At 38.9% G+C, this 72089-nt stretch overlaps 1 protein-coding gene across 1 annotated transcript; it reads left to right on the top strand.

Moving 5' to 3' along the window:
• The first annotated feature begins 31135 nt into the window (after positions 1–31135).
• On the top strand, positions 31136–71236 carry hs6st1b (heparan sulfate 6-O-sulfotransferase 1b). The gene is made up of 2 exons (XM_079487611.1): positions 31136–32106; positions 69166–71236. Exons 1-2 carry the CDS (start codon positions 31586–31588, stop codon positions 69860–69862), a joined length of 1218 nt encoding a protein of 405 aa, XP_079343737.1. The 5' UTR covers positions 31136–31585; the 3' UTR covers positions 69863–71236.
• The last annotated feature ends 853 nt before the right edge of the window (positions 71237–72089 follow it).

The raw sequence follows: 72089 nt of genomic DNA, 5'->3' as shown, positions 1-72089 counted from the left end.
GACCTTTGGGAATATTTGGAAAACTGATTTTTTATTTAGTGATATAGGCTTTGGTGTGGAAAACCTCAAGGTCTCCACCAACCCACCTCTCTGATGTATTTCTCAAATGAGGATGGTTTATGCATGGCACACCTTGTAGTAATCTGTATCCCTTTTAAAAAAGAAAAGATATATATTGTTACATTATTCCATTCTATTCCATCACATTACATGACATACACAAATACAGTACAGGCACTATATGTGGAAAACGTTACAGGATCCTTGTTGGACAGTTCTCTATATTCTCTTTCTATTTCCCAGGAAAGGACATTTATCAGTGTTAATTCCCTCATCTTAATTATAAGTGAAATGAGACAAAGAAAAGGCAGCAAGCGTGAGCCGCAGTAATTAGTTGCAGTGCAATAATTGATATTGTTCTGCATTGACTGAAGTCATCCACTGATAGTCAGAGCCCCTTTCATTAGGTTATCAAAACAGCCGCAGCCAGTACATGCTCAATTATAGAAGGCTATTGGATTATTTTTATGCTAATCTCTTGCATTGAGAAAAGGTGATAAGTGAGGAAAAGGATGAAATTGACTTGAGCTATTAGTGGAACAAATTATAAAGGTGTCTGTGTTTGCAGTGAAAGCAGAGCTCCACTTAAGAGAAAGCAAACACAAATTCTGACCATGATTAGGAGAGGAAGAAGAAAGAGACTTGTTTTATGTGTTTTTTTTTAAGGAATTGTAAAAGTGTTATGATAAATCTAATATTAGTGTACTACATAGACTGTATGTGTATTAACATTGCCCACTGGACTACAACTCTGACAACATAACTTTTTATTATATTAATAATAAAATACGTTTACACGATCAAAAACAAAAAACATTTCCCATGCGTTTTTTTAAAATCTTCATTTACACGGATCCAGGAAAACAGATAAAAACGCTGTAGTATGCAGGCCAGGCCAGCGGGTTTGTTATGGAAAGAAACAGGACGTGCCTTGGCACATACACATGCACACTTATAAGCAAAAAGCGCTTTTTAGTACCGTTGGTTGACGTATTTGTGCGTTTAAAAAGTCTGACGAATGTAAATAGTTGGTGCAGAACCTTATTGGTGCAGAAAATCCACATTTTGCTGGGGAAACGTTAATACGTCAAGCAGCAAGAGCTCACTGTACGGGAAGCCGCCATATAGTTTTGGCTATAATTGCATGACTGAGCGCGTAATATCCATGCGTGTGATGTTATTGTTTTCAGAAAGTACCGTCTCGCAGTTTACATGGAAACGAAAATGGCTGGTTTTCAAAAACCTGAAAGGTTTGCGTTTTCAGTCCCCCAAAACGCAGTTTCCCTGTAAACAGGCATACATTTTTTTGCTTTTCAGTTGAAAACGGTCTATTGTTAACCGCTGAATTTCATTCATCAGAGGCATGTGCATTTTAGAGTGTAAAAACTACGCTCACTCACCAACAGCTTCAATGATGTAGTGAGTAAGAAGCCTTTCAGTAATTCTTACACTATTGCGATGCAGGTTAAAACAGGCCTTACAGGTGTTTAATAATAAAGTGATAAGGGGTAGTAGTGAGGTCTTTATTGTCGACATATGCCAAAAAATGGGCTATTTTTATTTTTATTTTAACAGTCACATAACAATCTCATATGCCCAAGCTAGATGTGTAAATATAGCAAGATGAATACTTTTGCTTTTTGTGAATAATGAAAAAATGTATTCCATGTGCCAGTGTTGCGCAGTCACAGTTCATTGCATTAAATATCGGCGCATCTTTTTTGATTAACTGTGTTTTCTTTTGGATGTCACAGATATTGCACTGCTTCAACCTCGCCGCTACTTATGCAATGAGCTGCACTGAGACAAGTTAAGACATATTTTATATTTAATCCTGTTTGCTTTTATTTTAATTGAATAGTGGCCAATATTTTAGACTCGTACCCGATTAACGTAGTCATTGGTGGTTATTATGATAACATCTGGCTGTGTCACACACAGTACAAATGGCAGATGGTCTAGTAGATATTTTGATGAAGTCGCCCATTTGCTGCAGAAATTAGAGCTTTAAAAAAAGCACATTTTAATGATATGAAGGTAGGGTTTTGTTCAGTTTCGTGGATTCTTGTACATGCTTTGTTTAGATATTAAGATTCTGTTACTTTGAAATGTCGTTGATGTATGGCCAGAGAAAAATGTCCCATACCCTGATGAAAAGCCGCCCCTTTATACGTCTTTCTATTTTCTAACCATTCCTTACACATTTTCCTAGTTGCTCTTTAGTTGTATGAGGCTTTTAGAAGTATGAAACAACAAACAGTAGGTTCAAATGAATCATGCAGACTTATGAAGATCTACCTACAAAGCTATTGTAACCTATAAAAAGACAGATCGACCCTATTGAGTTGTATAGACTACTTTGATGAGACTTTAATGATGTTCTTGCAACTAATCCCCTATTCATTGTAATAGCACAGAAAATAGTTATAGTAAAATAAAAAAATTAAAATGTCTTCTTTTTTGCTTTACACAGCAGTGGAAATCTTACCCTTATGAAACGGCGTGGTTTCGTAAATGATGACAAAATTTCATTTTTGGGTGAGGTAAACCTTTAACCTTGCTCTGCATCCTCCCACTTAGTGCTATCCAGACATCAGAGCCCGTTTCTGTATCCAGTCTTCAGTCAGAAAAGGTTTCACTTGCTTTCAAGTGCCACACACTGTGGGCCGCGTTAACTTGCTTGTGTTCTGCAAACGCTAACAATGTTTCTCCCCCGCAGTGGAGGCAGCAGGGCCGCTACTTCACTGTGGGCCAAGCTCAAACTCGCTTTATAAGTCATTGACTGCATAGAGGCTGAGGAGTCCTGGGAGGCACCTGAGGTGCTGATGGTGCACTGGGAGAGGAGCAGAGAGGGTTATGCAATGCAGTTACTGATGGAGAGTGACTAATGCACATCTGGAGAGGATCTCGGTGGCTGTGCAGGGGAACACTGCAGAACCTTTGACTAAAGAGCAGGTGTTGGGGCCATTTGAAGAAACCTCAGTGGAGATGCTGATGGAGATGTCAAGCGGTGTTAAAGTGGTCAGTGAAAATCTAGTGATCGGGTGAAATAGTTTTTCAGGGGAAATTAGTTATTACACACCTAAATAACGTTTCAAAGAAAATTAAAGATGTCATTTCGAGTCACAACAGTGTGTATTTACTTACTTGTTGTTTAAAACCTGCATGACTTTCTTTTGTGAAACAGAAAATAAGATCTATTAGAAATGTCTCAGTGGTTTCGTGTCCATAATGGAAGTCAATGGGGGTCTATGTTGTTTGGTAACAGACATTCTTCAAAATATCTTCTTTACATTTATGCATTTGGCACACAACGTACATTGCATTATCCTATACATTTGTTTCTAAGGATGTGCAATCCCCTCGGATCAAACCCCATGTTAGCACCATGCTCTACCACTGAGCTACAGAGAAGCTCTTTTGTGTTCTGCAGAAGCAAGAAAGACAAAGTCTTCAGTTTTGAAATGAAATGTGGACGAGTCAATGGTGGAAGGATTTTCTTTTTTGGGTGAATTGTCCCCATATAATTGTGTCTGGGAATCAATTTCATGACCTTTTTTATACAACTGCCATAATGTACCAGCTCAATACACAACAAGTTTATAACAATATACATGTACTAGAGTGTATAGGCCTATATCTCAGAAATAATTGACAATTGACCATTGAACTATTGAAAATGAAGACATGAAGTTGTAATGCCATTCTAGGCAGTAGTGTCCTTGGGGTATGCAGTAATCTTCAATAATTCAATGGTCGAGAGCCAGTTGTTGTTCTGCGTCTACAAGAATTGCCACACCTCAAGACATTTTTTTGTTTTCTTGCTCAAACATACAGCAGATGTTCACCATGGCCACCATCTGTATTCAGTGTGCGTAAAATGTTTTTGTAAGCATATTGTGCCTACTTGTGTCATCATTGAGGTCACAGAGCGTCCAAGCCGAGGTCGTGTCTACCTGAGAATGTCGCACAACTTTGTGAGTTTCTAGACCTCTCTTCAGACACGTTCAGATAAAGTATACATCACAAATGGATCGCTCAAGTCTGGTTGCACGATGTGAAGACACTCACGAATCCATAAAACATCTATTATAACACCAACAACATGTTAGCAGTTGCAAAAATACTTTAATATGGCATGACAGTGAATCACATCCGTTAATCCCAGAATGTAACGGGTGTCTTCACAGCTCTTTAAGCTTAGATGTTTATATTTACACATGTTGTCAGAAGTCTCATGTCTCCTGTCAAAGCCTGTCACGTACTATCACGCCTGCATTTGCTAGTTTCACATACTCTGTAGGAAATATCATCAGCTCTATATCATCTTGAAAACCTTTGGAGAAGTGATTTGAGGTACTTTTATTTATGGAAATAAACTGGTTGGAGAATCCAGTGTTAAAGGGATAGTTAAAAATCATTCGTTTATTTATCAACATGTCATTTTAAAAGCTGTATATGATATAAATAGCTCCTTATGTGGAACACACAGGAAGAGATTTTGAGAAACAAGTGGTTTTGTGTTCATACTATGGAAGTCTGGTTACCAACATTCTTCAAAATATCTTCTTTTGTGTTCTGCAGAAGAATGAAAGTCATTCAGGTGTGGAAATACATAAGGATGAGTAAATGATGAAAGAATTTTCATTTTTGGGTGAACTATCCCTTTACGTGCCTTGCTCTACTGTACAATGGCAAAAGCTTATTTCTTGTTTTATTCAGGCCCCTTCGGGTAACCAGCCCAGAGCTTTAGTCACAACACCCCTTCACTGCCACCCTGATACACTAAATACAGATGGTGACCTACACAAAGATTCATCGCCAAGTATCTTTGAGTAGGTCACCATCTGCCCTGTGTTTTTGTTTCTATGTGGTCTATCACCTGGGACTTTATTTATGTTGAGAGGCTAGAAGGTCATAAAAGGTCTCAATGCAACAATGATGAATCCAAGAGGAGACAAATGCAATCCAGATCACTGCTGGTAGATCCCTCATCATAGGAAAGTCGGGGAGAAAAATGCTCATCATCCCTCGAACATGATCTTGGGAAATTGAACATAATGTGGATGAAGGTTGACCTACTGCATCATATTCATTCGACCAACGAACGTGCACCCCAGACGTGAGAGCAGAAGCAAACCCTCAGTGTTTCTTGGCCAGTATGTAAGGAAAGGAGCCATTTTAAGAGCAAGATTTTCACAGTAAAGACTAATGGGCTCTGAAGACAAGCGCTCTACGATGTATCGGGTAGATAGTGCTCCGAGTGAGCCAGGGAACCTATAAATCTTAGGCGCCATATGCCGAGAGGAATTCCGTAATCCAGAGATTTTTGGGAGGGCGTCATTTTTCTTTTCCCTCTTCTCAGTGCATGCCGGAAAGGGAAAATTAAAAATGGATTGCAGGGTGATTTATCATCACAGGTGCACCAGAAAAACTGGCTTATTACGAAGCCTGGAACCCAAGTACGGCATTCAAACATTCTTGATCACAGTTGAGAAAATATTAAACCAATACGTCATTAACATACTGAATAGGTAATAATGTAGTAAAACAATTTAATGGAAAGTTGTAAGACACTATTTCCAAAGTGTGGGTTAAAAAAAGATGAATGTATACATTTTTTACCATATATTTTAATGAAAATCTCATGCTTAAATATTATTTCAAAATTAAAATAATAATGATTATTGAATTAATAACATTGATAAAAAATGTCATTATTAAATAATTAAAAGTGACTTGTACACTTAAGCATGTGCAGTATATCATATTGTCTTTTGTATTTATATTTTGTATTCTTTTACCCTGTAATTTCTATTATGATTTGTCCTGGCGTTGTCTTGAATGTGTGATTCTCCATCACCAAAGAAAACTCCTTGCATCAAAGGCAATAAAGTCCTTCTGATTCTTATTTTGATTCTGATGTTTGTATTTTCAGCTGTATAATTTCGACAAAATGTTTATAGCTTCATCTTTATTTACTACATTGAGAGCAACACAGAGAGCATAAAACCATTATCACTGTAATTGGTGTCATTAAACTAATACACATTTAATATTATGGAACATCTGTTCTATTCTGTAAATTGTAAGTGAAAATGAGGCTTGAGTTTGTTAATGTTCATAAAGTGTGTGCGGGCTGATGAATGCTCTCTCTCAGGGGGTAAGAGAGAGATTATATTCTGTTCATTTGAGTTTATTTAAGCCTTTTATTGCATTTGCCCGCATGTCTTTATGTCTTCAATGTTTGTGGGCCTAATGACGATGCTAATGTATTGTACATCCCTGAGGTATGAAACTGTTTTTGCATTGTTCTGTGTGATCCCTGGAATATAACAGCATGCATTTTCCATTATTAAATCATGACGTGTTGAGAACTGAATATATTTCTCTTTTTTCCACCAGTCATTGTTTTGGTAATTTGAGTTTTTATTTACCTTCCTCAGTGTTTGCAGTTTTGCTTTGTAAATGGAGCCGGAACAATGCTAAACTGCAGTGAAAGATGTGGGCTTGGATGATTTTTCTACTCGCCCCGTTTCAGCTTCTGCTGTAATTGGTTAAGAGGAGCTTATTGTTCATGTCAATGGCTTGATGCCCAGTAGTTCTCTTTTTACCGGACTCCTGCTTTATTGAGAGGATTTTTAATTTTAATTATTTAATGTACTTTAACTTTACATTTACATTTAGTCATTTAACAGACGCCTTTATCCAAAGCGACTTACAAAGAGTTCGGGGAGCAATAAGCGATATGTCATAAAAGAGCAATAGCACATTAGATGCTAATACAAAGTAACTAGTTTCAAGAAAAGCTAGACCACTACCTGTTGACAGAAGAGGGTTAGTTTATTTCTTTTCATTTTTTCTGTCAAGTATTCGCAGAAGAGGTGTGTTTTAAGTCGTTTTTTGAAGGTTGTGAGAGATGTGGTTGACCGGACCGCATTGGGAAGAATGTTCCAACAGGAAGGAGTTGTGAAGGAGAATGTGCGGGAAAGGGATTTAGTGCCCTTATGAGAAGGCATTACAAGGTGCCGCTGGTTTTCTGTACGCAGGGTTCTTGATGGGGTGTAGAAGTGAAAATGGGTGTGAAAGTATGCCTGCACAGATCCAGTGATCACTGATCATCAGTGACTTGAATCTGATCCGGGCTTCAACCGGTAGCCAGTGGAGAGAGATGAAAAGGGGTGTCACATGAGCCCTCTTGGGCTGTTGGAAGATGAGGCGTGCTGCTGGGTTTTGGACCAGCTGAAGTGGTTTGATAGCCTTTGCAGGAAGATCAGCAATGTAAATTACATTAACTGTATGCGTTTACAGTAGCAGGTGCTTTTATCCAAAGGAACATTGTGCATATTTTAGCAGTATATATATATATATATATATATATATATATGTGTGGAATCTCCACCAATTGAGTTACAGGAGGTTTTGCTATCTTTATATATTTATGATTGTGTGTTACAGTTGCCCCATTACAATTGTCCCCGTGTCCCCTACAGAGAGAACGAGAGTTTGGAATGAGTTCTGCTGAGTCTGTATGCTGTACATGACAGTCTATCAATCTGTGTATGTCATAAGCTGTTGTACACAGGACAGCCATCTGTGTGGACCGTTCTGGAGATCTGCTCGGGCACTGATGAGGTTTCACTTACATTAACACAAACACACATCCATACATTCTCAATGTTGTGTATAAAATGTGTGAAATTGTTGTTGATTTTGTTATTTCAGTTTTTAACAGCAAGAACTTCATTTGTATCTTGTTGTCCAAAAACAAAGCAGAGAACTACTAAAAAAGGCACAATGCACACAAACGTTCAATTAATCATCAATTGATAAATTACTGGCATCTCATGTACACAAGTGTCTGTTTTTACAAAATTTCTATGAATTCAAGGTTGGGGCAGGTTAGATATGTAGCAAGTGTGTGTGTGATTGTGTGCGTTCGCTGACATTAAGATGTATTTGCTTTCCATACACCTTTATGATAAAGAATTTTATCTCTCAGCAGGTATTGTGTATTGGATGTCAGTGGGTGATTTCTTATTAACACTGTGAAGATGCTTTGTAGACTACAGTAGTTATTCTAGATGTGCGGGAAAGGAGAGTTACTTTATCTTCTTGAATTAGATTCGTGCTCTTCCCTGGAGCGATGTTCCAAATGTGTTTTTCAAACCACAGCAGAGAAAACAAAGTTTTGAAAGCGCAAAAAAACTGTAAACAAGAGAAGACAGATGTGTTCTTTGGGAGGAGAGAGATGGAAGAGTGGCTTACGGTAGTGGAGGTGTGTAAGAGGCCGTCTCCTTTCAGACCTGAGAGCTGCGGTGAGGTCAGGCTGATAAGACGTCCATTCACAACATTAAATGTGCAGATTTATTTGAAACTATTTCTTTGTCGTTTTACCGGGAGACGTTGTCAAGAAAGAAAGTCACATCATAATATGGAAAAGGAGAGAAAGGATGATTGCAAAAACATAAATGAATGATTGAGAAAGCAAAAGAACAAAAGTTGGTCAAAGCAAATGAAAGTGAAAATCTGGAAGAGAAAGTGAACTAAAGAGAAAGTGAAAGCAAACGAAAGCAAAAGAAAGAGAAAGCAAATGAAAAGAAAAGTTGATGGAAAGGAGATGAATGATGAAGGGTACGTTTATGTCATTGTTTCACTAAACTGAATTTGTATTTTGATGAACCTAATTCAAATCGGCCTGCAATTTCAGTTTCAACTTTTTTTACTGAAGGACTCAGAAGTCAGAGATCTCACTGTGTTCCTCGAGGGTTACTGACGCTTGGAGTGTTTCCTGTGTGGCTATAAATAAAGCGAGAATAAACAAACCGTGTCGCGGCGTGTCAGAGCAGCGAGCTGAGACCACTGTAATGATTCAGAGGGGTCTCATGGGTCCAGCGTCCAAATGATAATTATCACCCTACTGTAATAACCTCACAATCATTTCCCTTCCAAAGATCCCTGCAGCTTCTGAAGAACTACAGAATCCAGTCAGAATTTCAACGGTTTACCAGTTTGTGCAGAGAATAAACGTAATCGAGCGTCCAAGGGATAGATAGCAGATGGAGAACTGGAGGGATGTGCCTGAACAGGATGATCCATCTGGGAAGACACAAAGGACCACAGTTGAATGCCGAAGGGTTAGTTCAGACAAACATTATGATTCTGTCAAAATTTTCTCAACCCTCAGGTTGTTGAAAATTAGAAACAAACAAGGTTGATTTCGAAAGAATATCTAAATCTCTCTTTGCTATAAACTAGACTGGGATTTTCTTCAAAAGGGCAAAAGAAGCACTGTATTTCCCTATAAAATAAAAGATCTCTGATGAAACCTCAGTAATATCGGTTTGATTTCTCATGGACATCAATGAGATGAAAAGGACAGCAAATGAAAACTTTAGCCTATAACACTCGTGTGTCTCAGATGTTTCTCCTGTGAAGAAGATCCAGAAATCTCACAAATTTGAGTTTTACATAAGTTCTCAACTATCTCTCAAACTGAGCTCAGATTTTTCAAGTCTGTAGTCAATGCAATTCAAAATGTCAATTACTTTTCCCAAATAAAGATTATTTAACTATACTATCTACATCCATTTTACTCCTCCATGCTAATGTATATATTCTAATACAGAATTATTCAGAATGATCTCAGTGATTCATAGACAAAATCTGAACCCCCATATTTATTTCACAATCTTGTGGTTTGAATAAACGGACAAGATTTACATTCTTGTAGAATAGAATTTAGGATTTCTGTTTGATTGTTGTAGGTACTTAGATCTTTCCGACCCTTTGGAAATTTTGTGAAAAATAAGGATGGCTTAAAATGTGCCAGAAGTTTAAAAAGTCTAAAGGTTGTGAGGTTTTGCTTTGGAGTTGTTAAAATACAATCGATACATATATCAGTGATGCATAATTGTCGGTTTCTGATGCCTAATTGAAAGGGTTGAATCCCGGATGAATAGTTGAACAGCAAGACTCAAGACGGATCTTTTAATATTGTTTTGCTTTCAAACAGTGTGCTCAGGTAAACAACATGGTCTCCTTCTCACTATTGTGTTTTTGTTTTGCCTTTGTCTTATGCTGTCCATCAATATCCATAACAATGAATAAATAACTGAAATGCCACTCTGCATCTCGAGCAATATCTCAGTAGGTGCTGAGGATATTGAAAGGCATTGAAAGGGCACAGGCACGATATCTCAATGACACCCAAGCACACTACCCAGGAGTTAACAATAATTTCTCAGGACACAAAGCTGTGAGAGGTGTTGACAGTGGTCCTTCTAGCTAAATCTATCTATGTCCACCTAAACATCTATTTTGGTCAAGCCAGCATTTAGGTCCTCGTCAACACAATGTCCAGATGTATATACAGATCTAACGGAGAATAAATGTTCATTGAACATTATTAATACTTAGATGATGCATCAACCAGGGAAGAGACGGAGAATGTGCCCAGCTGTTGTTTTCTTCTGTTGTGCCTGCATGAGCAGTCATGATGTAAAGGCCAGAAGGAAAACTGCTACATTACTGTTCACACATCTGGGGCGCTTAGTAGTTTCACGAGAGATGCTGCAGTTCTGATGCTATGCGGTGTAGTTAATAATGCCGGTTGAAGCCTTGTTTGATTGTTGGCATTGGTCTAAATGTTTTGGCCAGGTGCCGTGTAAACAATGCGGTTTGCATTTACACATGAAAGGTGCGAGAGACTTGTTTTGGAGAGTGTTTCGGAGGTTTTAGTAATGTCAACATATTATTGAAGCTACACATCTCTTTACTGTATTACATTTTTTATTGCAAATGCAGTCAGACCCAAAATAAATATATTTTAAAAAATCATAGTTTTCAGGAGGTCAGTATTGTGTTAGCGCGTTAGCATGCTAACTAATAACACAAGAAAATAATTGTTTAGTTATAACTCATTTAATTAAGCATGTCTTAAATAATTGCAAACAAATCGTTTTTATGAATACGTTACATGGAATTGTAAAGATTTCACAAGTATATGCCATAAAAAAGAAAACATTACAGATTTGAGATTAAATAGAGAAATTTAGGAAATTCCTCTTGAATAAAAAGACAAATGTCTCCATTAGAGCTTCAGAAGAGATCAACATGTCACAAACTGAGCTCAGAAGTCTGCAATCATGCATTGTAATATGAATTTAAACATGTCTCCAAATCCAGATCATACCCAAATAATCTATTTACAGTACACCTCCAAAAATCTTCATGTATTTTAACAATGTTTCATTTCTTTCTATCTATGTTTCTCCAAAGCCGTTTTAGGAAAGTTGACACATAAATGAAACACAACTCGGACTCTATCGAATCTTCTGGCTGAGCTATGAAAGTACAACCTCTGAGCAATGATATTTTCTTCACGCAAAACGAGTTTGTTTGGACAATGAAATCACGTTGAGGAATCTGATTCTTCTGGGACGATTGAATTCTGCTCGAGATGAAGGAAAGTGTTCCCATAAAGAAACACTACAGGCTTGTCAGGTGTTGTGGACGTTCCTTAAATCCTTCCTTAAAGTTTCAACATTGCACTTTTTATGGAGTTTCTGTTGTAAACCAGAACGTCTCTAATGGATTTCAGGATATTCACTAAGAAAATAAACTTGGTTTTACAGGACTTGATTTTATCTCTTGGGAAATGATTGGACTGTAGGTTTGCTAAAACAATGGTTAAGCAGCTGTTTGGATTGTTGTAAACATTACCCAACAGCCTCAGTGATGTAAAAGTTGTCTCGGAGGAAAAGCAAGTTAGTACATTCAAGAATTACGATGACAAACATCTTTCTCTGAAACGACAAGCCCTGATGATTCATTCATAATAAAGCCAAGAATCTACAATAGGAAAAACAAATACGTTCAATCTTCATATCATGTTGACTTTTGAATTTGTGCTCGGCAATTGAATAGGAGATTCTCTGCTGACTTATAAATGAGGAACATCGAGACATGATGATAAAACAGAAAGCAAACAAGATAATTTGAAAAAGAGAGTGAAACGTCGTTCAAATCATTTTATCTGGGTGTTGTCTGTTGTGGCAGGGTAAGAGACACTACGGACACAAGACGGCTGGTGTAAGCAATCCCGGAGGGGAATTTATTAATACAAGTACTGCAAAAGTGTCCACAACGTGCTATTCCGGGGTGTTCGTGCCGTGAAATATCCAGTCCAGTCCGTGCTCGTGCAATGGTTCTCCTCTGGGCTTCAATCGCTTGACTCTGTGGGTAAACAGACAGCATTAGTCTCTTGGCGAACGAGCCCAGAGTGGTGTGTTTGTGAGGGTTTTATGCCCGGGTTGTTTTCCAGGTGACGCTGATCCTGGATCTGTACCCTCCACCACACTCCCCCCCCAGCGTCGACCTGGTATCCAGGCATCTTCTGTGGGAGCTTCGGGGACGTAACAGGGGCGGGAGGGGAGTGTTACCTTACAGACCTGCCAAGCCGGACAACAACCGAGATAGTCCGTCCGCGTTGCCGTTCGAGGCCCCGGCCCGATGTCTCACCGTGAAGTGGAAGTCTTGGAGCGCGAGGAACCAGCGGGTCACCCGGGCGTTGGTATCTTTTGCTCGGGACATCCACTGCAAGGGAGCGTGGTCTGTGACCAGGGTGAAACTTTGGCCCAGCAGGTAGTAGCGCAGCTCCGAGACTGCCCACTTCACGGCCAGAGCCTCTTTTTCCACTGCTGCATACCTGGTCTCGGCGGGCGTCAGCTCACGGCTAATGAAGGTGACCGGGTGTTCTTCTCCTCCCTAGACCTGGGACAGGACGGTTCCCAGGCCAGAGTCAGATGCGTCCGTCTGGAGGACGAAAGGGCAGCTGAAATCCAGAGTGTACAGGACCGGCGACAACGTGATGGCTTGTTTGAGGGTCTGGAATGCCGCTTCTGCCTGGGCCGTCCAGTCCAGCGTTTCCGGTAGTCCTTTCCTTGTCAGGTCTGTCAGAGGGCTGGCTATCGAAGAGAAATGGGGGATAAAACAGCGATAGTAGCCCGCCAACCCTAGAAATGCGCGCACCTGAGTCTTGGTGGTCGGACGGGCCGCCGACCTCACAGCCTCTATCTTTTTCTCCTAGGGTTTGATGAGTCCCCTACCGATCTGGTACCCCAGTTACTTGGCTTCTGTCAGACCCAGGTGGCACTTTTTTGGGTTGGGTGTGAGTCCAGCCCGCCGTAGTTCATCGAACACCCTCCGGAGTCGATCCTGGTGTTCCTCCCAGCTCTCGGAATGTACCACCACATCATCGATATAGGCCGCTGCGTAGTTCTGGTGGGGCTGTAACATGACATGGCTGTTCTATCTCCCGGTCTGCTCGCTCTTGTCTGGCCACCAGCTGGTCAAAGCACTGCTGCTGGCGGACTGATACCTCCGTAAGTCGGCGCAGGAGTTCCTCCATTTTGGCCGCGGAGAGAGAGAGAGTGTCCGTAGTTCCTGCGATAGACGAAATACCGGTGTTAGAGGAAAAAAAAACTGTGTAATAGTCATTACGATCGCATGGAAACCCATGAGCAACTTTTCTCCCCGGCACCTTTTTTCCTCCCTCATATGTTTTATCATTATTCTTGTGAGAGCTTGAATTTATAAAAGCACAGAGAATAAAGAGCTAAATCAATTTCTATCAGGAACCGTGCGTCCTTGTTTTGTTCAGCAGCGTTATGAACTAAATTCAACCAATGAAACTGATCCATTTCACAGCGAGCAGCATTTTGGCTGTGCACTCTCAGATATGACTCACTCTTGGCAGTGGGGGTATCGAAACGGATAAAAGACAGGGTGTCTACAGCAGCTGTACAGGATTTTAGATGTGCGGCGCGCACAGAAACACACCCTCCGCGAGGCAGAAGGTCACACACGGGAGGAGGCAGAGCTGTGTGAAATGCAAACGTCGTCTCTCGGCCCTTTCTCTTCGCACAACCAATTAGCAGAAGAGAAGGGTGTGAGGACTGCTGTGTTGACAAAGTGTTCTCGTCCCCCCGCGCGGCTCCCTGCGCACCGCCGTAGAGCTTTTTCTCACATCGGTCCATGTGTTTCTCAGGCAGTGCCTCGATTCTTCGCCCGACTGCACAGACGCCCTTTATTTGTAGTGAGAGCTGCAGTTATTACAGTCAAGGTGACCCAGCGTTTGCATACACGGTCGTGTAAAAGGTACAGGAATAGACAGAGGATGCTCTTTCCAAGACACCAATACTATACACCTACTGTAGTTCTTTTGCAGATCCTCTGTTTTTGCCTTCATTGTCTCTTTCATTTTTAACCTACATGCACTTGTTAGGATGAGAAATAGATCATACAGCTTCAATTGTCTAAAAGCTTTCATCTCTGTCATTTCATTGAGCGTTTCAAATTGTGTCTTGATGTTATTTTCCCCTCTCAGTTAAATTACAGACTTTGCTTGGCCTGTAATGAAAAATAATGAGCTATTTGTTTCATTTAGGCCCATTAAACTAGACATTTTAGATTAGCTGGAATGATGTGGTCTGGTGCATAGACTTGACCAGCACAGGAAAGGTTAAGCTTATTTCTGCTCGTGTTTATTGTCTTCCTTAGATGATTCGCTTGTTGTTTTCATCAACTGGATAAAAGTATCTGCCAAATGAAAAAAAAGTAAGGTCTGCATTACAATTTAAAAGCTTGGACACACTTCAGTCCATTCACAGCATTCAAATTTGGCAAATATAAATTGTGCCAATGATTTATATTGTTTATTTTTAATGGATAGATATACAGATGAAGAAACTGCACCATAGGCAAAATAGCATACGATAATGCTTAAAGTTTGTAAAATCAATTTCAATTGTATTATAATATATTTAAAAACAGAGAATTATGTAGCCAGTTTCTGAAATTTGCATCAACCTACTGTAAAACTTTGACTTTTCAAAGTTTAAAAAAAGAAATTTGGAATATTTAATGAAAATACTTTTTTGTAGATGCCTAGTTTGGATTTATTTATTAATTTAACGATTTCTATTCATCCCCACAAATGAGTAGGTATGTTCAGACAATTTATTGACAGTGCAACGAAACAGAACATTGGAGATATAAGCGTACATGCTGTGTTGGGAACCAGCATCCAAGATACACCATGTGCTGGTGACCAGCAATCGGGGATTGTCAGTTAAGGCAGATGAATTCAGGTTTTGTTTTGATGTGAACACACACGAATTGAAAAAAGATGAAGACATCAGAAGATGTATATTTTGAGGAAGGTTTACACTGTATTTCACTGATTGAGGGACATTGTTTATAACAATCTATTTATAACAATCTATTACGATGTAAGTACAGCGGGAACAGAAGGGAACTGTACTTATATGAATTCTGTCCTTCATTTTACCCTGTAAACTTAGAGAGGCGCTCACTCTGCCAAAATGAAGACTGATTTATCTCGTGTTGTGAAACGCTGAGGTTTCTCAGAGGATACGTCAGTTCAGAAGTAAACAATCCGACGGCCGTAATGAGCATCAATTGCAGTGGGGTTTGTTCAAGGTCAGACGTTTACACAAGATATTGGTCGGGGAGCACGTTATTCTGTTCCCACCGCTTAGCGTGTAATAAATCAGCTCTCCTCCAATGCATAACCCCTGCCAGTTGGATTTATACAGAGGGTTGTTATGTAAGCGTGGAGAAGCCTAGCGAAGGTGAAAAAGTCTTCTATCCTCTATTCCACTACATGATAAATCAGATGAAAAAACTGAACGTTTGGAGTTCTAATGTGTCGGAAATGAATTTCCATAAATATGGAGATTAAGAGTTGAGAGTAAGATCACGCATCTTGTGCCCAATCTCCATTTCATCCCGGTATCCCATTTCGCCCTGTCCCGTTACCACCTGCAGCCGTTTTTTTTACAACTCTCATTTACATTTTATAACTGTTACAGAAATGACTCAATTTGTAAAGAACAATGAATCACAGATCATTACACAGGGCTTGGCTTTAAATCCCTTATTTCATCACCTGAGGCCTCCAAGGTTTTTGATAATACACAATACAGAAATAATATACAGAAACAATGTTTAAAATAACACCCAAATTAAATAGACAGGTAGAGATTATGAAAGAGGAAGGTCGATTCTATGCATTTGGGTTCGTTGGGTGTATTTAAAGTGTGTGTGCGTGTGTGTGTGTGTGTGTGTGTGCGTGCGTGCATGCATGCGTGCGTGCGTGTGTGTGAAATAAATAAATAGCACAGGATAGTGAAATGGGATCAGAGATGGTCGAACATGTTTAGGAAAATTGAAAATGTATTTGATCTGATCTTCTGGTCATTGTGGCGGCATAATCTCTTCTCAGATGATGTAATAACATCAGTGCTTTGTTATTTGATTTCATCTATTTGTTAGATGAAACCGCAGAACATACGCAAGTTTTATGCAGTTGAATCTATTTGCCAGAGCAATAGTTGTATTTTATTTGACATGTTTGGCTTCATCCATTTGTGAAGCTCTTTTCCTTTCAAATGGAATGCACTTATTTACAAACACACACAGAGAAACTCTAGCACTTTTTAGCAGACACTCATCTACAGTGTACTGGTATTCCTCTCTGATTCTTAAGGTTTCAGTTGGCCTTCTAGCCTCACTGAACATGTGATGACAATCAATAGAAGGAATCCCAGTCTGACGCTCTGCATCCTCTTCACTCTGATTATATCAGCGGTGCTCTCTCTGGAAATTATGCCATGACAGCAAGGCCTTGCTCTTGTCTTGAACTCCTCATCTTTCTGAAAATCTGTGTCCCAATTGGCCGAGAGCCCCTCTGAGTCACACCATTCTGAGGTCATATCCCTCCCGATGAATAATTTATTCTTTCTGTCTTATGGTCTGTTTCGGGGTTAGTTTCAAAGGTGATACAGCACATATCAGCACATAATCCATTTACTGTGCTGACATAGTAAACAGCAGTTGAAGACACCTAACATATAGCGGGACCAATGTGACCCTGGATCACAAAACCAGTCCTTTTCCAGAACATTTTTTGTAAAAGCCCCAAATACATTGTATGTATGTACACATTGCTGTATCCAAAAAGGAAACGTTCTCAGAACTTTGGCTAACGTTCCCTAAAATTCCTGTAGTAACACAAATAAGGCATTTGATCAAAATTATGTCATTACAAAATGTAAAAAAATGTTGTTTAATATGTTACATTTAAAAACATTCATAATAATGTTTCATAACTTAATGGGTATGTTAACAAAACGTTTTTAAAACATACTTTTGTTAGCATCTTGTTTTGTGTGTACATTTGTATGTTCTGTACATAGCAGTTAAAAACAGTTCTTTAAATTGCACTTGTTGTTTTTATTCAACATCCTGGGAGATGTGGCCGATTAAGACAAAATGATAAAATTCTGTATGGTTTACACATACACACAAGCTATTGAACCTTGATCCATATTTTCACCAATGTGTTAAACAAGGGACTGTCGTAGCGTGTACAATTGAACCTTTCCTCTTTCCTTCAAGGTCCATGCGGCTGTCCAATCACTTTCAACAGCCTTTAATTAACACGTTAAATTTTTCACACGTCAATCCTGAAGTCTTTTAAATCGCTATAATACGTCTTCTCAATGACATAACCCGCAATTTACCCTCCGACAGGACCTTGACCCCACCTTAGATTTTAACAGGCACTAATTAGAACAGCCTCCCATGTGTTCACACTCATGTAAGGAGGAATCAAGGTGTGATGAACATTGCATAGCACTTTCATCAGCCATCTCCAAAGTCGTTTTTTAATGCTCCTTATGGCATTTTCAACACTCTCTTTGGCCTTTACAAATATATGGGTGTGTTACAGCTAAAACGTGACTGTGATGCTAAAGTAAAGATGAAGAACTGTAAATGTCATGATGGGCAGAGCTGAAAAATGTGCGTGTGGAGGATGCAGCTTGTAATCTGGGGAAAAATAATATAATAATTTGATAGTCCACAATTTCACGGCAATTCGAAACTATTTTACGAGGGGGCTAAATCTTATGAATTCGTATGATCTTGTTAATATGTCTTTGTACGATTGGCTTTTGCACCATGTGACTGTTTAGGAGTGTGGTTAGGGGAGGAGGTTCAATGGCCTTTTTCTAAGGATTGAACGTTTTTCTACGATTCTCATCATATGAATTGACACGAATTAGCCATCTCGTAAAATGGTTATGAATTCCCATATGATCAGGCTGAATAGTCTGATTCCTCAAGCTGTTTTTCCAGATCATGTTTTTCTAAAATAAAAAAGCATTTTTATACAATTTTTAGAGTTTCTTTATGCTTTGTCAGACTAACAGTAGGTTTAGGGATAGTCAAGAGTAATGGACAAGGATTCAAATGTCGGCCGATGCCAATAAACAGAAATGTGCCAAAACAATAGGTTTGACTGATTTTGTCACATGTTAAAGGTCGAGTGTGTGAATTCTAGCGGCATCTAGCGGTGAGGTTGCGAATTGCAACCAATGGCTCAGTCCACCACTCACCCCTTCCTTTCGAAGCACTACGGAAGCTGACACATAACTAAGATGTTGTCACCTTTTTTCTTCTTTACTGAGGGAGATAACCTATTTACAAAATGAGCTCTGTAGAGCAGTTTGTCTGTTAAGGGCTACTGTTGAAACAACATGGCGAATTCCATGCAAGAGGGACCCACGGTATTTAGATAGAAATAGCTCAATCAAAGGTAATAAAAGCATACTTCATTTTGAAAGGTCTTTATATACCTCTGAACACATAGTTATGTACAGTTTATTATATTGCATTTCTTCAATAGACCCACCTTAATCTCACACACTCCACCTTTGAAACTTTTATCAGGTTTTTGGTTTACTTGAAGCACAGTACATTGATGGCTTTTTTTATAGAAATGTTAAAAAAGTTTATCTTCTGGCGTTAGACTGTTTCCTGGTCCTCTCTTGTTTAAGAGCCTCTATGCTCAACTACATCTGAATCATAGAGAGCAGGTATAAGAATAATTCCAAGCATTAAACTTTCTATAAAACCTGCTCTTCACAGAAAGTTGAAGTTAAATATAGGACCTCAATAACACGTATCAGTGCATTATCCCAGATTGTGTGGAAAGGTGAACACTCGTTCGTCCCGTTCAATCGTATCGCTTCAGGGCATCTCTGACTGGGCTGGGGTGTACAGTGGAACTTCAGAAGACTGAATATTTCTCTCTCCTCCCACTTGTTGACTCCTGCCCATGCATCCAGGCTGATTAATCTCCACTTCCAGTGTTCTGCGTGGAGGAGTTTAGAGGGGATATCACATGCGTTTACTTATTCTCTGCATTAGCGCAGTGGGCGTGGGTCACCTCGCTGAGGAGTCTGTAGACTCTTTATTTATCTCTCTCGCTCTTTCTCTCTCTTCTCAGCCCACGTTCTGAATCAGCTGTCAGGGCAGGTTCCTCTCTTCCAACAACTTTTGTTTCTGCTGTATATTATAAATAAACCTCAAATGCACCTCTTGATAGGACGGGAAAAGATTTGAATGTGATTTGTACAGGATTCTCTGGGAAATAAAATGTTTTTGTTGTTGTAACCTTAGACTGATTGGATTTGGTTGCTCTTGAATGGGCTCTAAGATTGGACCATTTTTCTTTCAGGCGTTTTAATTTTCTCCGGAAAGGATTCTTTGTTTGGTTTGCATTTCTTTTTTTCTTTAACATGTATATAGGAAAGAAAATTCCCAAAGGATGTCTCTTTAATAAATGTTTTTTTATAAACAGCAATGAGGTAAATTAACTGCTTAGTGTTTAAAATTCTGTCATCATTTAGTTGTTTCAAATCTGTATACATTTCTTTGTTCTGATGAACACAGAGAAAGATATTTGAAAGAATGTTTGTAACCAAATGTTCTTACGCGTACACACAGGTTTTGACACATGCGCTTTACGACATGTTGCGATATCTCTACGGGCCTACAGGGGTCAGGTTTTCTTCTACTACCTTGAATCGATGCTCCCAGGACACTGTTGCCACCTGGTGGTTACTGCTAGAAATGGAATGCGCATGCGCTACCTGTTTGTTTACGCGAGGTAACAAATGCCGGTGATGCGCGTACTAGTAAATACATAGTTTAGTGAGGACGAAATTTGCGACACGCGCACACTGTACGCGTAAAAAGAGAACTATACGTTGGGCTTTACTTACAAGCATTCTTCCAAATATTTTTCTATTTCATCAGAACAAAGACAGTTATACAGAATTTCAATACATTTTTGGGTGAACTGATACAAATCATTGTCTCCTCTTGAGTTTTATACTGTGTTCAGATTGGCCATTCACAGGTCACTAAAAATTGCTAATCATAATTCAGATTTTTCATCATCCAATTTCAAGTATTTATGTCTATAAAAGCATGCAGACAGTCTCTCTCTTCATAAATGCTGTGTTTCCCATGTTCTGTGTTTAACTATTTGCCTTTAGCAATAATTTAATGCTTCGAAAAGTTTAGAATTATTGAATTGTGAAAGTTAACATTTTGTATGGAATAACCACAATCACATTACTCATCTAGAACGCTGCTTATTTCATCATCAGAAAAACTGCATACTGCCGTTGTCGCCCTGCAGGCAAACTCCTCGTGCAGTTTTTTGACATAATCAGCACAATAAAATCTGTCTTGTTAAAGATGATGAAAGGGAGTTTTTACTGCAGCCCAAACATAGAGAACAGCAGTGAAATCTGTCATTCTAATGCAGCAAGATACCATTGGACACGCAATACCTGATCTGTACTGCAGTAATATTGCATAACAATATTACATATCTCACTATTCTCCCCCATGAAACCCAATATTCTTCATGCTCTACTCCTATGTCCTGGATGTACAGTATGTGGAATCAGGGTTTGAAATATCCAAATGTAACTTGCCCTTGGTGAGCAAATATAAATGGACCTCTAACGTTTTCAGGAATTGTAATTTAGATAAAAATGTGATTGAAATCACAGCAAGACTGATAGTCTGTCGCTGACATTAGCAAATTAAACCACGGAGATAAAAAATAGTCTAGCAGAGAATAGATCACATACTGTGCATCTTTTATCAACTTTTCCTGTTAATAATTTTATGCAAGAACTTTATGCAGCCTTTTACCCGACCTTAGAGGACGAGACGTTGTATTGCACTATACAGCCACGGAAAAAAGTTTTTTTACATTTCCAAATTTACAATTTAGAATATGTGTTTAGGTAAAATGAACAGTTTTATTTCATTCTGTGAACTACTAACAATATTTCTTCCAAATTCCAAATAAAAATAACGTTTTTCTTTGCAGAAAAAATACTGCAAAGAAAACAAGTTAATATTGACTTAAATGCGATACAACAGTAATATTTTACATGTATTTAGGAAAAGTTCTACAATTATCTTTCATTATTTCTTGATCATGTGCCTTGTCATGCTGTCAGTCTTTCACGTTGCTGTTGGAGGACTTTGTACACTGGACTGGAACTGTCACAATACATACAGACTTGCTGGACATTCTAAATAATTTTTTTACAAAACAAACTTCAGTGTACATGTAGTAATGAACACTATCTAGACATCCTGTGAATCAGAACGCACATTCTGAGAACAGATGGACTGAACTGATGAGAGCGAACTGTTCTTACCCATCAATCCTGTGAGAATGGTCTCCGAGGCCTCACATGTGGTCGGTTTCCGTCTGTCATGTTTCCAACTCATGGGTGGACTGCAGAGGGGTCCAGAAATACAGGTGTGCCCTTACAGATGTGCAGCACTGTCCTATTTGTATGCTTCTTTCCCTTTTATAGTAACACATTGTAGTTTTTCATTAATAAGATCATACGAATTCATAAGATTTAGCCCCCTCGTAAAATAGTTTCGAATTGCCGTGAAATTGTGGACTATCAAAATAATGTCGTAGAACAACTCCTAACCAGACGAATTCTACGGCCGCTGCTACCTGAGCAGCCTCATAGCGGCTACAACCACACTCTGTCTCACTAAATAAACTGTGACAGTACATACTGAACTTGAAGTACTATCGCACGTTAAAACTGCACATTTAGTGACCATACTTAAGCCATGTGACCCGTATGCTCTATGATGTATTAACAACAACCTATATGTGAGCGTTGATTAAAAACATAAAAAATAAATTTGGCCGTTGCTCAGCTCAGGGAGCATAAAAGGACGAGCGACAGGAGGGTACGACGAGAGAGGACCAGGCCTGGCCTTTATGGTGTTTTAGTGTGTTTGTATGGCCGGCAGTCGACCGTGAGGGAGCTTTCATTTTATTGTTTGTTTTTGTTATATTAAAGGTCTGTGTTACGTTCACCGGTTCCCGCCTCCTTCCTTCCGTTACTGAAACGTGTTAGACTCGCCTACTGTTTTTTTGCATACTGAGGTTTATGAAACACTATTCATGACTCATACTAATCTACGCCAAATGTACAGTATGGAAGTAGACGATTTCGGGCGCGACATGGTTTCCAAACAACGTTTCTGCTTTTGCCCGTTCCATCAGCTTAGTAAACAAATACACGTGTATTGCACTGCCCACGGGGAAGCTTATACAGCTTATACAGCAACATTATTAACAACATATGTAACAGACAATTGCACTTATACACCACATGGGGAACCCATGGGCAAAAGTTCAATAGTGTTGCTTTGAACCTTGCAGATGGCGAATATATGCGTAACGCTTGCTTAAAGCTAAGGTTTGTAATTTATGCACATTTTGGGTCACTTTATACTTTATATCTATATAACATATATTGTTACTACGTTACATTTTAGCAACTTCAAAGTATACACTCTTTGTCTAAAATGTATTCTTGCCAATTAACTCTTTTCGGTCTCCTAAATGTGCACTTTTCTTATATAGTAATCAAGAAACACTTCACTGTGGCCCTTGAATGTCACATTTAATTAACCCAACAATTATTGCATCTGGAGCTTATTAACATATCAAATGAGCAACCGCTGAGTTAAAAACGGAGCCGGGGCTTTGGTGAGGCATTGATTACCTTTTCAATGCACCGCTTGCTTTAATATGACTCATTGTGTTTAAAGCAGACTGCTCATTTTCGCCAGCGCTCATTTTGTAAAATGTAAATGTGTTTTAGCACTTTTTCTCAGTTCATTAGTTTGAGATCTGTGTCGGCTGGATAGAGATGCTTTGGCTAATGGAGGAGGAATGCCGGTTTGCAATGTTAGCGAAAATCTGAATCATTTCTTGTTTGTTTGTTGATAACACTGGGCTGATCGGCATGGAGGGATCGTTCTTGGCAGGAGACTCGTTGCAGCTCTGCGGGAGGGTTGGCGCTGTCTTTAACCTGTCATGCAAACTCTATGATCAGCTTGGTCTTTGCTGTCAGATGCCTGTCATGTAAGAGCCTGGTATATACTCAAAGACTATAGTACTGATACTGTTATTAGTCATAAAGATGGGTGGCTGTACATGTTGAGCTCTGACATTTGTGAGACAGCAGGATGCTTTAGTTATATATTTGTGTTGTGATTTTTCTTTCTTTGTAATGTTTGTAAAGAGTACAGTGTTTTAGTTTTATGCAGTTATCAATATAAGCAGTAACAATTAAATGAAACATAATTGTTTCTCTAGATTCTAATGAATTTGAGGATCCACAGTTTTGGCCAGGCACGTCTTTACTTGCTGTAACAGACGATCTAAATAGAAGCACAAGGTTGACCGGTGTTGTTCTTCAGAGCTGTTGTTTTGCACGGATGGCTTTAATCTTCATTTTACAGGCATGATAAATTCTGCACCTCAAAAACACAATGAGCACTTTGGTAGGCGAGCATATGCAGACCTGTTGTACTGAAGAGGGGTACCAGACACCAGGGTATTGTGATGAGGTCAACCAATGGACAGCCAATGGGGTGATATGCTTAACTTGATGAGATGTTGTATTCAGAATCTACTTTGTCCTTCAGACAGAGAGAGAGAGAGATGGTGAAATAATGCAGTTATTTCTGATAGAGGGCACCTTTGGAGTCCGGTAGACATTTGTGAGATCTCACATATGGAGAGGGGTTTGATTGGGTATGAGAAGAGCAGATGAGAGCCTGCACAGGTGTGGGTCTACCAATCTCACAGGCTTCAGGGGTCAGAGATGATCTACACCTGGTGAAGAGACACCCTTCACAATGTTATCGCGTCCCAAGTCCCAAGCATCGGGATGAGGCCAGAAAACAGCTCTTGTTTTTAAAAGCCTCAATTAAATATGGTCGCTCTCCTTCTGTCGAAAAACACTGTACTTTTTAAACGGATTGTTCAACCAAAAATATAATTTACAGTAAATGGGAGACGAGATCCTTCTTGTTTACTGACATTCTTCCAAATATCTTCCTTTGAGTTCAGCAGAACAAAGACATTGATAGGCTTCCTGTTTTGAACAACATGAGGGTGGCAGAATTTGTTTTTTGTTCGTTTTTGGGAACCATCCCTTTAAACGATTAAATACTGTGTTGTGAAATGTGTTTATTGCTTTTTGCCACAAAAAAATAACATCTAATACAAAAGGCAGTTGCACGCATTATGACAAAAACATTTAAATACTTCCAACAAAACAACAGAAAAGGGAAAAAATAATCATGCACATAAAAAAATAAAACACATATACAGGATAGGTCCTCGGTAATATATATATATGTATATATATATATATACATATATATATATATTTCACAAGTACTTCTCATCTGTAAGTCGCTTTGGATAAAAGCGTCTGCTAAATGACAAAATGTAAATGTAATACTTTTTATTGGTTAGATAGTTCCCAGCATAACCCTTATTTTCCAAACAGGTTGCCTAAACAATGCCCATGTCTCTCACTGGCCAAGAAACCCATGCATGATCCTTGTTGATATAAATTGTCACGTCAGACTGCTCACGCAAACCAAGCACATTTTTTTAAACTCCAGAGTGCAACATTATTTACATTTTCCAAGAAGTCAGCATCAAATGGTTTGTAGTTGTAGCTGATGGACTGTATATAATGTTTTCCATTTTAGAAATACCTTCCCAGTCATGATATGTGAAACTACGGTGATGCAAATAGCGCATAAATGACACATTTTCCTATACACTGGGAAAGGAGAAGGTTTTTAAGTATTCAAAATAATTGCTTAACCTTTAAATGAATAGGCCAATATGTCTTAGAAAGACTGTCTACAAGAGTAATAATTAAAGCACCAAAGTACTCTGCATGGTGTCCAACAAGGTTGTTGTAAGTATTTTTGCAGGCTCGGTCTCCTGTTGTGTTTGAAGAACTTTTAAAAGGAAAGATGTTATTTCATTATCTCCAAGTTGGTGTGGTTGAAGGTCATGATGGAAAGTCTGAATTTAACAACACTTTGCTTCTGCGGTGCTCTGACAAGCCACCTTGTCTTTGGGAGGCGTATGGCTTTGTCTAATCTCATTTTGCTGTGCAGCTGTCTCTGACGTCAGTTCTTTGTGCTTCAAAGGTGAACCCAGAGAAACTCAGCGACATGGAAATATGCTGGGAGTTATACTGCTGCGTAGAATTTGTGGTCTCAAGCAAATTACGAATTTTCACCCTGATACACTGGACACGGCGTCTTTAGTGCTCACAACATTTTATAGCATTTTAAAAGCTCATTTAGCAGCATCAGCAGTCGAGCATGTTGAAGCAGAGCTGACATACTTTTTCATTTGTCACATTAAATGACCAAACTAATCTCGCTGGGAAATATCGTGGAACATTTTTAACGCTACGACTGCAATGAAAGTCCACTTAAGATTCTCATTTTGTTAAAGTGCTATGCTCAGCTCTGAACTTTTAAATGTAATCTCACTTAAACAGTGTCGGTTTTGATAATGATCTTAAATTGTGATAATTTATTAAGGGTTAAATTAAGTAGTTCTGGTGCTTGTTCAGTCATTTCTGCCAGAAAAAATGTGCAGTAATGGTTTTAGTGAACAAGACAGGTTTGAGTAGGAATTAAAATAAACTGTTTACAGGGTTTAGTTGATATTTCATGTTATAATTTCTGAACGTTAAAATGTGCTTTTACATAAAAACACAAATTTTCTTCACAATATGATTTACCCTGAAAGGACTTATGTGTCTGGTTAATAAGCAGACATGCTTAACCATTGACAGACCATAAAATGAAACTCTGTTTTTGAAGATACTGATATTCACTACACTTCACTGGCTTGGCAATAGTTTCTTTTTCAGGTGTGTAATGTTGCTGGCCTTGTTTTTTAGATTAATCTATCCGGTCTATAGACTTTTCCTGAAATGAGAAACCCACGTGACTTCCTTTGCTTTGTAAAAAACAATAGGTACTTTTTAAACGAATATTCCGGCCACCATTTTTTATAACAGAATGAAAATACATGGGGACTGAGGCTGTCAAGCAACACAATTACAAAGAAAAATCTTTTTAGGTGGTGGGTGAGCCATTTCTTCAAACCTTTCTGTTACATTTGAATGCATACTTTTAAGCCATAGTGATGTTAAGACACAAAGTATCTGGTGTCTGGTATTTCAAGGTTAAAAATGATTCCAAAATTTTAATGACTAAAAAGCACTTTATTTTCTGCACATAGCCTTTTAAACAGCTGTGTGTAACCTCACTAACTGTGACAAAATGAACCAATTAAGCAACATGGTTCCAAAACTAGTGTCACATCATGTCACACTTCCAATGACATGCACAGCATCAATCAGTCAGCGGCTGCAAAATGCAGCGATACAGGATGTGTTTCCTGTTCTGTGAATTCTTTTGTGCTTTTTTATATCAATTCTGCAGCCAAAAGCAACATACAGTGAAGGCTTGCACACTCTTGTCTTTCTACATTTGGTGTAAAGTTCATTTGTGTGCAGATATGTTAAAGAAACATAGAGCACATCATGAAGATGTTCAGGTAACCCTTTCAATAAGGCACCCTTTGTTAAAGGTGATGTGTGTTTGTGTTTTGGAGGATCTATTGACAGAAATGCAATATAATAATTGTATGTTTGCAGGGGTGGATAAAGACCATAGCGTTATGTTGTTATCACCTTACTTTATCTATCTACATACACCGCAGGTCCCCTTACATCGAATTCGCCATGTTGTTTGTACAGTAGCCCTAAACGGACAAACTGCTCTACAGATCGTGTTTCGGAAACATGTCATCTCCTTCGGCAAAGATGTTAAAACGTTACGACACCGGAGTGCTGTGTCAGCCACCGTAGTGCTTCGAAAAGGAGGTGTAAGCAGTGGACTTAGCCATTGGTTGCAATTCGCAACTTCACCACTAGATGGCGGTGATAAAAATCACACACTGGACCTTTAACTACATTAGCAAACGTGAACTAACAATAAACTATATATGTCCAGTAGGGCTCATGTCCTGTAATGGCACACCGATACCAAAGACCGATTCCTTCCGCAGAGCGGAAAACACGGACGGGATCGAGCAACACGAATTTGCTATATAACACGGAATGGCACGGAATCTGGCAAATGTATTATATCCTAACAAGAAATTAGCGATGAAAAATGATGAACAACTGTTTTTTTTAATTTAATAAATCAAATTGTATTTCTACAGCACTTTTCACAGTTTTGCATTGTTGCAAAGCAGCTTACGTGTATATAGGAAGATGTCGTTTTTAATATATTGAAAATGTAGAGTACATTATTTTACAATAGTATTATTGAACTTAAGTTTTAAATTTGTACTTCATATTTTCTATTTGTTTTACTAATAAGAGCTCTGTATATACACATTTTTATGGGATGTAGAGGACAATAGCAGGCTAATATTTGTAAACTAATTGTCTATAGGATGGTAATCTGATCCACGTTCAAGGTAATTTGGTCTAAAGATGACTAAGATGAGGCCAAATAAATCAAATATAACAGCGATTAATAAATACTGTAAAAATGAATACTTCCCACTATTAGTTGATGTTAACCAATGCATTACCTTATGCTTTTGTGAACATGTTCCATATTTTGGCTAAAACGAATAAATGCTGTTGACATAGGTCATTGTAAGTCTTTATGAATCTGTGTTGATGAGTACAGTTTAATCCTTCAAAGAGAGTGTTTGTTGTGCTATCTAACACAAGTATATGCTGGTAAATGTGTCATTTGATGAGACTAATAAATATAGCAAGAGCAATTAAACATGCAAAACATGCATTCCGCATTTTTGACACTACAGACTTACTTGAAACATTTTCTCGTTTGAACTAATAAATGCAAACCATCTGTGGTATAGTGAAGCATATTGATTACAAAACTGTTCAAAAGGGACACCAGACATATGGTCCAGACAGTTCTTCCCCATTGCGGTTTGCCTGGATTTTCTACATGAGTATCTCTCAATTGGTTGGACTCTAAACTCACTGGTCAATAAAGAGAATAATTAAATGCAGTTTAACTTGGGGTTGGGTTTCAGTATGCTTGTCATTATAGGAACTTGAACCATTTTTCTGCCTCAATGGTTTTTCCCCGGAAGGCGTATAACTAAGGTTAATGCCAGGAACACTCAGACAATGTTCTAACCAACGCAAACTATACCAGTCGACAATTGCAGACCCTTCTGGTAGGCCAACATTAGCTCCTTAACTTTGCTAAAATAATTGTTTACTGGGTTGATAAAAATAAAGAATTTACATTTGGCAGACACTCATGCTCAAACTAACACTGATAAAACATTCAGCATTACGTTTTTTTTCAGTGTGTGTGTCACAAAGAATCACACCCAAAATCTTGGTTTAGCTAGTGCAATGCTGAACCAGTTGAGCCACAAGAACACAGATGGTATCAAGGTGAGGACGCTATAGCTGAAAAGTTCTCCAATAGCATTAAGAAAAAAGTTATATGAGGGAAGAAGAAAGAAATGTAATTTTCACTTTGTGGGGGGTTAGATGAGTTCAGCCCACTAGCCATCCTACGACTTCATTCGTCGATAATGGAAATCCAATTAACAGTTATTATCTGTCTGGAGATTGAAGATGAATGTAGTTTCAAAATCAATATAAGTTATTATCTGTCATGATGGAAGGCATATTCTTAAATGGTGTTATTACATTCAGTGACTGTTGGTGATAGTTCTCTATATCTCTTAAAAATGACTACGGTATAGCACCATTATATTGTCCAAATTAGTATACATTTTAATGTACTTGGTAACATTTCACATTTTCTGTTTGGCATGTTTAACGATTAAAAAATGCTGCTATGACATCTGCTTGAATTAATTTCATTTATGGGACTAATGCACTCTATCATATATAAAACATTGTCGATCGCTTTATAGAAGTGGAAAAATAGAGAGATTCCCCTAGAATCACACCATTCAAAAATAATGTAAGGTATGTTTCTAAGCCTTCTTGTCTGTCATGCCGTGGTTTAAAATGAAACAATTAAAAGCTTTTACATTGTTTGACTTGGGCTAAATTCACCAGACATTTCTTAAGCTTGGGCTTTTACAAAACCTTGCTTGGTACTTTTAGTTGTGCTGTGATCCATACAGCTTATTTGTTTTGAAAAGATAAAACTGAAAATAAATAGAACACATAGGCACGGTTTCACAGAAAATGGCTTAGCTTAAGCCAGGTAAATTTGTTTATGTATAGCTTTTAGTAAATGCTTTAGAAAAAAAACATTACTGGTGTGCATCTTGAGACAAAACAATGGCACTGACATATTTTAAGATTTTTTCAGGGCTAGTTATTTTAATTTCAGACAGCTCAAGCATTCATTTTAGTCTGGGACTAGTCTTAAAGGGATACTTCACCCAAAAATGAAAAATCTGTATAAATGTATTTGTTCTGATGAACACAGAGAAAGATATTTGGAAGAATGCTTATATTTATGTGAAATACACAACTATATACTCATGTTTATTATACATATGTTATTGAAATAATATTCAGCTATCCACATTCCCCTGCATACTTATATATAACACAGTATACTTTGGCACATCTGTACATACAATATACTGCCATTTGTCTAATATTGTCATATGTGCCTCGTCACTTTTTTAACCCATATGTGCGCTGGAAGCTTCTGTCACTAAGCCAAATGTCCAAGCACACTTTGCAATAAAGCTCTTTCTTATTCTGATTCTGAAACAGATCCTGCCCACCATTGACTCCCATAGTAAGAAAAAATACTGTATCATTTTTTTTTCTGTTGAACACAACAGAAGACATTTTGGAGAATTTAGGACAGCAAACAGTTCTGAGGCACTTTTGACTACCATTGTATTTTTTCCTACTATGGTAGTCAATGGGGGACAAAGTCTGTCTGGTTATAAGCTTTCTTCCAGATATATTTCAGAACAAATAAATGCATACAGAACTCGAAGAAAAGTAAACGATGACAGAATTTTTGGGTGAAGTATCACTTGAAGTATCACATACAAGGCGTCTGTGAAACTGGGCAAAAATGTAAGAATCCAGATAACCATTAATTGATCTGTGACATAAACAACACACCTTGAGTAATTTATCATCTAATGTATACATAAAATGCATATAATTAAATTATCTTATGCCAGGTATTCACATTTACAAAATCAATGCACAGTATGTAGGAAAATAATCAATTCATATGTCAAATCTCAAGACTTCAGACTCTTTCGATTCGCCCCCTATCGGTTCTCCGCGGAGTCGCGGTGGTCACTCTAAAATCTCATCAATTACTATCGGTTTGATCTTTTGGTTCACCCTTTAGGCTTTGTCGAAATCGATGATTGTGGACAGTAGGCATACAATAGCACCAAGTTTGAAAACATATTTTTATTCGTCCAAATCCACCGTTGTAGCCTAATACCTCTTTGTTACTTGGTCCATAAATGAAGATGTTTATTATATTAAGAGGCTAATGTTAATTTGCCCACCAAAAATCATTATTCAAATCAAGACAAGGTGTTTCATATAATTGTTGCAGTAAATTAGACTCATTGGTCTCGAGAATATCAATTATGCGCAATAAACAACGTAATGGTGCGCAAGCGAACGCGTCTCTAAATTACATTGCCGGCGTGACCTCCAAACTAAGAATTACAGCTCCGTTCCTGTACTTGTACGAGCTTGATGCGTGTTGGTGCGGGCACGAGTGAGGTAAAGTGGGTGTAGCTCTCGTCGCCGTGTTGAATAATTATTTGAGACAAGGGAGGCATTTTCTGACCAACACTGAAGACTTAGCAGCTCAAGGTTCGCGGACAGTTGAGCTGTAGAAAAGTCCCGTGAACGGATTCGATCTGGATTTTAGACAGGGTTGGACCAAGAACGCACGAGTGCAATGTTGAAACAGTGTATCCGCGTTCACAGATCTGATACAGAACATCGATACTTGTAACAATGTATGTGACGTTGAACTCTAAGTAGACCTGGAACGTGTTACAATGTATACAATCTTGAACTCTTTAAGTGGACCTAGACCTCACTACCTGCGATGATCTGTACGGGGAGAGACGAGAAAGCAACCCGTCATAGAAGCAGCAAGGACTGATGCGTTGTTGTTGTCGTCGTCTGTGAAATGATAACAAATGTACGACACGGAAAGGAACATGATTGAAAGGACCAGCAAATTTCTGTTGATCGTCGTGGGATCGGTGCTTTTCATGCTGATACTGTATCAGTACGTGGCGCCCGGGGTGATAAACTTCGGCTCCCCGCACGGATACCTTCTCGGCGAGGAAGATATGACCATTTTTCCCAGTCCGGATCCGCACTATGTGAAAAAGTACTACTTCCCTATTAGAGATCTCGAACGCAATATAGATTTCGAAATCAAAGGAGAGGACGTGATCGTGTTTCTCCACATCCAGAAGACCGGCGGGACCACCTTCGGAAGGCACCTGGTCCAAAATGTTCGCCTTGAGCTTCCGTGCGATTGTAGACCGGGGCAGAAGAAGTGTACTTGCTACCGACCGAACCGAAAGGAGACCTGGCTTTTTTCACGGTTCTCTACCGGCTGGAGTTGCGGTTTACACGCCGACTGGACCGAGCTCACCAACTGCGTGCCGGGAGTCCTCAATAAAAAAGAAAGCAAGTCGAAAAACTCGAGGTGAGGTTTTTATATTTTAACTCGGTTATCATTTCGACACATTCTGTTCGCAATGAGTTTAAATACCCCTGGAAGTTAAATGCTTGAAGGCAAATGTTTTGTTTATCGCAGCTTGTGTTTTTTAAAAAACAATTTATCTTCGTAAACTTGGGAAAGCAAACCGCTGGCATTGCGTAAACATTTTGAATTCAGTTTTTGTTCGAGGGATTAGTCTGTTTAGGGACGAGTTTAGACAGGCAGTTGTCAAAGAACAATTTGCTCCCACCTGTTTTTTAACATTATAAGTGAAGTATTTTTCGATGGAAGTTTCGGAGGATATCGTGCTGCACCGTTCATTTGTTTTAATATAACTCCTATCGCTTATGCACATGAATTAAGTTCATGTATTGAGAGAAAGATTAACATGTGGTTACTATGCTTCAATACAAGTAGGCCTACCACATTTTAACTATAGTTACTGTAGTAAAACCAGCCTTCATTTTCCTGAGGGTGTTGAGGCAGGATGGGCTTGCCCTTTTGCCCTCAAGATGTTGTCTCATACATCCACTGAAGTTCTGGTACAAAGTTATCTTTGTGACTTATTCGTAGTTTGGGGAAGATTTGTAATATTTGAATTGACAATGACTTTCCCAAGGGCACAATTATAACTGTTGAAGAATTCTTTCCAAACCGTGTTTGTGGAAGTGCTGTTGACTTTTCAGCTATTTGTTGCTATGAAATTTCACAAAGATTAGAACGTCTTCAACAAAGTTTTCTGTATCCTTTTTTTATGAATATGTGGCCTGTCGTGGTAAAGTAAAACCATGATAATTCACCCCTTTTTTGCTTTACAGTACGCGTGATCTTTTTTTTTTTATGTGAAGACATTGTGTCGGACTACTAGAAAACCAAAGCACTTTCACAGGAAAGTTCTTAAGCCGTGTAATCAGATGACAAGTAGGTTGTGTTTTAACACGCCTGTAAGAGAGCTGAAATAACATCTTTTGTTATATTTCTGTGCATATGAAAATCTAGCCCTAAATGTGGAAAGGACACAGTGACTCACGTTTCAGTGGGGCTGCTTGCGTGAAAGTGCACGTCCCACCATTTCACTTTCCCAGGTGGTTGTCGAGGGATTTTCCTATTAGGTGTTTTGTAGAATGACTAAGCATTCCAGACACTTTTAGCAAAATGACATTGAACATTTAAACCTTTAATCTTTGATGTTAAAGGGATAAATTCACACTACTGTAAAGACCTTCTCTGTGTTTGTGGAAATCACCGGATCGACCGGTATTGTGGAAGATCACAGCCATCGAGGATTGAACATTTGTTCGGCTGCAGGCTAGACTGATGAAAATGTGGAATTTTATGGATGGTTATGTCTAATCCTTGGGAGAGGGGGTTTAAAAGCCGACCCGACCAGTTTAATGGGCACCTTGCTGACTGAGTACATCACACATGAACGCGCGGGCCTAAGTGACTCGCACTACAGAGAGAGTCATCAGTTGTTACTAGCCAATCTCAATAGCCTCACACCGTCAGTCACATCTAAACTTAAACAAGCAAAGTGCACTTCACACTCCTCTGCCTTTGACTTGTTTGTGAGATATAAATGCTTTACGTACAGTAAATACATTACGTTTTTTAGCAATTTACATGGTAATCTAGATTTGTGGATGTGTAGAGGTTAGTATTTTTGGTAGAGGATGTTGCCAAGGTTATGGGTTCGTACTCAAAGAACACTTACTGGTAAAATGCATACGTTAAAGCATTGTATTTGGAGAAAATAATTTGGGGATTAAAAGTGATGTTTGGATCTATTAATATCTCGGTTCTATATTAAATAATGTTTAACTGATATAAAGAACATTTAATAGTAACTTATTCTCAGACATAGATAACTAGAAAGTGTTCATGAAAGCTTTAATGCTATTAGAATAATATAAATCTTTTGTTTCGTAGGTGATTAAAAAATATATTTATCTCAGCTGCTGGTTAACAATTGTTTGTAGTTGTACTTAAACTAGTTGTGCGTAGTTTTAATGGTGGAGGCAGAAGCTTGTTATGATTATCATAAACTCTAAAGCCTCATTATCAAGTTGTTCCTCTGGGTGGTGTTTTGACGATATAGAGAAAGAGAGAGAGAGATGCAATTTGACTCACAACCAGAAATAGAATAAGGTTAGTTAGCCCTTGAGGAAAAGCGGTAACTGCAGGTGTTTAAATGACGGGTGAAGCCGTTTTGACTCACCCCAATGTCTTTTTGACCTGGTTTCCACATGTTACTCTGGACATTTTGTATTAGTTCACCAGGACATGCACGCTAGTTAGTCAACACTTTCAAACAACTTGCAAAATACTTGCCAGCGAGTTTTTAACCAATTAACACTTATACATGTTTCAGGTTTCAAAGAATATTCAGTGTTCCGCCCTTTTCTGACCCATCACCCACACACATTTAGTTTTTACCTAAGCACACATCCATAGATGGCTTTAGGACCAATATGTCTGTAACCCCTGGCAACAGTCTGTTTACATCGTCTGCATGCTATGCGAGCTGCTTATCTTAACGATTATGCAGGCTGTTCAAAGGACACGGCACCATCCATAAACCTTTCAAGTATCAAAGGTCTATAAAAATTGGTGATCATGATGCAATAAGATTTATTCTTCTGTTTATTTCATGTGTATCATCACCACACATTTCTGCTTTGGAGATCTGGATCAGGCAGAACGGTGACATAGATTTAGACAGCTTTTGTGCTAAATATGGGCGTGAAGCTCTGTTGGGAGCAGTTCTGGAATATTATGTCAAACTATGTCCTTTTTGTGGATTGAATGGTTGTTGGAAGAGGGATGCTAAATGTGGCTGTATTCTGTCCCAAGTTGGTTTTCTGTCAGTCAAATAAAATGGCATAAACGTTCACATTAATGTTTGGAACACTTTCTCCCATCTAAATTGCTTTCAGTAACCACCGTCTAACGCGGAAGACCGAAGAAACCACTAGGATCAGAGTTTAAATATAGCTTCTCAATAGGCAAATTGTCTGTGTGATCTTGAAGAAGGTGCACGGACACGTAATAATAATGGGTTCGGATGCAGGTGGTGATTTAGTGAGCTAGAAAGACAGGACAGCAGCCTGCAACGGAACGGCCCAGCGGTAATCCACTAACTACCTGTCCGCAGAGACAAATGAGAGCTAGATTCTCTCAGACTTTCCCCCTCTCTTATTTCCTTTATTGTATTCTTGGCTGCATGTAGTCTTGTATTCATCGTCTCTCTCTATTTGCTTGTTGAGTGTGGCAGTCCAAGCAGTGCTGGTGCTGCTGGGCTGTACGGACACAACAGCTGTCATCTTCGTTCAGCGTTACTATGGTGTTTCTCTCCTTTGTAAAACTTCACACTTATAATCGCATTACTTGCTTAGTGAAATGATGCTGCCTACCGCAGTTCAGCTCTCACAAATGTAAAATTCGGTCACAATTACTTACCCTAATGTCGTTCCTATTTTTCTTTCTGTGGAACACAAAGACACAAAAAGAACTTCATGTAGTAACAGTGAATGGGGAACAGTCATGCTTTTTAAATCTAAAATTCAATTCTGTCATCATTCACTCGCCCACTTGTCATTTCAAACCTGATTGGCTTTCTTTCTTTTGCAGAACACAAGATATTTTGAAGAATGTTGGTAACGGCAGCACCCATTGTGTCCATGCAGTAGAAGTGAATGGTCATTTGCTGTCATTGTAAAGAATTAGACTTTTGCGATCAATGAAAAAAAGAAATTGGTTTTGCACAAAATGGGGGTGTGCTCAAAAAAGCAGACTAATGTGTCTGCTGTAAGGAAAACTATACAGTCTGTTATTGACAGCTGGGGTTACCTGGCATGCAAGTTTAATGCAGACGGCTGGACCCCTTAAGGCACAAATCTCCTGAAGCAGGCATGAAAGTGAATGAGCTCAGTATGAGCGCTGGTCTGTAGCGCTGGGAGACGCCAGGATGTTTGTGGCTAAATTGATTCAGACATTGTCAGGCTGTGATGGCTCACGGTTCGGTGAGAGCCACTCAGACGCACTTCGGAGGTAAATGGAGGATGCTTTCTTCAAGCCCACTATTGGTGATTTATCTTAAGGAATGCCATGCTGATGCAAAACTGATATTAGACGGACATTCAGAACCTCCATTTCTCGTTTTGAAATGTCTTTCCGGGCAGTATCAGCGTATACGTACAAAATACTACTTATCTACATGACTGTTGTGTACAAACTTAGTTGAAAGCCATAGGTGCTCCAGGGCTTGTTTGTAGCTCCGTATTAAGGTCAGTAGGTCAGGGATGCTGCTGAACCTCAGGATGATGGCGGCATCAGAGGCCACACACCGCATGACGGCAGAGCACGCAGCCACGTCCCCAAGAGCCGGGACAGCCTTAGTGTGTTAATCCAATCAGATCAGCAGGGGATTAGAGGACGTTGTCTCTAAAGACGCCCATAGAGTTACACTAATCTCTTTAGCAATGTCCGCGAGTCTCTCTCTCTCTAGTGTCATTTAGAAAGAGAATCAGTTCTAAAGTTTACTTGTGGTTATTTAAATTAAAGATGACTGAATTTTCATTTGTGAGAATACACACTCTTCATCACAACTCGTGACAAACTTGAAAGTCATCTCCTACATGTGAAACTTTTGTCCGTACCAAGCCAAGCAACGCTTACATTCCAGACTAAATCTTGTTCGGCACCAAAGTAGAAATTGATGCTTACATATGCGTTACACTTTTAATGGTAAAACGACCTGCTTGAATTCTCCCCTCGCTGCCTCAGTGATCAGATGACTGATCTTCACATCATTCGTCTGGACTCAGTGCTGTATGAAATTGAATTTAGGCAAAGCGAAGACCGCAAGATGAGGATTAAAAACAGCGGATCATTTTAGCCCACTAAAGAGAAAAATGTTCATCCCTTTGAGGAAATAAGGATTAAACACAAGGAATCGTACGCTGGGTTTGCCACACGGGAAGTGCACAGAGTTTGAGAAAGATCGAGTGTCAAAGAAAAGCTATTAGACGCATCTCTTGCCTTTATTGCTTGCCTCATCTAACATCAAGGGCAAAATGACAGTTATGTTTTCTAACCTTTTCATTTCGTTGAATCATCTTGGCATGAACTTTGATTTCCTCGGACGCCTTTGTGATGTGAAAATGGATGACATGGTTTCTCGGACGAGAATGAGATGTCCACGGTAAATGACATCTTATTTAGCAGGTCTCTGGAGCTATACTGTTACGTGCAGGAAATGGGCCGTCCGGCGGTCCTTCAACAGATTGCTGCTTTACAAGGGCAACTTACAAGGTAATGAGTGGTTAGCAGGAGACTCTCTTTAATTATGTCTTGATGGTCTCTCTCGAGTGAGTCTGATGGACAGCTAAGGGTTATTGTGTCCCTCTTTGTGTGTGTGTGTCTGGATGTTTTAAGCACCGGCCGGTTTATGTCTCACACTTTCTCTTGTATTTTTAGACCAATCCAAATCTAGAGGCCCATCTCAAGGCGCACTAATAATAGGACAGGAGCCTATTATAACGATGACATGCAATCTGTCCTGCTGGACAGCCCACCCCTTCCTCTCTCTATTCTCTCTCTCTCATTGCAGAGACTAGGCTCATGCTATCCTCATTAAAACATGGTCTTATTTAATCTTGTGAAAAACGACTGATGAAGATAAATTTGTGTGGTACGATGACCTGTGACCAAAATGGTCGCTTCCAATTGAGTTTATTATCAAACTGTCAGGCAGGTCAACATATTTGCACATGCATATTTAGTGGTGTGTGTTTTTTTTATTTGACTGCAATGAACGTCATTGGTGACATTGAAATACACCGACTGTTACCCACACTTGGGCCCACAGGGTTTCATTTCTTTTTTTAAATAACAGTTAAACCAATGATTAAACATTTTATTAAAGCATTATTTTTTGTTTTATTTATTTTCTGAATCACAAATAGACTGCACATCTGCTTTTTCAAAGAAAAAATCGTTTTAATGCCAAAAACATCATGGAAGCAGCTGATCCAGACATGATGATTTGCATCTTGGGCAACACACCGGATCCCGTTCAAAACTGGCTTGATTCAGAACTGGATAGAAAGGTGTGAAAAGGAACCGAGCGCAAAGTCTGTTCAGGGTAGTGTGGAGCTTCTGCCATTTGGAAGAGAACGGTTGCATGGAGCTGCCCAAATGGTTATTATAGGGTTTTCTTAATTTGCTCTGATTTACTGAATTCAGTCTTGATTTACTGAATTCAGTCTACATACATTCACCACCTACTGTCTTTACTGGTCAGCTTGTCAACACTCGTGCAGTAATTCCTGTCTCCCTTCGGCTTCTGTCTGGCTTTACTGTGAAACCTGAACAGGGATCCTACCATCCGCACCAGACTGATTCCTTTTGCATGGCATAAATCTTCCCGCAGCTCCGCTAATGCCTCGAGATCAGAGCTGGGAGAGAATCTTCTTCATCAGCCCAGCAGCGGGGCATCCAATCCCACGCAGCTGATTCCTTGCCGATCTGAGCTAACGGCATCTGTTATTCTAACGCGTAAGATGTTAAATAAAGAAAGGAAAGGCTGGGCTTGTGGAAACCGATCATTTGGCTTCCGTCGAAAGCGTTTGCGGATTTTATTTCTTGTGGTTGCTGAGCAGATGTCTTCATCCGGCGAGAATAGGGTTCTGTGAAATTTGGACTGGCATTCTGTTATTAGGCATCTGCATGGTGTTGCCTGATATGTCTGCGCAGCAGTTGAGGGATTTAAACGTGCTGTTTAGCTTCTTGCGCAATTGGTATACAGTGAAAATATGGGAGGAACGTCAAAGAGAGGATAGGCCATAAAGACAAACTTAAAAGAATAGTTCACCCCCCAAATTTATTTGTCTTTAAACTTGTGTGTTAAAATGGATGGATGGTGTGTGGTATGCAAGTGGCATTGTACAGGTCTCCATCTTTCTGAACTTGAGACATAACCCAAGCCGGAACGCAAGAGAGCGAAAACTATAAAACACACATCACTGGAGATATTATTACCCATTTATGGTACTATTTATACATGTGCTGGGCCTGCAGTATATCCAGGGAAAGTGAGGTCACATATGTTACGATTGCTGGAGGGTGGTTTACATTATACAGAGCATGTTTTATTAATACTATGATGGAGGTCAATAATAGGCGGCTTTTTTGTAGATTCTTGGTTTGGTGGAGGGCAGATCACCGGCTCGCCTGCAGCTACTTGGGGATGTGGGTGGCTTTGCTTTGTGTTTTCCAGGACATGAATCAGACAGGCGGTAAACAGGGTTTAGGGCGAGGATCTTTGTTGTTTTGACAGAGGTTTGTTTGGAATGAATGTATGAGGTGGGGTGAGTATGCGAGGACGGTAGGTAGTGATTAAATTGATAGGAAGAGAAACGGCGTGTGTGTGTGAGAGAGAAAGAATGGGAGAAGTGATAAATGGATAAATCCAGCCACATTGATGACAATACAGGAGATTTACAGTGACCTCCAGAACTGTCTGTGAAGAGTAATTGTGGGGAAAAGATTGATGGTCTATTGCCTCTCTTCAAAGTAGTAGGATGGAGTACAAGGATCTATCTATCTATCCATCCACCTTCCTACCCGTGTGGCTGTCTGTCCATCTGCTTTATGTTGTCATACTCTCTTTATGACTGTTTTTAAATGAACTGTCTACTAAATTGTTGATTTGACCGTATAAATCTTGTTTGTGTTGCTTATAGGAGCACTGATAATATATCTGGTATGACTCTTCTCTCTCTGTTGTGTTTTGCTGTAAAGTTTTGTTTGGTTCTTCGGTTATGAAGATGTCACTCATTGCTGAATTGGAAATGACTTAAGTATTAACTTTAAACTCTTCACCTCAAATTGGACTTGCTGTTATTGGATCCCATTATGAACCTATTTTGAAAAAAAAACAGTTCAATTGCCTTGCAACGTGAACATGATTGATATCAGTGACCTACTGGAATAAAGTCAATAATACAGGGGATGTTTTGGAGCTTTGCTTTTAATATTACATAAATCAATAATAAAGCCAGCTAGCGAGATATGACCTGAAAGGTGCGCTTGGACTGTACAAACCCTGAGTTTGAGATGATATTTTGGGTGAACTGTTCCTTTTAGGAGCATAGGAGAGCCAGTCTCCAAGTTCTTCAGGTTTGATTGTGTGTGTTTGTTAAAATTACACGGCGTGTGGACCGTTATGAGTGTGTTTGGTTTTAATATGTCTGGATCTTTATCGCCTTCGGGAGACCATGGGGAGCTTTGCTGAACTACTCTCTAAATTGACAAGAAGATTGAATTTGGAAAATGGATGATGAAAATGAAATGCTATTGCAATATTAATTTTGTGCTTTGTGCTGCTGACTGGTCACCCCCACACCCACATTTCCCTGTTCTGCTTTTCTTAAAGAGAAAGTCTCACGTATACTTGACAGCGCAGCTGTGTCAGAGCGAGACCGTTTCCACGAACTGATGCATTTCTATTGATGATCAAACTTCTATTGAAGTTGCTTCTTGGAGCAAAATGAAAAGAAATGGAAAGAACAAACGTTCCCACTACAGCAACATTAAATCAATCTAGTCGTATGTTATTAAATGTTCTCAAGTGTTACGATGTGCATGTGCAACAAGAATGAGATTGAGATTGAACGGTGAAAAGGTATTCTTGGAAGATTTTCCAGAAAATAAAGATTGACAAGTGAGTCATGCAGTAAGAGTACAGAACTAAAATGAACGTTGAAAGCACAGCTCATGGCTGGAATACACTTGCAGACTTTTTGAAAGTTTCAGATAGAAACACACTTACTGATCGAATCTGCAGACTGACAAAGACTTTCAGCAACAAGTCCAGACTAAAAATCTGGGCAAATCTGAGCAAAAGTCTTGTCTTGGAAGTGAGTAAGATTTACATTCACATATTTCTGACTTCCTATTACAGATGTTAGATTCGCAGTTTAAGCAATTGTTTAAATCTCTTTAAAGCGTGAGTTCACCCATAAATGCAAGTTTTCATCATTTACTCACTCTCTTGTCATTTCAAACCTGTATGACTTTCTTTCTTCTGCAGAACACAAAAGAAGATATTTTGAAGAATGTCGGTAACCGAATAGCACCGCCACCGATTGACTTGCATAAATCTTTTGTCCGTACAAAATAAGTGAATGGGTACCGCCATTGTTCGGCTACCAACCTTCTTCAGAAAGTCATCATATCGCTTCAGATATGATATTGTGAAAAAATCTGATGAGCAGGAGACAGCCGACAATCTCCATTTGCTGTCCGTTTTTGTCTCATGCTGTCTAGAAGCAACAATTGAGTTATTTAAAAGATCTCACTTGTAACTGTGGGTTGTTAGATTTGGCACCGAAGGAATCTTGTGAACTACGCCAGCCTGTTTGACAAGCACGATAATTGAATTGTCTAAAATGCAAATCCATCTCAACGTCTTCTGAAGTAAATGACCAGCACAAAGTAATAAAGATCCACCTTTTTGAAGCTGCAGATATGTGCAGGGAATTGTGGGTAATTGTTATTGTAAGCAGATAAATACACTCTTAACATCTGCACGCTGCATTTTGTGGTTACTCTATGGTTTGAAAGGGAAGGGAAGACTGGCATCCTGTCAATCAGTTTTGGTCTTGTTTTTGAAAGGCATCTGTATATATCTTTTTTGAGCACAGCTGGTGGGTGCATTGAAAGTTCAAAGTGAGAGACACAAATGAACGATCTTTTGCCTTCCCATTAGGGGTTTGGTTGACCAGATCTGGTTTGTTTTATTTAATGAAAAGCTTCATGCAACCCAAAGGCATATTCAAAGGGGTTGTTCACCCCAAAAGTAAAAAAATGTTTCATTATTGTTTTATGTCTTTTCATGACTGTCTTGCATCTGCAGAACACAAAGATGATATTTTGAAGAACATTGGTAACCAAACAACATCGGACCATTGTTGACTTCCATTGTATGGACACGTTTATCAATATATTTTTTTGTGTATCACAGAAGACAATTTTGAATGACATAGGGGTGAAGAAATGATGACAGATTGTTGTTTATTTTTGGGTGAACTGTCCCTTTAAATCCGAGATTTTGTTCATGTAAACCACAATATGGGTTGTGGTTAATGTTTACACAATTCAGAAGTGCTTTAGATAACACATAGTATGCTTTCCAAGTTTGGTAGTAACAGAATCAAAGTAAAGTGAAAACTGTTTTCCATTTTGCTTTCTGATTTCAATGTTTGTTGCCAGGCGACCGTCCTACTAAATGAAATAAGTCAGTCTGGGTGCTCATTGGTTGACTTTGTCTTATACAGTATGTATTGCGCTTGAGGGCAAGTTTTTCTTTGAAACGCTGTACTGATCAGACTGGTTTTTACCAGGGTATGGATGTTCAGTGGTGGTTAGATTTATTTGAAATACAAAGAATTAAGCCATCCATCACGTTTATCAACGGTGCATGTCCACACAGAACCAGCCTGGCTGTTCAGTCAATATCCCTGAGACGGAGCTTTCAAAAGTTTGTTCATTGAAAAAACTGCTGAAGAATTTTTTTTGTGAAGGATAGCGCCCACTGCTTTGTATAGGCCTTTGAAATGTGATGATGTGATTGAAAGCTAAACACGCAACCTTTCTAGAAGATCAAATGACAGCAGTTCTTCATCCCTCCAGTGTGCCATATTTTCCCTGGCTCAGCATCGATGTACAAAAAGCGCCAATTCTTCTTTAGATTTTTTTTGGAGTTTCCTCTTTAACTCCACGTTTTCTTTCATCTTTGTTTTTTCTAAGTATGTGCATGGGGTTTGAATGTGTGAGTAGGTGCCGTGCACGCTACAGACGGTTGACTTCAAAGAACCGTCAGCGTCAGGTCATATAACGCACCAGCGTCTGTGTAAATGATTAGTGGTGTATGTGATTTACAGTATGTGACCTGCTCCGCACGACACCGCAGCGTGATTTACTCTGCTTCCATTTTAACGTCACATCACTTGGTTATTTTATTTGCATCAATTACTTCCTTCTTTTACCAGTCGCCAGGGTCACGTGGAGTTTTGCAGCATACGGTGTTGAAACAGAGGGTTGATTTAAAAAAAAGTGTATTTGATGACGCAACTTCTGGAACAAATAGTGTAGATCTCTGGAGATTTAACAAATGAGCTTTTTTCAGAAGCATGTTGCAGAACTGGACTGACCTCATTTTATTGGAGGAATGTAATTATAGAGGCTCAGATTTTACGCTTAAGATTGCATTTAAAGTATTTGTACACTAGCGTGACATTTACGTTTCTATGCCTACGGAAATCGTGTCGTTTACAGTAAGCATAGTTGCAATGTTGTATTTTGGCATATTGGGTGTGTTTGGTTTATTTACATATTTGCCATGTGATTGAACCAAGGTGCAGACCTGATGTGGACAGAACTAAAAAACCTACAGAGATCTGTTTTGAATTGAATCTGGACGTGTGGCTTTACTGGAACATGTTTAGTGTGATGAACTGCCCACCTGTGGTCACTCTGCTGAGACACCTGTGTGAACCTGAGGGGACCCGATATCATACATCTTCTAAAAATGGACAGTTGGTGAGTTTGGATCTCTGAACAGGATGTTCTCTGGTCGAGTGGCCCCGTGAGCGTGAAACACAAAAGGTGATCAGTGATTTATTGTGTCAATTATCACCTTCTGTGTCCCAAGCGGCTGCGGTCCAGATGGTCTTGCTATTACGACGCGTAAATTACACTTCAAAGTGCAGCCGCTCCTGAGCTCTGAATCTGCATATTTGCCGTTTAAATGAATGACAAAAGGAAAGATATTGTGTGTTTAGTTAGGAGATTGCAAAGCTTTTTCATTGCTTTTTAGATGGAATTGGTTAGACATTTATCTGTCATTTGTGTTGGTGTGTGGAGAGCATGTGCTATGAACACGTCCAATTAAATAAACTCTTATTTTATTAGTTTACATTGTCAATATCACATTATAAATTGTTCATAACAACAATGCTAAGGATAATTTTATAGCTAGTGTTTTTTAATATTGTAAATACCAATATTTTAACATGTTCGCATTATTTAAGAGGCCAGTGCATGGACTTTAGTGGCATCTAGTGGTGAGGTTGAGAATTGCAACCAATGGCTCACTTCACCCCTCCCTTTTAAAGCACTACAGTGGCTGGCACATTACAAAGATGTCTTCACAATTTGGCTTCTTTGCCAAAGGAGATGACATGTTTACGAAATGCGCTCTGTAGAGCAGTTTGTCCGTTTAGGGCTACTGTAGAAACAACATGGCGAATTCCATGTAAGGGGACCCGTGGCATATGAAGATTGAAATGGCTCATTATAAGGTAATAAAACAATAACGCTTCATTGTGTGAAGTCTCTATACACATCTGTAGACATAGTTGTATATTACTTTGCATTCCTGTCAATAGATCCTCCAAAAAACACATTGGATCTTTAACAAAAAAGCAACTGGATTTAAAAATAAGCAATGAAACAAAAGCAATACCTTTTTTTTTCTTTTCTGCATCTCACACATACTTTACTTCACTGACACTTTTGTCTTCTCAGTTACCAAGTATACAAACTTTCAAAACTTAATTCGTGGCTAAATAGATGGTAGAGATGAAAATAATTAGAGGGACATTTGTAAAGATGTATCAATAATTTGTTCTAATAATTATTAGAATAGTTTGTGATTGTTTCTTTATTTGTTTTCATTATCATAAAATATATAAATGTCAAAAATAATAGGCCTATAGTTTTAAATATTCTAAGTTTGACTGGTGTTTTCGTCAGTACAAGTGTGTTTGTGTTTATCCTGAAGCAGGCACTTTCATCCTGTCATCATTTATTTGGGTCAGACAACCCGCAAGCTTTGATTGATGGCTTTAACTTCCTTCAGCAGGTGTAGAAGAATGAGCCAAAGCCTCGCTGCCTTCATCTCCAGTTTCATTAAACACCGAAGCTTTTAGCAGCAGCTCACGCTGAACCGAATAAAGCAGGAATCGCATTTAAGCATTTTTCAGGGAAGCCTTGGCTTTTCAAAGATTTGGGAGCTGGAAAAACAGCTCAGCTAAGATTCTTTTTAAAGGATAGGATTTACAGAGGGCAGATATTTACCCTTTTATCAGGTTTGCTTTGAGCTTCCCCCCTAAAGGGATAATTAAGAAAAATTAAGATGACCCCGTTCAACTCCATGTATGTTCACTCTTTCCTGTTGGAATAAAGCGCTTAACCCTAAGATGTCACCATTCATGCTAACAATGCTTCAGTTTCACCCAGTATCCCATACTAATGGGTAGGACATGGGTTTTAGCAGTCATGTTTTGAAATGTCAAGGGACTTGCTTCTTTTGTAACACAATTAGAATTCAATGATGGCTTAGGGATTCTCCCAATAGATAGACCCGTTTCTAAATGACATGCTGTTTTTAAATAGAATTTGATTATAGACAGGAAATCATTGGAAATCATTTAACTGCTGGGATGCCAGAAAAAAACAAAATAACCTTTACATATAAAAAATGTACATATTTTTGTAACACAAATGTAAATTTGCTGTTTGTTTCTGTAATTTGTCATTTCTTACTGCATTTTGCTACAGTGGTGTTTTTTTACTCGGAAACAAGAAGAAAAAAACTAATTGTAATTTAAGGTGGAACATGAATTAAGACAATCCAGATATTATTATTTTATTAAGCTATATAATGAAATGAATATTTCACCCAAAACGAATTTTCTCTCTTCATTTCTCTTGCATTTATATTATAATGAACACTTTAGTTATTTTCAAAAATATTAAGATAATACTATGGTTGTGTACCATAAAGATAGAAGTCTATCGCACCTGGGAAAGCATTAGGGTGAGTACATTTTCATTTACGGGTGAGGTTTTCATGAGCAGAGAACGTCAGATAATGAGAAATTGGAAATTGTTAAAGAAAATGTACTTTAAATGTTTACATAATGTGCAGTGATGATTCATTCATAATAAATCCAGGAACATTTATTAAGAAAGGTCATAGTCCATCACGTAGTCGATGTAGAAATCATAATGTGTCTTGACATGCTTTTGTCTCTCCCTTTGTTATTATAGCAGCTCTTGGGTTGCTTTGGCCTTGTCTTATTCTTGGTTTCTCTGAATGACATGCTCGCCCTAACTGTAGGATGTAATTAAGCAGGACACGATACAGTGAGCAGATGTTTGTGGTCTGTGGCGTGGGTTGGATACGAGTCTCCAGATTAACAAATCACTGTCATGGTCTATCCTTGAACATTATGATAACAGTAGCCATTAAGAGTAGACGTGGTGTTGTTTCGACACGGCAGTGGCAGGTGGCATCATGACCCAATGAGGCTCTTTTGTCCATTATTACATTATCTGACATTTTCCGACATGCGTTGTTTTAGAGCCATCTGGACCGACTCACTCTCATCTTGTGCCTCTTCTTTTTTACTTTTAAAGGTCAGAGGTCAGCTGCAATCTGAGTCTGCTTGTGAGTGATAACCAGCACCAACGTTAGGCCTATAGGTCAAAGGTCATGTGGGGTTAATCCCAGAGGGGGATAAAAGTAAAGCTCTTCTTTCATAGCGTTCCGCCCCCTGTCAGAACGATTAGATTGTTTTTCCAGAAGGACAGCAGGTCTGACTGGCCAGAGGCAAAGGATCTGGCTGGGCACTGGTGGGGTCAGGAATTGATCGAGTGGTGAAACGGTGATGTAGTGCCCAGTGTCCGATTTAAAGACCTTTGTATGACGGTTCAAACTAAAGCAGTGATTCTCAACCCGGGGTTCGGCACGAAAACAGGTCACAGGGAAAATTATCCTAAAAGCCGAAAATAAAGTGCCGTGAACCATATAATCATACGTTAGTACAACACCAAACAAGAAATTCTATGATCTTTAAGCGAAGAGAAAATGATTCCCCTATCTTTTGTTGTTTATGAAACATTTATATATTAACATAATATTCTTCCTGTTTTTGTTGCAGAGATGATATTTAAAACTTTTCAAACATTTTCAAAATGGTACAATTAAATTCATATTTTAATCATTTCAGAATATCGTTGCCTGTGCAGTTTACGTTTGACGTTTGACTTTCTCTGGACAATTTTGTTTCTGCTTCTGGTTTCCACGAGTATGCAGCGTAAAATCTACGTCCCGAAGCGAAAGCAGTTCAGAACCACTGAATTCCAAAACTGTTTAGCTACTTTGCCGCAGTTCTTCGCAGAAGCTACCACTCGCTCTTTTTTTGCGTTCTCCTTTCTGAGATTAACTTTGCCATTTAATGCCCATTAGGTAGATTGATTGTGTCCGTGTTATTGTAAATGGCAGTGTTGGGTTGGTGCCCCTTTTTATAAACTCTGTTTTTAATCTAGCAGAAAGGTTCATGCATCTGTTCATTTTTCATCCTGGCGGCTGGCGCGGATTCATCGTAGCAACATATGGTAGAATTACCCAAAAGCCGCTGGTTCGTCACCTGTTTTATAAAAAACGACACTGCTTGAGAGTGCTCGAGTGGGCATGGATGAAAAGGGTTGAAACATGGTCCTGTGAAAAACAACAGGTGCTGAGAAAGGCTTCTCTGTTTGAGGGAATGTCATCCGGTTCATGAGGAATTCTAGGTGCGTTTGTTCACGTAGCTGCTGGAGTGTGGCACAAGCAACGCCAAGATCATGTTTATTTCATTTCTGATTGCTGGAAACCCAGGGTTTATAGGTCTGTTTGTAATGTCCCTTAATTCACACATAATCTCTCATGCAATCCTGTTAGTGTAATGTTGACACTAGTAATCTGAGTTAAACACATGTAGCACAAATCTCGTATTCAAATGCACACATGGCCACCTGCTTAAATGTGATAAAAGAAAGAGACTTCATTGACCTTCATTTGTCATTGTCTGTATTAGACACATTTTTTATTAAGAATTAGTCATTTCCACACAGTCTGAGATGTTATGCATTGAAGTTTCTTTCCTTTCATCATTTACTCACCTTCATGTCATATTAAACCTGCATGACTTTCTTTATTCTGCAGAACACGAAAGACAATATTTTGAAGGACGTTGGTAACCACACAACATTGGCACCCATTGACTTCCATTATACGGAGACAAAACCACAGAGACATTTCTCAAGAGTCATACAGGTTTAAAATGATTTGAATGTAAATAAATGCTAGAATTTAATTTTGGGGTAAACTGTCCCTTCAAGTATGATGCTCGCATTATAAGTTATCAGTTTTGTACTGACATTCTTATCATGCGCACACACAACAGCGGGACACCTTCATGGCACAACTTCATAAAGTTTGAATCTTGTATTTAAACTTTCTTTGACACCGGCTTAGACACAGAGTTGATATATTTAAACACCTGTACATATAATACATACAGTACAATATACAGCGGATTAAGACAAATTTCCCCCTCATGCTGTCTCTCGGCACCTCTACTCAAGGTAAAAACATTTGTTTTTCTCAGTCGCAGTGTCTCATTTGATCTTATTAATCTGTATGAGGTATTTAAAAGGTCTCTGATCACACTGCCAATATCGGGCCCTTCTGTGACAGTGGGCCTGCCATGAGACCATCTGGGTCTTTGGTTTACTGCTCTACTCTAGTCTGCTTTGATGTGGACGACTCGCACACAGTTATGGAAGCTCTGCGTATTCATTAGATCGCTTTTCATATTTCCACATGTATTTCGTTTATGTACTTGGCAGACGTTTTCATATCCGAGAGACTTATGTAAGTGCTGCTGATATGAAACGTATATTATAAATTGACAGATGATGTATGTTTTGTATTGCACCGTGTCGTATCCTGGCACAGTGCAATATAGAAACAATTGACAAGACGTTTTGTCTATTAAATGGTTTTCGTTTCCTTGCAGCTTTGTTTTCAGTGGGCACAGAAAGGTCTCTTTTGTTTGTTGTTTGTTTGTTCGGTGAGGACGGAAAATTACAAGTTAGGGAATTATATTTATTTTCCAGTTTCAATAAGTCAATAAGTATTAAAACTATGATATAATAGCTTTTAAAGGCATCGTTTACCCCAAAAATTTAATTCTCTCATCCTGATGTCAAATCAAATCTGTATGACTTTGCTTCTTCTGAAGAAAACTAAATATATTTTGGAAGAACATTGGTTTCACCGCCATTGTCTTACCTTGTTTGGAAACCTAATCACTGGGACATTTTGTCCGACAGAAGGAGTCACGTAGAGGTTTATGACAACATTAGGGGGACTAAACAAAGCCTGAATCTTCTTTTTGTTGGGTTTACTTATGTGTTTACTGCTTTGAGATTGAGGCATGTGTCTGCTTGCATCTGGAAGCCAAAGACACTCTTTGGTAAGATGTTTGTTTGTGTCTGATGTGAGAGCTAATGAAGCATGTTGAGCATATAATAGAGCAGATGATCTTGCCCTCTGCATTGCTTATCCAAGGGTAAATCTGATCCTCTCCCGTGTCTGAACAAGTTACAAATATGATCTAAACCTTTCTTATCTTCTGTTGCTATCAAACTTGCCCTTCCCTGAAAAGGTGGCGGCATAGTTCGAACAAGATCGCTTCATGGTGTAAGCCGGCAAAGGGTAGAGGATTGTGGTTTTACATACCAGCGGCTGTTGATATACAAATAGATGCATTTGGTTAATGCAAAACAAGCTCAGAAAATAAATATTAAAGAACCAGTCGCCAAAAGGTTTCAGTGGCATCCAGAGAAGTCCGCAGACTTCCGTGATAAGCATTGAAATATATCGATCAACCTTCATTTTTGACAGCCAACTGGTGCGAGCTGTGCCGTGCAAGTGTGAGTTTAGGTTTGAATGAAGTCAAATAGGGTTTGTTTAGATTTCTAATTTGCTGTCAAAGCAAATTATGGATGCAGCGTTGGGATGTTTCAGGAAAATCAAATAATGTAAGTAAATTTTTGGGCAAAATTGGGTTTTCATTAAATTATTATTCTATAACCTCTTGTCTATCATCTCTGAAAAGATGATGCATCGTTGCTGCAAAAAATCATACTAAAGACAGTTCACCTATCCACATAACATGAATAATGGATTTTTTTTATAAAACATTATCCTGAAATGGCGGAGCATACCGTCTGGAGCACCGGGAGTTATCCCTGGTCCGCTGCTCATGCAAGCCCACTCCGTAAAGCGATCGCAAAACATAAAGAGATGATGAAAAGGTCAGACACTATTCCCATAATAAACAATGTAAGACTTGCTTCACTACTTACTTGTTGTTGTCTGTAATGTCTGCTAGTGTCCTTGTATAGTTATGCAGTGCTCTTAGCACTCCTGACGGAGCTCTCGCCCATCACCATTTTCCTTACTTTCATTTATTCAAACGGTTTTATACATGCAGTCTTTTTATAGACTTCAACACTAGGAAATGTTTTTTTAAAACATTTAAAATAATTGTTAAGTAATTTAAAGTGACTTTTACTTGTGATGCTTGACTGTTGTGCTTTTATTTTCATCACCTAAATGTAAACCTGTTTTACTCCAAATTCCATTCCTAAACATCAAAGCGCCTTGTTAAATACAATAAAATAAAAACTGAAGAAAAATTAAGAGTTTGGTTCCAAAATGAGACAACTCCTGTTTTTTTATTGTGCATTCAAATTCATATCAATCAAACTGCAGTTAGTTTATTTTGATTTAAGCCATAATGACTAAAATAATACAGCTAACTAACACAATAAAACAATAAACACATAATAATAAATATGATTTTTTCATTTTGGAACCAAACTCATCATATGTTCTTGTTCTCTTAGAGTTGTCTTCTTCACACTTTCAAACACTTCATATCTTAACATTTTGTTTGAATATTATGGCACTGAATTAATAATCACAAAACAGTTTTAAGGTGTCAAACCATCTTCAGATTGTTCCTGCAGTTTCCAATTTTCCGTCTATCCATTTACCCATCCTTGTGCCCATCATTTCACTTATCCATCTTTCATTTAGTTTATCCATTCCACCACCCATTCGTCTATCCATCCTCTCACCATCCATTTTCCCATCTCACTATCCATCCCACCATCGTTACTCCACTATTGCTCCATCCATCACAGATCTCCTCTCTATTTTATTTTCCTTCTTTCAGAGTAGAGATATGAGCTGTGGTCATTGTGTGAAATGTGATTCGCAGTGGATACAAAATTAAGCTTTCTGAGAATGGAAGAATGAATAATACCTATTTTGAAAATTTTACAACTAGTGATTTTACAACAAAACCGATCGATACTTATGACATTTTTTTACTTTTTTGCGAATTGGTGGCTAATTTACATTAATTCATACAATCTCATTTGTGCAACTTCATACAACTTGCTTTCATTATAGAAAACATTTCTGTGCGTTGATATCAAATAGGCCTAAATATTATTTGAAAAACTTTAACTGAATGAAAGTTATAATGTTGCCTCGGCAATAAACTGAAATACGTTTAAGTTGACGCTGAAATTATAGAGAAGTTTTTAAATGTTTCAAAATAAGGAAAAACAACACCTAAATCTGAAATAAAAACAAAATTTAACGATATAATTATGTAACAAATTGAAAATGTAAACTACAATTAGCATGGAATCTGAAAATATAACAATAAAAGCTCATTTAAAATATGAATAAAACTATAAAGCAACCTTCCTTTTTTAAATGATCCGATTTTTCTAATGATTGTCACAATTCATACAGAATCGCTTCCTTGTAAGTAACATTTTCCCATTAAATGAACTCTCTACATTTCTATATTTCTATATACAGATATTATATTTATGCATTTTGGCAGACGCTTTTATCCAAAGCGACTTACATTGCAGTATAGTATGTGTGTATATATTTAACTTATACTGTTGACTTTCACCGTTACTGTATTTCCTAAACTGTCACTTAATAGGATACAGAGAGCTGTCAGTCAAGTTGATTGACAGGGAGAATGCATGTTCTTTTCGCCCTGTCCGTTTATGTGTGTCGCTCTCTGTTCCCGCAGCACACTAATAAGTCTGTCATGGCACACCGTGAGAAGTCGCATTCAACTGCATGTGTGTGCTTATGTACAGTATGTGTGTGTGACCCAAGGGAATTTAGCACCTCATTTCTCAAACGAGACAACAGAAGTGCGGGTCTTTGAAGCCTGCAGTGCCGCAGGAGTTGAACTCTGTGTGAATCTGTGACCCGGGTGTGGGGAGGAAGTTCTTAGACTGCCAGACTCCCACAACACTCGCACAGCGGAACCACCACCTTCATGATATGCTAACTGCCCATAAATGTTTAACGTGTCGCATGTGCCAAACACGATTCTGTCTTTTTGCCAAGAAGTGAATGCTTGAGGTGTGTGTGTGTGTGTTTTATTGTAAAGATACCCTAGTTTACAGAGTTTAGTCTATAAATCTATTATGCAATAAATTATAATTATACTCGCTTAATGCTGCAGTTTTTCAGCTGGATGGCCGGAATTATCAGTTTTTAAAGTGCTTCGGCCGTTTCTACCCAATCCAATGCAAACAACACAGCATATCACAAATGATTCCTTACCAAAAGTGTTCGGAAATAACATTCTTTGTGAAAAAAGGTTGCAAAAAACTTTTTTGCACTTCATTTGCACGTTGTAATTGGGTTCATAGGAATGCATTATTTTGTTTAACAATCTTGTTAAACCAAAAAATCATGTCAAAATTCTGGCTCGGTGTGAATAGACCTTTATCTCGCTCACAAAGTCTCTCTGTGTTTTCGTGACGGGCTGATTGTTTCTGCCAGCACAATCATTTGTTGACATGCCTCACGGGACCCATCGAAAGTCGAATCTTGTGTTTGTGTGTGTGTATGTTTGGAATGGAGGTGTTAATGCACCAGGGCTCTTTGCCTCAGCTCCAGGTCTGATTGGTGAGTTGTGTTAGCGGAGGTGACGGCCTGACGCCAAGTGAGGGGTCTGACTGTGGCAAGATCTCCACCCCGGAGCTGCTCTGTGGCCCTGGCAAATGCTTCTCATTCTCAGCTGTCATTTGTTGCTCACAGGCAGACTGGCATGCAGGGGTCTCCCCCACCCAGAGCTCTAAACACGCAAAGTGTTCCTCCCCCATGCCGCCCGCTAAGCTCCAGAAACACACGTGAGCCACCACACGGACGCCAAGAGCAGACGAATATACCATTTACAGAACTGTAAAAATTCTGGGTGTGGACAATTTTCATATATGTGATCACATAGATATGAATGTATTATTTAAATAATAGTCCATGGGTAGTTGGCATGGCAAATAAACCGTAGATGTGTCTCCTGTCGTGTGACGGCAAAGTTTGAGAAAACAATCTGTTGGAAATACAAAAATATGAAAATTTTCTCCAAAGCTGACTACTATTTGTAAAATTTATATTATGGCTGCCCGATAAATCGTGATTAATAATTAATTTTGCGTAAATAAACCTGTCTAGAGCAGTGGTTCTCAAACTGCGGTATGCGTACCACTAGTGGTACTTGAAGAGACCCCCATAGTAAGTAAGCTGACGCGACAGAAATCTATATTTAAACTCACATTTCGTGTATTAAATTTTATACGTCTTGATAAATACGGACTACATATCAGCCTATGTGCAATTTTTAAACAGTTTTATGAATTATTGTTGCTTATTTATCATTGGTGGATGTAACTCAGGCGCGTGACGTGCAGCTCAAACACAGAGCGGGTGCAGACAGGCGTTGTGAGTCCGTCGCTCACTCTCTTTCGACGAGCTGCGTGCAAATTAAGTTCCATGTGTTTTTCTGCACTTGAACCGCTGTTTAAAGCTGTTGTTATTGCTCTAAAGTGCTAATTCAACACACGTCTGCATCTTCTCAAGGTTAAATCAATGAAGCGCATTGCGATGTATTTTTTATCCGTCGCTTTTGCTGCAGTAAAGTGTGAGTCTCTGTTTGTTATATACAGCTGTTCTCTTGATGTTAAACTATAAGTGGATTTTTTTTCTTCTGTGTTAAATATTCTTTCCACATTGTTTGTCTTTAATATGAGTTTGTAGGCTTTCCCCACAAGGTTAATAAATCCCCCATTAGAGTTTACAGAGCCTTGTTTACTGTGCACTATAGAAAAGTGGAGAAAAGACTTACTTGAAAACATGGAGAAAAACGTGTTCTTTAGTTTGAAAACAGCTGGTAAAAAAAGTGTTTGCGTTATTAATAATACATTAGAATTGGAGGTGTACGGAGAAAGATTCACAGCTCTACTATGAATATAATTGTAAAATAATTGTTAATTCATGTGATTTTCTATGTCGGTCATTAGGTGGCACTTGGAACAACTCATTTTAGTAAAGGTGGTACTTGATCTGAAAAGTTTGAGAACCACTGGTCTAGAGTAATCGTGATATTGCAAAGTCTGAAGTGGTTTCATGCGCTGCCCTTAAAGCATGGCTCTGTGTTTTTGGTAGGAAATGCTGCCTGATGTGAAAGCACTGCGAGTTTGAGTCGTACCCTTGAAAAAGCAACACCCGTCAAGCATCATCATTATAAATACACTGTATTGTCATGGAAATACCTGATGAGGCTTGAAGAACTGCAATAGAAAGTTGCCCATGTGCATTTCCTGGAACTACATGTGTGGTTTTAATTTTAGAGTTTCTATGCGAGAGCGCTCCCTGGTTTTTCGGTGCGGCAGCATTTAACCCTACTTCAAAAAAAACGCAGACAACCACCAAATCGCGGGCATTTTATTTTCGATTTATCTTGCAGCCCTGATTCATATATAACAACAATGGAATAAAACATAGGCATTCTTGATTTAATTAGATTTATTAAATGCCATTATTAATATATTTATTAAAGGTCCAAATAACCTTTGGAATTCAAAATAATCACCATCATTCATAAAAATGATAACTGATCGAAAGACCAGATCAGAGACAGCAGTTCAATGGAAAAAGAAACGAAAACATTTTGGAGCGTAATGCAGGTCTCGAGTATGACACACTCGCTCTCTAACCACTTACATAATTGATTTAGTTTAGCTATGAAGGTCTACAAATATCTATATCTGGATACTGTGTTAAATGAATTTGAAATGTCACTGTCTGTCGATAATACTTTCACGTATTAAGTAACTATTGAGTACATTGCGTGCATACTACACTGAAAACACCACAGCCTTCACAGGTTTTATCTGCAGTCTGTTCATACGGCATCTGGTAGATTCATTTCTCCCTCATCTACTTGTAATGACTTTGGCTTTCTTGTAAGGCACCGCGCTTTGTAATGCTGCTTGGGAACTGCGCGTTGTGAAAAGCACTATAGAAATAAATGAAATTGAATATATTGATTTAGCCCTTGAATCTTTGTCATTTTTTGCATTTAACAGATAATTTTGTCTAAAGCAACTTATTCATGTCTTCGTTTTTCAGTATCTATATTCGTTGGGAATTGAACGTCTAACATCTGGATTCAGGTGTTACTGCACGATGCCTTTTTCAGACTCGTGTCTGATTCACTCATAACTTGTAATTTCCTATTTAGCTGTGAACTTACATAGTGAACAAGGGATGTGTCACTTCACTTGAATGGCTATCGTGAGTCCTTGTGTGCCTCAGTGCACTCATACATAAAAAAAAACGAGTTCAAGAATAATTAGTTGTTCAAAGCCAAGGCTATTGCTATTGAATCTATTTCTAAACGCAGGCGATGCCAGATCAATAGCATGATTGTGGATAGAGCCTACCCACGCGCCAGAGGGAGAGCCATTCCTTACACATAAACACGCACGCTTCTTCAGGGGACATACACTTGTTTAATTTTTTATGGAGCTTATTATCATTTCTATAAGAAATACAGCCTTAGGGCTTGTAAAAATAAAGCATTTGGTAGTTGACACCATTTTATAACTACCGCTCAGAGGAGTGATGGCAGTCTGGCTGTGGAATAAACTTTTAACTCCACTGAAATGAAAACCACTTTTCCCTTCATCACTTTGATCAGGCTTCAGTCTTCCACGGAGGATGAATAGCAGGGAAATAAGACTAGTAGAGCGCAATACCGTGGTACAAATGACAGGTGAAGGGCATTTTCCTCCCGCTCGCCGGCGAGGCTGATCTGGTGACAGACTTTGAAGTTTGGAAAGTTTGGTTTTGGTCTCCACTCTGAAATGGGCGAAATTACAACATTTTCGTTGTTTTAATCCTCAGAGAATCTGAGATTAGACGCACCAGCACAATGCAGAAGGAAACAGAGGAGGAGACTTTTTCAAGGGCAGAGGAAGTTTACGCCTTTGAGAGAAAAACTCAGCGTGCCAGGGGCGTACAGAGATTTGACAGAGACCACCTTTTGTTCTTAGATTGCTGAAGGATGCTTTGGTATCAAAAGCCCAGCTGTAATATTTCTTCCAGTCACAGAGTGAAATAAAGAGGCAGACAGTTCAAGAGAAGATAGAAGACGGTAAAAGAGAGAGAGGTGTTGTTTGATATGATGTGGCGTGGTGCAATATTGTGTGATGGGGGGTTAGTGCTCCCACTGCCTCCGTTTCTTTTCCTTAGTTTTGCTAGCATTGTCTCATCTGTTGCATTGAGGCGGTGGGCAGTTGCCTTCTTATGACTTAGATCGTGACTCAATAGTGTATATGTGTATACCTGTTATGGGGTGGGCAGAAAGACCAAAAATCTCTTTCACAGAATACAGCAAGTCATTTTATTTCAGGGTAACGATATATTTCACGTTAACAAACATAATTGAACTGAATCTTATAACTCATTTTTCTCAGATTGATTGCATGTATTTATTACGGCTCATTTAAATGCTCACCATACTGTATTTAAAATGTAGGCAAGTTATGAAATTGCCCTAAAGATATCAGATTCATTTCTGCTAATCAGATATTTTGTGTATATATTTATATTTTTGTTATATCGTATGTATACAGTGGGAACATGTATAACAATGAAGTATGAATATATACACAAATAATAAGAGTTCATGTAGATGAATCTTTAGGTTTGTTTATTCTCGCTCTTGTCTTTGCACTGTGAGTCTCTGAGACTCCACATACATCTCCCAAAAGGGGAGTTAGAGGCGCGTCAAGTCTTTTTATTCTTTTCAGTATTTGTGGTCTGAAATAATACACAACGTCTTTCTGTTGTTTTATCATGTTTCTCCAGTTTTCATTTTAAACGCAAATAGAAGCAATATATTTATTTGAAATTTGGGAGAAATATTGTTCACAAATAATTTTGAAATGGTATTTTTTCCATTATATTTTCCTATAGAGAATGTGACGCCGACATCATGGCGTGTTGCATGCTGGTTGTCGCAGCCATATTTGTAGGTCGTAGCGGCTCTTTTCTGCTCTTTTCAGTTCAATGTTGTTCGGTTTGACTAAGAAGACATGGTGGGTCGGTTGTGCGGTGTTATAAACTGCAAGTCGCACAGTCATTTAGAAACTAGACAACGGTATACATACAATATATTTTTGTTTTCTGACTTGTAAACAACGCAAAGGAAATCCCATCGAGGATCATTTATCAATCGCTAGTAAACATCCTCCGAAGATGGTGGCGCCGACCCAGCATGCAACGCGCCGTGAACTTGATTGACAAGCTCTATATGTTGGCTTCCATCAAACACTCAATATTCTAGATACTGATTCTTGGCACTAGGAACTTGAAGTTGTTCAATTACCAGTAAAAAGGTGTTTAAGGTGATAAACTCTCTTACATATTACGGTTCTGTTTATGATCACAATTAACAAAGCTTTTATTGTTGGTTTACACACTTGCGGTAGACTGCTGGCTACAGTAGCACTGAAGAGACTTTAATTCGATTAGCGTTTATTGTGTGATGCCAAACGCTCTCGCTACAACTATGACTCACTTTTACAGTGTCGTTATTGTTTTAGCACGTGGTAATGAATCATTAAAGGTGTAATGTTTATCTACTCTCGTTGGCTCTACTTCATTTTTTCCTCGCAAAAGCGTGTTTACCCTTTCAGATAAAGGAGCTGAACTTTAATTGTATTTCACGTTTCCACCGAAACCTTTGAGTACACGATTGATTCGACAAAGTTCAAATGTGTTTCTTCAGCTCCGAGCAGGTAACAGTTTATTGAATGTGTGCTTTACAGAGACAGTGACTTTCTTTTGCCAGGTGCTTTGTGCTTTTTGTCAGTGTTAAGATTTCAGCTTCTGTTTAAAGCCCTGCGGTTGTTTTGATGGATCGCAAGGGCGTCCCACACTTCACAAACACCTCACACGTCAGCCGGTTCTCCGAGGTGTCGTGAGTTAAAGAAAAAGCTGAACGGGCCGCGTGTCACCTGTCGCTTCACCTGAATTACTCGAGTAGCTATCAAAGACGACGAGGCGTGGAAGGTCTGCGCGGTGCCGGCGTAATTCGTGTTGCGGTGTATTCATGCATATCCGGGATGGAGAGCGAGGGCTAACGTTTCTCAAGTGCTTTGACAGTATTTTTTTTTTTTTTGAGTGCAGTTGTTTCCTACAGTGAGGTATCAATGGTCCTGTCCTTGGTCCTGAAGGGAGTGTTGAGTGGTGCACTTGTGTTTTCACGCAGGAAGCGAGGTCATAATGAGGGCTTAAACACGACACTTTAACATAACCTGCACTTCACATACCAAAGTCCAAAGGAGTAGGATGTCTGAACATTTGCTAGAAGGCCAAGCGCGGTATTGAATTGGGTTGAATTCTTGTGCAGTGAAAGTTTGAGAAACGTGGTGAAGAAGAGTTGTGTGGTTGCAGATTACTCACCTTTTTATTTTTCTCTCTTGCTTTCGCTCAAACACGCAGACTTGATCATGGTGTCTCAGGTGTTAGATTATGATTGAATTGAATAGTCGTTTTGAATTATGACGTGGATGTTAATTTGATCCTGGAATAAATAACGTGGATGAGAGCCATCTTGTTAGATACCTAGATACCTCTGGCTTTGCATATTTATATAAAGATAGTTTTATGAAAAACGGTATCAGGTATCGCCGCTGTCCTTTCGAAACCTTGTATCTCCATATTTCGTGATTAAATTTTTTTGCCATAAATCGTTATCATTAGTCACCCCTTTATGTTTAATTGTCACTGTTTTTGCTAATATTTAACCAATAAAAAGAGCTTGTCAACTTTGACAACACTGTATGTAATCATTTAAAAAGTACAGTGTTTTTTCCATTTGCTGATTTTTTGTTATTTGGACATTCAAGGTTTCAGAAGGACAGCGACGATATACAGGTTTCAAAGTAACTTAAAAAATAACTTGAATACCTTTTCATGAATATATTTGCTTTATTATTGTTGTTATTAAAAGGATGGTTCATTTAAAAATACCAATTTATTCACCCTCATGTTGTTCAAAACTATGTGAAATAGTTCACCAAAAACAAGTTCAGAACATGAATGTTTTTGATAGCTGATTGAATAATAATAATGCAAAACAAAGGTAATAAAAACTTCCGGCCCATGCATGTTAAGCTGGATAGTTCACCAAAAAATGATAAGGATTTCATCATTTACTCCCTCTTTCAAACCTGTATGACTTCCTTTCTTCTGCAGAACACATAAGAAGATATTTTGAGAAATTGCTCAGTTGTTTTGTGTCCATACAGTAAAAGTCAACGTTGTTTGGTTTCCAACATTCTTCAAAATATATTTTGTGCACCGCAAAAGAAAGGAAGTCATACAGGTTTGAAAGAGGGATAAATGATGAAATCCTTATCATTTTTTGGGGAACTATCCAGCTTAACATGCATGCACGTTTTATTGTTCAGATGTTAGGAAATATACTGTATCTGACTCAATATTTCAGCGAGGTTAATATTTACAAGCAAAGACTGAAACACAAGTGTGTGCAGCAGGCTACAGAAAGCAATGTGACCTTATCATGGATGTAAATATGTTTTACAATAATGACCATCTTGAAACACCATTTTTCACCCAGTACCCAGTTTCTTGTGAGGTGAAAGGTCTGATTCAGCATCTCTAGCCCACTGGAGTTGTTCTGTGTGTGTTAGAGAACAGTGGTTGACAGGAGGAACAAATATATGAGTATTCAGTAGCTCACAGAAGACAGATAAGTGTGTTTAAAAAAGGGCTGAACGATTTAGAAAAATCTTCAAATTGCGTTATTTTTTTTAATCAATATTGCGATTGCGATTTAATATGCAATTATTCTTTTCAAGCATCTTTACATCTGTATTATTCAATAAATAAAATCAATAAATCATGGTAACCAACGCAATATTAGACGGATTAACTATAAACTATAGGCCAGGCTTAAAATGAAATTAGTTGATGCATGAATTGATTGACAGATTTTTCTAGAACTAGCTCAATAATACTAGTATATTGAATGATCTGTAAAATTTCTAGCCATGTAAACATGTAATAATTATCATGACATAAATCACAGACAAATAAACCTGCACGTGTCCAAGAAAGTCATTAATCTCAGAAACTAAAGTGCAGATTACATAAGTATTTAACAAACTGTGGCTTTACCCCACTCTGTAATTTGAGTCTGATAATTTACTAGACTATCTTTAAATAATTAAGCAAAAGTATAAACTATAAATATATATATCTACAGCACCACGTTGTGTTGAGGCCATTGCACAACAGGTCAATGTACAAATTCATCATTTCAAATACAGACGAGCGGCAAGCACCCTGAAATGGAGAGAGACGCCGTCGCGACACGAATGAGTCAACACGAGAGAGCAAGTTTATGTCCCGAGCCCTGTTGAAGGATGCCACGCATTTTCCATGCATTTTTTTATGCTTTTGTAATGGTCAGCTCCGAGGAGGATCGCATCAAACTGTAAATTCCCCATTATTGATCGCAGTCTTTGCGGTTAGAAGATCACATTTTATCACATCGCGATTTAATCGCAAATGCTTTAAAAATGAATCAGAATGCCTATTTCAGGCTGCACGTGTCACACACTGTTTATACGTTGCAGACAGATGCAAACGGTCAATATGGACCATTTTTGTATAGATCCATCCCTCGACCGATCGACTGTGCCATTGTGGAATCGGCGTGTCGGTCAGCATGCCAGAGCTGCAGGCCGCCTCAAGCAAAGCATTAAAGCGGAGGTAATTAAACAGTTGACGTTCTACAGAGACCACGTCATGCCTTTCTTTCTCAAAATGTGGGACATAGACAGCTGTCCCTGAGAGGTCTTCAGGCCAGTTTGCTGTATATAGGCATACTGCATGAAGGTCTTTGTCTTTCCTATACATTACGGCGCAAGGCCAATCTTTCATCTGAACCTTCATTTTAGCATTGTTTTCCCCCAGCTGTCCACCTGATGTTTCAAACGAAAAACTTTTTCAAAGAAATGACCAAATGTCTTCGGTAGAATCGTCTTTATTGCATAGAGTGAACTTATACTCTGAAGTTATTCAGATGTATCTTATTTACTTCCCACTGTGAGCTTGTAGGGCTTCCTTTTTACGGTTTATGTGCGTGTTTGTCTAGATTTAGATGAGTTGTCACATAATGTTTATGGATCAGGTGATTGGCTCAAAATGGTGCAATAAGCAAATTGGCACATTTCAAAAAAGCATATGGCGTATGTTATTAAAATGGAGTCAATTGTAAAAGCAAGCATTACAGTAACACAATACATAAACTGTTTATCTTGCCGGAACACATGACCAATGACACGATGTGCATTAGCCCGTATATAAGGGGAAGAGGGAAAAACCCCTGGCCAGCATCCAGACAGCATGGGGAGGGGAACAGCATCTGCTTCTCGCTTCAGTGGGTTTAAAAAAACAAGTGTGGGGAAAAATGCTATACTGTGAACACACCTGTCTGTGTGTCGCCATAGCAACCTAATTAGAAGGCCAATGGGATGAAGAAAGGGGTTGAGTAGGGATGCCAAACACAGGAGCTCTGAACCAGTTTGATGGGGAAGATGAGAGAAATCTGACAGACAGTTCAACTGAGGATAGTATAGAGAGTCTGTCACAACCTTGGATTAGTTATTTGGCACTTTCAAAGTATTTATTTATGTAGTTCTTCATTTGTAAATGTTATTTTTTTATTTATTTTTTATTTATTTCCATAATATTTATTGTTGTGTATCTATTTTATTTGTACTTTGACCTGAGTTTTACTATTTCATTATTTATACAAATACTTATTTTACTATTATTTACGTGTACTCTCCTCTCTCAGAAACTTAATGGGTGTTATAGATTTTAAAGTTCACCTTTTTACATTTTGTTTCATGTTTGTAAGCAAGCACAAATATACTGTAACAAGTAGGTATGAAAGACATGCTCAAAGAAAAGGATAGCCTTCCCTTTCAAGCATCCTCTCGCTCTCTTTATCTCCGTATCTCCGTGTCAGTCTGTCACGACTAATGGGCTCAACATGCCTCTGATTAGATATAAAACACATTCCATCCTCATCCACCAGACACAATAACTATTTTAGACTGAACACTTAAACATTACACCTTTGTTCTAAAAATAAATATTAATTTGTAAAGCAAAACAGAAATAGAAGTCTAAGTTGTCTCTGGTAATTGAGATGTATTAGATTGTAGGCCAGACTGTACATGACATTCACAGAACCAAAGAGCTTGTATTTCCATTGAGGATTATGGGAGTGTGTGAGAGTGAGGGTGAAATGGACGGGTTTCCCCCCTCAGACTCTTGTGAGGGTCTCTAAGCTATAAACATTCCTGCTGCTAATTGAATCAGAACCATTGAGTTCCTGGAGATCTCTTTCATTACACTGTAGGCGTGTGGGTGAGACCCCATCATTTCTCCCTCTCTCATACACACTACTGTTTACTATTTACATGCTTAAAATATGATTTACGGCTCTTAGTATTCTGAAGCCACAGGGCGACAAAGGCTGTACGGTTTGAATCATGATTCCACAAACACACACATGTCAGACTTTCAAAGGACTGTGCGGTCAGGCAGAATATCATTTGTTTCCTTTTCTGTGATCTCTGATTTTTTTGAAAATTCAGGGAGTGGAAGGTAGGTCAGAGGTTAAAGGTCGGGTCACCCAGGAGGGATTTACATTATAATAAGGATTTATGAATTCCAGCATGATTCCAGCTTGAATCGTTCTGTAGTCTTGAGTCTTACCGGGATGACCTGTCATACATACACGAAGCTTTAGTTTTATTAAACCTCCCCACTGTCTCAATGACTCTCCACCCAGACCCTGAGCACCGTGTGTTTCTTTGTCTTCACCGTTCTCTACACGTCACGAATGTACGAACGGAGCGCTCCGTGCATTCCTTCTTTTGTCAGGACAGATTCACAAAAGACGCTTGGACTTTATTTTAAATTCTTTTCCAGGGCTTGAAAAAAGCATTGCACGGTATGCACCGGGCTTTGCATGAATCATAGAACGAAGTTCTTAGGTAGTGACATATTTACAAGGTTTTTGTCAAAAGCTTTAAACAAATGAGAAATCCAATTTTTCTTTTTTCTGAAATGCTGCTGTGTTTACATTCAGCTCTGAGCCGCATATAATCTCTCTCACTCCCGTCTACTCTCGTGCATATGATACCCATCACAATTCACAGTAATGGCCGCTTCACAACAACACCCAAGAGGTCCGCAGGGTTCCTTTATTGCTCCGCTCCGTCCTTGCACATTTGGCAAGGCTTAAACCTGCCAGGACCCTTCCTGACTTTTTATTTATCACCTGCTCTGCTGTGCAACACCTGCGTGGGTTGAGAGAGCTTCTTTATGGGACCCCAGGTAGAACCTGCAGGGGGTCGGCACATCCTGTCTCCTCTTTTCAGGAGAAGATGATGTTCTCTCTCTCTCTCTCTCACTAAACACATTAAGTCAACATTATTTCATTAGAAAGTGTAATATAGTTCTTTCTTACCCCCTTTCTCTCTCTCTCTCTCTCACTTCTGTCTTTATCTGTCTCTCATCCTCCCACATCAGAAGCTAAAAGAACGGCCTCTGTTAGTTAGTCACGCTCTCTCAGCTGTTACAGCTAACATGCGGCGCAGACTGCCGAGAAGGTGAAATTTATATTCATCCCTATGAAAGCGCTCTGGTGCCTTTGATAGTCAGAGAAATCTATCTGAAATCCCCGACACCCCACCCACCCCTGCTTTAACAGGTTTGATGCTGCCCAGGGTGAAATTTCCACCCACTGCTCATCTCTGCAGCTTCCTGAAGCAGGAGGAAGACCCTCTTTCCTTCTCCGCTCTCCTCCTACAGATTTCATTCTCTACACTGTATCGTGTTTAAGTATGTTCAGAGATCACAGTAAAAATAGCTGCTTTTCGCTCTTCTGAGGATTCTGTTAATCCGTATTTTTTCTTCAAATGTTTTTGATGGTTCTGGTTTATTACATAATTTGGTTGTATTTGAATCAGGAAGCCTTGATTTTAGTTTTTATCTTTTTTTATATTTTTTTGAAAGGATTTGATATATATAAGTTGATATATTCCATGTTCACTTATCTTGGAACGCTTCGATGAGTCTTTTCTGAAAAAAAAAGAATACCCTGGAGATTCCTGGCACAGATCTCCTGGGGTTAAAAATCTGGTCATCATATTTAATAAGATTTATATACTTAAATAAACCCTGCCACTTAAGAAGAAATGCCTTTCGTCACATTGTGTATTCCTCACTGGAGTTTTGCATTGTTCATGTCGAATGTGTCAAGGAAATAAGCGTATTTAATTCATACAGATTCATTAAAAATATCTTAACATGTTGTTCCAGCTACTTCCAGATTCTCTCATAACCTTTAAACATGCAATAAGATCAGAAGAAAAGCGAGAATAATTTAAATCTAGGTTAAATATGGCCATTGAGGGATGTTCGGCTGATGCCAGAGACGCTGTAACATTTGCATCGGCAGTACTGAATGGAAAATAAAGCGCTGCTAATTTTGGAACGCACACTTGTTTCTCTGCTTCACCTTTGGAATATTTTCCAGCCCCTGAAAAGCATTTTAGTAGAATGATGTCCTCCATTTAGAGGCACGGTCATATCGCAGCGCATTTGATGGGCCAATTTAAAATCTCTGTATCGAGGCCTCTTATCAACATTTGGAGGGTCAAGGCGGTTTCAAACGCTGATAACCATAATGTAATAATGGATACGCATGCCAGTGTGCCTTTACTCATGTGCGGGCGGACAAAGTAGTGTTTTTATTTTGTGTGTGCGTTTTGTGCGAGTACACAAATGCCTGAATTGACATTTGAATGCTTTTCTTTGTCCAACATTTTTGTACTTAGAAGTAATGTTTTTTTCAAGTGGATCATCTCCAAAAAGACAGAATGGAGTCACTCAGCAGTTTGATGCATTCATGTTTCTCAACCCACACGTGTTTTGTAAGTTGAAGTTAGATAGTTTAGTAAAAAATATGCAGAGCTTAAAACAATAGACAAGTTTAAGATTATGTCATGTCATATTCCCACTCTTTAGTGCTGTACTTGGGGGGCATTTACATATCCAGGGAAATGATGGAGAAACGATATTTGATATTTTTACCATTGTTTTTTTCTTTAATGTGGTGTAAAATCGCTCTGAATACATTACACTGCCGTCATTGCTCAGAAGATGAGCGTGTTAAACCGGAGAAGGTTGAAGGATCTGGTGAGGTTGTGGGAACTGTGCTAACAGTCAGCAGAGATTCAACATCAATAATTTACCAAAGCTCCACTTCTCCAGTATAAATGCTCCATTGGGAAAACAATCATTGAGAGTAAAGTTGCTAACAAATAGAGATGAATGGCTTTCTTTGTGTGAGCGTGAGAGAGGAGGACACCATCTCCTTTTTTAGAAACCGTTATTCTCTACTAGTGTGTCTAAAGGCAGGCGTAGTGCCCCCTCCAGCTGTTTTGTGTCTGGTGTGTCAGTCGGTGACTGGTCGTTGTGCGGTCATCATATTTGTGAGAGGTTGATTTGCATTTGGAGTCTTGTTAGATTGGGAGTTGTGACGGCTTCTCTGCATGCTGTCAGCCTGAAGAGGTGTCTTCCTGTGTGCTCTGTGTCTCAGCTCTGACCTTCAACTTCACACTCTCCAGCGTCTATCTCAAAAGCAATGCTTCCTTTCCCATGTCTCATTGGGGTAGAGGAGGGCTATAACCTTAATAATGAGATTTATAATTAAGTTTTAGGAGCTTGTTTAATGCATAATGTTATTCCACACTAAACAATACTTTCTAAAAAATATATTGCCTGGCTTTCTGCAATGTCTGATTCTGCATGGTCTGCCATGGCATTCTCATTGTTATTGAGAGGTATGTCAATATACAAACATCAAAGTTTCAGTGTATGAAATTTAGCACCATCTAGCGTGTGGTCACGTATTGCAACCAATGGCTTACCCCACCCCCCTTTTTGAAGCACTATGGTGGCTGACACAGGACTAAGATGACGCTTTTTTGCCAAAGGAGATAACATATTTACGGAAAGTGCAGTTTGTCCTTTTAGGGCTACTGTAGAAACAACATGGCGAATTCCATGTAAGGGGACCCGCGGTGTATGTAGAAAGAAATAGCTCATTCGAAGGTGATAAAAACATAACGCTTCATTATGTAAGGTCTTTATACACCTTTGAAGACATGGTTATGTATATTATATTGCATTATTGTCAATAGATCCTCCAAAAAATTACAAGCATTAAATTGCATTATTTTCTTTAATTTTTTATATGTTGTAAAATATTTTTGTTATATAATTTTCTTTAACATACCGATAAACAATGTATATACCTTTAATGCACTAAATAACTAAAACATAAAACCCTGCCCAAAACAATATCAGTTTTAATGTATTTTATGATTAAAATTGTATTGGTTTTAATGAAAACTATAGCGGTGATTCTATTGGCGGGGTGTTATCTGGCACATTAATCTTATTGAAATAATGCACAGAACCCATACAGGAAATGTGTAATGGTTTTAATGGAAAAAGCTAATGGTTCATAATGCTATTGTAATGGAAACCATTAGAATTGTTATGGTTTCCGTTGGGTTTCTTTCGATTTTTGGATAAAAGTGTCTAGCTTATGCAAACATGATGTCATAATCTGAAAGCCTGTTTTTAGATCAAGTTTTTTAACGCTTGAAACTTAAAAGTTACTCTTAAAGGGATACGAACCGTTTGCTGTCCAACATTCTTCAAAATGTCTTCTTCTGTGTTCAAAAGAACCCCAAAAAAGTATACCTACTATAGGATGATAAATCTGTTTGGTTATAAGCATTATGTGTTCATCAGAACAAAGAAATGAATACAGATTTGGAAGAACTCGAGGGCGAGTAAATGATGATTTTTGGGTGAAGTATCCCTTTAAAAGTTGCAATGGAGTATCAAATAAAGAGAAAAAATGCTTGGTTAGGCTTTGCATTGACCACAATATGCTTAGCGTCCCTAGCTGACATAAATGAACGCAAATCTGCTAAAAGCCTATTGTCCTGAACCGGCCTGGCCCGAACCGGATCTTAATTCAATTATAAAACACTTTTATAAAGAGACTTGTGCTCAGCAGCTTAATTTATGACTCTCCATGCTGCAACAGTTCAGGCGCCTAGTGTGACCGTTCTCATTAATAATGAGTCTATTGCTGTGTGTGTTATTACTATTGACCGCGCATTCACACTGGAGTCGGTCTGTTATCGGCTGAGGTTCGGAACTGCTGTGCGTGTTGATAGGCTTAGACTTTAATCGCTGTGGAAACAGGAGAGTTATTAAAACCCGAGCCGTGGCGCTGTAGAGGGATCTGAGCTGTCCCTCAGGCTCACTAGTGATTATAAGCCCACAATTTTGCAGAGAAGAGAGAACGAACAAGAGTTTTGAAGAGACTTGAAAGAAGGATGATTCTATTGATTTACGTACGTCGAGACGGAAGGAAGTCCAAAAGATATATTTTGCATTTATGCATTTGGCAGTTTTACCCAGCAAGAGCAATCCTAACACAACGATCCACTAATTGAGATACGGTACAACGTTAGGATCTATTTTACGTACACAATGCCACCTTGTGGTGGATGAGGGCACTGCATATATCGTGTGAGGGCATACATTGCTGCCTCCTGGCCAGAGGCAAAGTGACTGCACAACACCCAGCGATACCTTGGGAAGTGCCATGTAGTATGAATCTCAGCATCGGCCGCTTGTGTTTGTCTAATGAGTGATGTCATGCTCCGTCGGAATGTGTAACCAGCTCTCGGCACTTGACTGTTGTTTGGAGATTCCTTGGCAGATTTGGTCACATGGGTGTGAAGAGGTAATGTGGGGTAAAGGAGAGACCAGAAACCCTCAGGGCCACCGCAGCTGGAGCCAGCTGCGACACGGGGGCGATGAATCTGTGTGCCCCGAATCTCTCCGTCATCAGTTTATTCGGGAGTAATCTGCTGAAAACCAACTGCTGGCTTTTTGGCAGCGCCGGTTTTGACGCCCTCCTCCTTTGTGTCGCTCTGCCAGCATGTGCTTTTCCCTGCGGTGTGTGTCCCTACATTGCATTTAGCTGAGGACATTTCGTTTATTCGTCAAAATAATTCGTAAGACGTGTTTACAGAAGTGGCTGAGAAGGTTACGTCGTCATTATCTGAGTGTCTCAGCGCTCTGCAGAGGCACATGTTTGCTGTCTTTCACTTCTGTCTGTCTCTCGTGTCACTGCGCTGCCTGTTTCTTTACCCGGGAGACATTGTTTTATTTTAAAAATAGCTCCATAATGATTTTTAAATGAAATCATAATCACATTGCTAGATCTTTAAAGGGACAGTTCACATCATTTGCTCACCCGCTTGTCATTTCATGACTTCATGATATTTTGAAGAATGTTGGTAACCGAAAAACGGCGCGGTACCCATTGACTTGCATTGGTTTTGTGTCAAAGCAAATGGGAACTGCTGTTGTTTGGTTAGCGCCATTCTTCACAATATCTTCTTTCGTGTTCAGCATAAGAGAGAAAGTCATACAATGAGTAAAGTGAGTATAACATCATTTTCGGGTGAACTATCCATATAAATGTGTTTTTTTCCAACATTACTAACAGAGTTCTGTTCGTCTCCTTTCTCCTTTAGAAAATTCTACTACATCTCTTTGCTGAGGGACCCTGTTTCCCGATACCTCAGCGAATGGAGGCACGTCCAGCGCGGCGCCACGTGGAAGACCTCCCTGCACATGTGTGACGGACGGACACCCACTCCCGAAGAGTTACCTCCCTGTTACGAGGGCTCGGACTGGTCGGGCTGCACCCTGGAGCAGTTCATGGACTGCCCCTACAACCTCGCCAACAACCGACAGGTCCGCATGCTGGCCGACCTCAGTCTGGTCGGCTGCTACAACCTTTCCACGGTACCTGACAAGAGACGCTCGCAGCTCCTCCTAGAGTCGGCCAAGAAAAACCTACGCGACATGGCTTTCTACGGCCTGACGGAGTTCCAGCGGAAGACGCAGTATCTGTTCGAGCGCACCTTCCACCTCAAGTTCATCCGACCCTTTTTGCAATTCAACAGCACGCGGGCGGCCGGCGTGGATTTGGAAAATGACACTATACAGAGGATAGAGGAGTTGAACGATTTGGATATGAAGCTGTACGATTATGCCAAAGACTTGTTTCAACAGCGATACCAGTACAAGCACATGCTGGACCGTCGGGAGCAGAGACTTTTGAGAGGACAGGCGTCGTTTCACAGCCCCTTCCGAGAGGAAGGAGGGGAGGGTACGGCACGGCTGCCCACAGAGGACTACATGAATCATATTGTTAATGTGTGGTAAGCGAACAACCTTCTCCAGAGCGAAAGAGACCAAACAGTTAACCTGGGTTGAACTTTTGGGGATGACGTTTGACACTTTCACGCTTTTCCAACCTTTGGTGATGAAAAGCCAATAGGAACGATCGGACGGGACCTCTGAACGTTTCAGCGAAATCGAGTCTGTGTGCATCTCATAATCCTATTTTATACAAAAAGCTCCGATACAGCCCGAATAATTCAATGATTCTCATACTGTTTGTGTGAGACCTCAGCGCTGCAGTGGCCGAAGAGGTGTTTAAGGACCTGATCTATGATTAACCGGAATATCTAGGAAAAGACTCTTCTGTAAATAAAATATATTGTTTTTATATATATATATATATATATAGATATAAATATGCATAGATCTTAGATCTTTTTTAAATCATGTGTGAAGTGCAGCCAGTTACAAGTGATGGAAACTACTAACAGCTGTTCAGTTTTATAGATATATCTAAATACATAACACAACGTCCTTTCTGTTTCCGTCCCCTCCCCAAAAAAGCGCGTTAGAAGGTTTCTGGTTGCTAAAGATAAAGCCATTCCTTTTAGTCAAATGTTGTATTCCTGCATATCCGTCATTTCTGGTACCCCCCAAAAAAAATGAATATCATTTAAAAAAATGATTTGTTTGTTTTTTAAAGCATGTGCTAATATATTCAGTGTGTACTGTACGCTTTTGTTTTTGCACATCTGCGTGATCTGAATCGTTTTTTCCCATAATGCAATGCACTACATTATGCATTGTGAACCACGCAACCGAACTGAACGAGATTTTTAAGCAGTTCTCGTTGGATCACACGCTGATCAGGATTCACATGATTTGCCTTTGTTAATTGTGGATTTCGCGAGCATGTAGAATGTGTTATTTGGACTTGCACTGAGCATGTTGGGGCCTGACATCTCTCTCAGATTGTTCTCGATCGGCTCCGTGTTTGTTACCGTTGTCTGCAGAGGCTCCCTGACTCCCGTCTACGCACTTCAACTGAAACTCAAAATAAACTCTGCTATTGATGCCATGTTAAGAGCCATTTGAGATATGTGTGTTTGTGAAGAAATGGATCACATGCTCTGTCAGTATTTCCTTAGATAATAACATGGAACAATCCTAATATAATTAAGGGAATGGAAAAGAAAATGTGACCGTTATCTTTGAACGTGTGTGTGTGTGTGTGTGTGTGTATACGTTAATGTATACAATTGTATATTTGCGTGTGCGCGCCTGTGTGTGCGCGTGTGCTGATTTAAGGTGTCTTGAGTTTGCTTTCCGATAATGTTCATTACTGTGAATGTTTGTTTTGTTCACAGTTTACACATGGTTAATTAAAATGACCAATAAAAACTGATTTCCCATTTTTAACACATGGACAAGTGTCGATTCTCTTTAATATGGAAAACGAAACATTTACAGCTTTCGAAGTTGTGATAAATGGATAGTTCACCTAAAAAAATCTGTCATTATTTACTCACTTTCAAATTATTATTGTTATTTAAATATCTTTGTTCTGATTAACACAGAGAATGAAATTGGGAAGAATGCTTATAACCAAACAGGTCTTGGACCCCATTGACAACCATAGTAGGAAAAATCGCTTTTGAACACAAAAGAAGATATTTAGGACATTTAGGAATGTAGGACAGCAAGCAGTTCTGGGGCACTTTTCACTACCATTGTCATTTTTCCTAGAATGGTCAATGGGGTCCAAGAACTGTTTGGTTACAAGCTAGATTCGTTCAAATATCTTTGGAACAACTAGAGAGTGAGTAATTCACGACAGAATTTTCATTTCTGAACTATCCCTTTAATAGGATTGTTATATTCTACAGAATAAAACCTGATTTATTTTCCTCTTAAAACTCAAGTTTATATCTGGACATGCAACAACCATGAAGTGTTGAAACAACCTCAGGTTTGTATCGTTGTCTTGCAAAATAATTCCTGTTGTTTAATCTTAATAGATCCAATTATTATCACGGGAAAGGCATTTTTGTTTACCCAAATGATGTACATGTACCAAAAATAATCATTCATCAAATATTTTCATAGGGTTTTAAAATAGTATTTCAGTTTATTTGGCAGTAAAAACATTCCTTATACACATTTTCTCATGGGCCATGAATCCAACCAACATGTTCTCTCTCTCAGTTCTTCGTGTTTCACCCCACATCCCTCCCGAGATCGCGTTGATCTGCCTTTACAGCTGGTCACA

The sequence above is a fragment of the Barbatula barbatula genome, assembly GCF_947034865.1.
Source record: "Barbatula barbatula genome assembly, chromosome: 23".
NCBI lineage: Eukaryota > Metazoa > Chordata > Actinopteri > Cypriniformes > Nemacheilidae > Barbatula > Barbatula barbatula.
This window is presented reverse-complemented; position numbering and strand designations above follow the sequence as displayed.

Excerpts from the sequence above, each read along its gene's own strand:
- hs6st1b (XM_079487611.1), top strand. The coding sequence starts at position 31,586 with ATGTACGACACGGAAAGGAACATGATTGAAAGGACCAGCAAATTTCTG. Across the intron at positions 32,107-69,165 it reads AGCAAGTCGAAAAACTCGAG|AAAATTCTACTACATCTCTT; the intron begins GTGAGGTTTTTA and ends TTTCTCCTTTAG.